At 37.1% G+C, this 60,948-nt stretch overlaps 2 protein-coding genes and 3 non-coding genes across 7 annotated transcripts; 4 read left to right on the forward strand and 1 right to left on the reverse strand.

The window, feature by feature from the left end:
- Positions 1 to 26,849: 26,849 nt before the first annotated feature.
- On the reverse strand, positions 26,850 to 35,493 carry LOC146750386 (uncharacterized). Its single transcript, XM_085496487.1, has 13 exons — positions 35,365 to 35,493; positions 34,544 to 34,720; positions 32,399 to 32,546; positions 32,212 to 32,247; positions 31,890 to 32,120; positions 31,465 to 31,703; positions 30,688 to 30,864; positions 28,812 to 28,868; positions 28,562 to 28,673; positions 28,382 to 28,417; positions 28,060 to 28,215; positions 27,635 to 27,873; positions 26,850 to 27,032 (listed from the first exon to the last, which is right to left on the reverse strand). The coding sequence occupies exons 1-13, from the start codon at positions 35,491 to 35,493 to the stop codon at positions 26,850 to 26,852; spliced, it is 1,920 nt and encodes a 639-aa protein (XP_085352613.1).
- Positions 35,494 to 44,133: 8,640 nt separating this feature from the next.
- LOC100369745 (eukaryotic initiation factor 4A-I-like) lies at positions 44,134 to 60,057 on the forward strand. 3 transcript variants are annotated; one of them, XM_085499503.1, is made up of 9 exons: positions 44,139 to 44,405; positions 49,027 to 49,132; positions 49,657 to 49,789; positions 51,035 to 51,174; positions 51,608 to 51,773; positions 52,831 to 53,084; positions 55,583 to 55,720; positions 57,875 to 58,044; positions 59,221 to 60,057. In XM_085499503.1, exons 1-9 carry the CDS (start codon positions 44,203 to 44,205, stop codon positions 59,363 to 59,365), a joined length of 1,455 nt encoding a protein of 484 aa, XP_085355629.1. In that variant the 5' UTR covers positions 44,139 to 44,202; the 3' UTR covers positions 59,366 to 60,057. The 3 variants fall into 3 exon arrangements, with proteins under 3 accessions (XP_085355640.1, XP_085355629.1, XP_006825894.2); XM_006825831.3 differs by lacking the exon at positions 44,139 to 44,405 and adding an exon at positions 46,007 to 46,096; XM_085499514.1 differs by lacking the exons at positions 57,875 to 58,044; positions 59,221 to 60,057 and adding an exon at positions 56,834 to 56,999 and having other exon boundaries at positions 44,134 to 44,405.
- On the forward strand, positions 50,507 to 50,747 carry LOC144344472 (small nucleolar RNA SNORA73 family). Its single transcript, XR_013419186.1, has one exon. It is a non-coding gene; the product is annotated as a small nucleolar RNA SNORA73 family (small nucleolar RNA).
- Positions 52,515 to 52,755, forward strand: LOC144344474 (small nucleolar RNA SNORA73 family). The gene has a single exon (XR_013419188.1). It is a non-coding gene; the product is annotated as a small nucleolar RNA SNORA73 family (small nucleolar RNA).
- LOC144344473 (small nucleolar RNA SNORA73 family) lies at positions 57,360 to 57,600 on the forward strand. The gene has a single exon (XR_013419187.1). It is a non-coding gene; the product is annotated as a small nucleolar RNA SNORA73 family (small nucleolar RNA).
- Positions 60,058 to 60,948: the final 891 nt, after the last annotated feature.

The following is a 60,948-nucleotide window of genomic DNA, read 5'->3' on the forward strand; positions in this document are numbered from 1 at the left end:
AAGCGGTAACTAATAAACAATGAATAAAAAATCTATTAATCAAACTCCTGTCACATACGCTTATAAACTTCACAAACTGAACTCACAAGTCATTAATCTAAACAAAAGTCATACGACGTGGAAACGGAATGCAAAGACAAAGTCGCTTTCATAATACATTACTCCTCTGGCAAAAAAGACGGAAAAAGGCTAAAACGATAGACACTACTAAGTTACATATAATCCTGTCAATCATGAACAAAAGCTTGCGTTATCAAACAATATGTACGTGGGCGCACCAGTTTCATTTCAAAAAGACATCAACAAACGTTACAAAGGTGCTCTCTACTCAAAAAAAGTCATTTCGGAAACAACACGTAAACAAAAACAACTCTTAAAACGTCGATATCTCTGTACATCGACAAATCTCAAAACTGATTGGGGCATTACTTTCCCCATCATAATACGTACTCATAAACTCATTAAAACACAATAAAACTTCACAAAACTCATAACACTGTGTTGCAAATACTTGTCTACTGAAACGCGCTTAAATTGTTATAAAGGACCTCGCACGTCACTAAATATCATTTCAAAACAATGATCTGGGCGCTTACATAACATACAATTCAACACCACAAAAAAATGTTCAGAAAAACGATAGGAAAAGCAAGCAATACATTACATTACTGAGCAATAGTGTTGGGATTCTGAAAAAGATTTCAACGTCTTGAGTTACACAGTGTCAGTTACAGTGTCCAGTGAGTGGTTCTCTAAGCAATACACAGATAGCTAAAGTTCTAATTCAAAGTCTATATAGCGTCTCTTCTCTTTTTGTCGCGTTATTCCGGGTCGTTCTTTATCATCGTCTTCTTGTCTTTAATGTCGCTCAAGTCTTGATTATACAGTCCTATTCGATACTCGTCCTTCTTAAGGGGTTCTGAAATATTCATGTCTTCAGCGTTGTTCATCGGTGCCATACTATCGCAAAGCTGACCCAAGACTCCTCTCTAGACTGCATCAAGACTCGCCTTAAGACTCTCCAAGACTGGACTGCTCTCTCGTGGTGTACTCGCCAAGACTAACTAAAAACAACTTTATTCATTTTAAAAACCTTAACCAATTACAAAGCAGTTTAAAAGACTCTAAGGCGTAACCTTCAATCATAAAGCCAATCACACTAAGTACTGAACACGTCATATCGTTGATTAATCGTTCACTACATTAATAACTGCGAATACCAACTGTCAGAAATAGTAGTCCGAATAGCGACGGTTATCTCGTAATTAGTTCCAAATCACTGAGCCAAGTTCCGTCCAGAACCTCACATGGGCCGAAACGATGACAGACATAACACAGCCATTCACTAGTAATCAGCTAATTAAGTCGATTACCAGATACGTGCAAATAATTTCATCATACATGCTCGTTCGCTCGCTACGCCCGTAAGTTTCGTTTGGCTTCGTCAAATCACCGCTCCCCTGTGGAATTTAAAATAACTATACACAGACAGGACAGTTGCCAATAACATCTACCTTGATGGTTTGAAAACACTAGTGGGATGGGCATCCCTACACACAGTCGATCCAGCTGGACCACGGCAGCGATCTAGCGTAGCGTATTGAAAGGCCGCGTCGGACACCAATACGGCGTACGTCGTACCAGTCATGGTGTGCCGTTCGCTCTGGCGATCACTGCAATACTACTCCACATCACACATCAGTCACTCATTCACTCGCAATGTAAATTAGTCCAATAAAATAATATTTGATGGATTAAAATTAGTTTCTTTCTTAGTTTGCCATATAAGATTGTGGAAACAATTTCCAGAAAGACATTATTCAGATTCACGGGCCAGTGACTGTGAAACTATTCCGTTCACTGTGGATTTTTCTCAAAATTTTCCGCTTTTTAGAGGCAGCAAATCCACTGGTAATGACAACGCTATAAAATAATAACAATAATGAAATCCCCGCCAACCCATAATAGACTCAAACACACTTTGTGCTCCATATATGTCGCACAAAGTGAGCTTTCTTCCATTATGGGTTGGCGGGTCGTTCATTATTGTTTGAATAACATAATTTAAATAGAAATATTATGCGTATTTTTGTATGTGGAAACTTGGCTGGCTCAATCAAAAATATAAAGAAGTGAGGTCTGCAGTTCTTTTTTTAAATTTTTTTTATTTGTAAAAAAAATGGTATTTTACAAACATGTCTCTTTTCTTTCTTGTGTGTGAAAGTACAGGGTTTATTGACTACCTCTAATGTTTTTAAATATTAGTATTTCTTTTATTTGGGAAGGTTCTTCTATAAAAATAGAATATTAGAACAGTTAATTATAGTTCCTGGGCTCCATGTGATGCCACTAAGATTTCCCTCATATGTAAATAATGCTGCAGTCCCAACACCAAACACATCAATTTCGCTACCTCTCAAACACGATTAGGGGGACCTCATATTTCATAAATGGTGCATCAATACGTTAAGTATGTATAATTAAAGTTCAACTACTAGTATTCGAATAATGACCTTTGACCTGTACATGCGTGACAGTCCGATATTATAGTCAGCGTTTACGAGTAGTTTTGACACTTTTTTTCGAGCTCTCGGCTACAACGATCGAATTTCAAAGCAAATTTGGCATGTTTCCCATCGCTATTTTATACAGATCTCGGCCAACATTTTTCTATATACCTTTTTCATTGTTGTTCGAGTATGACTACCCAAACGATATGCAATATGCAGCCGAAACTTTCAGTCTAGCAAAATCAAGACAGGAACGTCCAGGGCCGGTAAATTTGCTGCATGTTTTATTGAGCTGCATGTTTTATTGCAGAACATTGTAGTGCTGTATGCCACCTACCAATCGGATAGACGTGATGCAGTTGTTAATAGCTGTATTTGTAATGACAAGATGTTCACTGAGAGATCGGTAACCTTAAACCTCCACTTCCAGATACGGACAAATCTCAATACGGTAAGATAAAGGAAGCTTCATAAGAGAAACAGTCCACCCCAATGCAAGCACAGGGCACTCGGTACCGACCGGCTGGCCGTGATGCTGGTGGTACCCATGAGCGTAGACTATGCTGAAAGATCTGGTAATGGGATGGGAGACTTATTGGCAAAGTTCTCTATCACAGTTCTGACTAACTGAATCAATACATTCCGACAGAGCATTACGAGATGGAGGCCTCATCCAGTGTACACCGTGAGATGTGCTTGCACTGCCAGACCCCAGGAAAGCACATCCACATATATTCATCAATTGACCCAAAAATCAATTAATGTCTACACTTCATCATTCAGAGAATAAAGTATCAGTTCAAAGTCTTTCATACTGAATATCATGTCACCAAAATTGTAACTATTGGCAGCTAAGACGGAAGGAATTCTCCTTGGGGATTATTTGTAAAATTCCAAATTATCCCGAGGATTATTCGTGTATTTTCAGTAAGACATGTTTCTATACCTATGAAGTCAGCTGAAATAATCTATATATTGTCCCATGTGAGATACCACCCTCCACAGAACAATCGGTGAACTGATTACAGTTTTTCTAACAACGTTTAACGTTGATAACTCTCATAAGTTATGTAATATACTAACGGCATGTAAAGTTAGTTCTGATTTGTTGATTGCACTTTGTGTTGGGACCTAGGATGGAAGCTATGGCTACATACTAGGTCGTCACACTTGATTACGTTTTGTGCACAAGCTCATTCAGTTACGTTGTTCACGGTTGTTATATACACATATATGTATGCCGATATGCATCTTTTAAAACGATTAGTAAATGGCATTTCTTATGAGACATTTGCATACTTATGAATAAATGAGAACAAACGATATCAAGGGCTGCCTAAATGATGCATGCTGATATTTTGGTGACATTTCTACCAGTATATCGTATATTAACAGTAAACTGTTCTAATCGGTATTTCACAATAAGAATGGCATAAAGTCATCTAATCAAACATGTTGTGCAATTGTGTGGAAGCGACAATTTGTACTATTAAGTTTGTACGTGTCAATTCGTGTCATGCTTTGCCATTGTATTTAATATGGAAGTCCTCTGTTTACTGAACACGTATGACATGAAAGTAATGACTATACCCGTTCAAGAATGTATTGTTATATCATATTTATTTATTGAACAAGTAACGTACACTTCAAAATTAAAGATCAATAATACCTTTCGATTTTAAGATAATAAATGGTACACTGATAAATATGCGTGCTGACAAATAAAGGTAAAGCATAATATAAGCATTAAATTCGTCGTTCAGCGCAATGTACGATTAGAGATAGACTTTTTTCAATCTTTGTTAAAGGTATAAGGTACATGCACTGAGGAATATTAGAGTAAACAAATGGTGTGCATAAGACTCTCTAGGTTTCCTGGGACTGTCAAATGCACTGGTTCCTTGTCCGAGATCGGATTCTGTATCTTTACTATTAGACTAAATATCATAACTAACGCGTATGTTTTGTTTGACTGACTGGACACGCCTGAGAAGGGCTGCAGTAGTTTCGTCTAACTTGCTTTATCTTCATTGAATAAACCATACTTTTACATTTGCTCACTGTCAAAGTTATATATCCAAGAACAGTAAATAATTGTTTATGGCACAATCGATGTAAACACAAATGAATAATGTAAGAATCAGTCAAAAATGCTCAAAATACAATCCACTGAATTATAAATACAATATTACGTTGCTGAAGTGTCGTTATCTTGACGCATATTTCAGTTCAAACAAGTGCATCTACCGAAGACATGCACAACGGTTTTAAATCAACTTACTGGATAGTGAGATTACTCCTCTCTTACAAAAACGAAATATAAAAGCACAATTCAAATTTAATATAATATGCAGAACTGTTTTAGAATACTACTAGTTGTAATAATCACGTATACATGCTTGGCCTCATTATAGATTCATGACCCTATCATAGAGCAAGCTATTGTTTAGAGACCAAATTACTGCATGCACTCCAATGCTGAAAGAATACAGGGCAGCAGCGCATACGTGTGATTGGGTAAATAAATAGTACTAGCCCCAAAACAATGTAATACTAGTATATACAAAGCCATTACAGCAATTAAAACTGCTAAATAATATAATTACAAAACTTAGAAAGGTTCAACAGTTTAAGCTGTGTTGAGGAATTGAATAATTGTTTCATTTGTTAGTAATGTGTTTGGTCTAAAAAGATAATTGCCTCAATTTTTGTCTGAGCAAAGTTTTGATAACGCGCAGTAATCATAGTTAACCTAACCGAATTTACATAAGTTAAAGGGCGGTTTGTATTTATTTGTCCACAATCCTATGTGCTCTTCTAACGGAAATCACAAGTATATGAGGTTTGACCAGTTACTCCTTCGATACCTTCCAATCGCTTAAAAATACTTAATTATAGCTTGGTAACCTTTCAGTTTGTACTCGTCGATCTGCGCAACGGTCAGAGTCGCCATCTTTGTTTATATGAGACCCATATCTTACGCATGCGTGGCGCGACGACGAACGCCCTTTAATACGATTAGCTGGATCAAGACATAAGAGATTTGGGGAAATATACAATGCTATTTTTATAATTTTATAACTGGTCCACATGCTATTTTCATGCATTTCAGAATTCCAATCTTGCGTGAAAATATCCTATTCTCGCATGTTTCACTCAGACAAGGGTTCGACATAACATATTTTAGTCATCCAAGGGGATTGGTATATGACTTTGTCATATACAGCTTTATCTATGAGATAGTTTATATGATTTGCTATGAATAATCATAATCATATATTTGTAATATTCTGTCTTCAATAAGCATAGCTAGTCGAACCATCCCAAGCACACCACATATCATACAAATTACAGTACTCTTACAGAATTTCAGAAAAACGTTTCTATCTGGGAATGGTCATAATGACAATAAAATACATTCGGAGATATTATTTGATCGAACAATTCGAATATGTTTCTCTACTCGTATTGTGTTTATCATAACAGCAGCATTTCTATTAATTTCCAAACTTAATAATGCGATATTCTGTTCAAAGACACAATTATTGTTGTTCTATTTGAATTTAACTCGAATGATCGGAATCGGAATCGATTCGGGACCACTTGAAACAACAACATGATGTATTCGACATGAAAAGGTGAACGTTGGTTTGATAAACTTTGAAATTTTACGATTGTGCATCACTAGTACTCGTGCTGCTGAAATAATAGTTGACGAAAACATACCTCTTACATAACCAATTACAGATGATATGATAGAGTGATACAATGAAAACTCTGCTCTCCCGTGTCACACCTTACCGCTCTCCCTAGACTGTCGACAGCCGTCGTACCTAATCTTAATCTGTATAAAAGTAATAGGAGTGAATAAATTGCGAGCGCCGGGACAGGAAGTATGGAGTGCTGTTAGGCACGACCGACTGTCCTGTTCTGCAATTCACTCGTAAGATTTCTTACTAGATCCGGGTACTTTCATATGCAAATGTAGTCGCGCAGATGTCTACCATTTTATCGTGGCCAATCGTGAAAAGGATCAGGGATGGCTGGCTACTAGAATCGCCCACGACTTACGCGAAGTTGATAAAGCAACATAAATTGTTCACACAAGTACAGGTGGATTGAATCATAGAGCTCCATAGTTTTACCGACTTCTCCCGGGTTTTCGCGATCATGCACTGACCTTTGTATGTACACTGGAAGTCTCGGTCAGTAGATGTTCATTCATGGGAAATCACACTGTGTTGGCACCCATAGTTACTGGCTGACGAACTGGTTGTACAAATGATGGTTTCGCGTTAAGAATGTTTTGTACACAGAGTTAAATACAGTTCAGCATAATACCATTTACGGTACAAAGGTGATATCTCTATGTCATGGGCTAATCAAATGCCTGTGTTCGTCCACAGAGGCTTATCAACTGCAAATCGCCCGCACTAGGGGATTTGCCGTCAGTTGACAAGCCCCTGTGCGTTCGTGGGGAATCAAAAAATAAAGTCTTGAAAAAGTCTCGTAAGATATCTTCTGAGCGTGCCAAATACATTCAAATGACAGACGTTTTATAGCGGTGTTTGGATGGAAAACGCTCCTGTACACATTTCTTCGTGATATTTGTTCATAAAGACAATAATTATTGAATTCGAGTTTACGTAATCTCAGTCATTTTCCCAGTCGTTTTTCCAAGCAAACACCTCACACATTTGCGGTAGTATCCGAGTAGTATCGCCCGTCCCCTTGATTAAACACTGTTAATGCACGAACGTTTTCAGGCTCTATTCATTCAGAAAGTAACCATAAATAATTGCGATATTAATAACTGCCACCAATTTTGAGGAATCAGATGTTTAACAAGTACGAATCACATCCTGGGAACGACCCACTTCTATTCTATAATTTGTTGAAATGTTCCTAAGCTTTAATTCCTAGTATTTTTATATTGAACCAAACAAATCATACTTATTTGGGGAGATGGAAAGTATAAATTAAATTTTGTAAAACATTCACATTCCCTGATTCTTCATAGACTGACATCGTTTGAACTTCCATTAGCATTCTGTATTTAAAACGACGCGACCATTGATGTGCAAATGGGCTGATTATTGTTTGCATCATTAATGAAGGCATTGTGAGATTCCCAACACAGCAAAAAAACCAGAAGATGTAGGTTTGAAGCCAAGACCTATAGCATGCAAGATGCCAACTTTGACCTGATACATGAGCAAGGCAAAAACTAAAACAGGCAATAACTATAGAGCCTTATTAACACTAAAATAAGACTGCAAACTTACAAACATAATGTCTCAACTTCAAAATGCAAACCTTAATTTAAAGGGGCACTTCCAGTTAAGCCTAATCTCACAACAAATTTACTTTCTGGATTAAAATTAATAAACAATATTGTCCCATGATTCTTTGGTGCAATCCCTGTTGGTGCAATCCCCTTTAAAAACCTAATGTCTTAACTTCGAAATGCAAGTCCTAATTTGGCATCAATTACGCTCCATGCAAAACCAAAGACACTAGCATCAATTAGGCTTACGGGTAATGTAGTCAATAATGAGAATAGAGGCACATTACTGGTCCGAAAACACGCCTCAGTAAGGCAAAAGATATGGTTCATAAACTCTGAGTAAGGAGTCTGATACAGGTTGCCATGGCATCTACATATACAATATCCAAACAATCAGCTTGGTGGATTTAGGACAAACTATGTCAAAGTTAGCTTAGAACTATTTCTTGTTAAATTTCGTCAGATATATGCAAATGGAAATTTTTAGAATCCGTTTTCATAACTGTGATGTCGATAAAATGTTGTTGTGGAAATAGTCTCAAATGTTCATTTCTACAAATTGTCAGTAAAAACGTGGCTTCTCTAGTTGGCAAACGTTGGCTGCAATCTAAAAAAACAGTGCGCAAAGCTGTGTAAAGTGATGGGAGTTGGCAAAGTTAATATTTGTCCGATGTTATTGTCATAACGAATCATGTAGTTCAAAGCTCGAAAAAGTGACGAAAATACTAGTAACATGCTTATTATACTAGCAGACTGCCATTCACAGCATTGCAGGCCATAGATCAACTACAGAATCAAATAAATAAATTCAGCCGATTTCAATACCAGAATCGATAATTTATCGACCCATTTTGAAAGCTGCGCTAATAAAGCAAAAGTTGTCATATCAGGTCTAGTGTCACTGTTTCTGATATCTTTAAACTTTTAACAAAAATGTATTATAACAGTTTATTATTGCTAGCTGCGCATGTACATGTATTTAAAAATCAGAAGGCACCATGTAACCAAATATCGTCCACATTCAAAGACACACAATGCTTTCTCCAGTTTAATATCATTCTGAATTGAATAGTAATAATATTTTATTATTTGTGAACACCTGTTAGTGTTTTTATATGGCTATAGAGTTTACTGTGTTACAAGTTTGGGCATTACATGTATCATAATTTATAGGACCAATTTTGTTCCAAAATGTTTGAAAACTAGCCATCTTGATTTGGATGGCCCATCCAAGTTGAAAATAATACGAGGTTATTACGAGGATACATTAAAGTATGCATGATGACAGTACAGCTTGAGTATCGACCGACCGGATGAAAATACCCCACAAAATTATGGCACGCTGTAACGTATTGCGTTATGGTGACAGATGTATAATAATAAACAGGTTTATAATCGAGTCAAATTTTCCAGCAAACCCAGTGTAGGTTACAAACTTGTGGATACCAGATAGAAGTGGAGCTGAACACAATTCAGGTACAAATATGAAAGATTTCTTGGCGCTGTATTTAAGGTAAAGCCGACTCATAAGTTTTGAGAAAAGTGGACATAAATCACATGACAATATACTAAAATAGAAACAGCATTTTCTCAAATATTAGGCTGGTGACGCCAAACGTTTTTAAAGTAAATATGCATATATTGCTTGGGAATGCATTTTATTGCAAAATGAATAAATTCCAGGTATGTTCATTCATGAGTTGGCTTTAACATCAAGTCTTATGTGTATCTGACTGGCAAAAAGACAGATGAATTTCACTTGGGGGTACCTTATCAGCCATTTTCTGGTGGGTTGGTAAAGGACACTGCAAGACTCGAAAATTAATTAGCCCAAAAGATTACAGTATTTTTTTGAGTAAAGCCCACTTGTGAAATTTAGGCAGAGGGTTCTCCTAACCCGCCTATTCACATAGTTCATACCCACCATGGACTCCGGTCAGTCAAAATGACTATTTTGAACTGTAGGCATTAATCAGCGATTCTGCCAATGACGGAGATATAGAATCTAGGTCAGGGGAAGCCCCATGACCCCGAGATTCTTTTCACTTACGTCACGAACCACGTGGCCGAGGCCATATGGCGGCATCGAGGACTTAGACCAAAGCTACGGAAATAGTGGGGTTGGTGGGGGGCGGCGGAGTCTATGGTGGGTATGAACTATGTGAATAGACTGGTTCAGAGAACCATCTGCCTATTTTCAATACGTTCAACTACCAACCATAGACTTTGGTTAGTAAAAATGACTTTTGAACTGTAGAAAGAGTCAGACGCCGATAGGTGGCGGGTTTTCCGAGCAAACAGAAAATGATGTCTTTTCCCAGTCCGGGATGATACACTCTACACCACTCATCACCTAGCTAAGACCCTAAAAGAGGGTGGTGTCTTACCTCGCCTGTGCTGTCCCCGGAGCAAAAAGCCAAAAATGCTGCTACAGTGACAGGGTTCAGTGTGCCTGAGAAAGCTAGACCCAAAATTCTCAAATTTGGGGGTAGTATGCTTTCGAAGTAAAGACTGAAACAGTTCTGCATGAGGACATAGGCCGAAAAGCGACACCTGGAAACTTCCAAGGAGTGCTGATGGTAAAGAAATCTGACCTCAAAAATGCTGAGACCAACTTATCGCATATACGTAGGGACCCTTGTGGTCGTTCAGGCTGGGTCAGTAACCAGAGTCTGACCCGCTAGGAGGCCCTCATTAATGGATTGGGTGTCTCTTAGGTAGTAGTTGATAAAGACGTTTGCGTTCTCCAGAAGCCTGCCCTTCGATGAAAATGTTCGATGAAAATGTTCGAGTGGGCGCATAACACTAGAACTAGTGAGTTAGCAATCGCACAAACCTCATACACTCGTACTTGGTGTCTCTGCAAGCTCTGTGTCGAGGAAGTTAAAGTAGACCTCTAATACAGTCACAGTAATCTGGTGATGGAAGTAGAGGAGGCCGGCCTATCCTGCCTGCCTGGGCCTTAACATAAAGACATGTGATTGGCTCCCCGTCTTGAATCCCTAGTACGGTTTTGGTAGCAACTCTGTGCTCGAACCGGGCAGAGAAGCAATTCCTCCTGACCCTCTGGGCCGATAAAATTTGACAGCTGGGGGATGACGATCAAGTGAGAATCGTGTCCTGGGATTTGGTTCTTGATGAGAAACCCGATTCGTGTCTTTAGCACAACTTGATTGTCCATAAAGGCGGTACATCGTCCAAGGAGTACAATGCCCCCAGTTCTGACAGATGTCTACCTGAGGCGAGGGCCAGTAGGAAGACTATTTTACAAGTCAAAATTTTGAGTGGTGTTGATCAGAGAGGCTCAAAGGGTGGTCTGCTTAAAGCAGACAACAAATCCTAGTTGGGCGGTTCCCTTGTACGGGGTCTCGGCCTCTGATATGGAAAGCAGTAAATAGTCTCCTAATAATAGAACAATCGGCTAGTCTTGTTCCCAAAGCATTCTCAGTGGTGGGGGACAAGGTCGACCTGTAGCCAATTATCGCTGCATAGGACAAGCCCACTTCAAACAGGTGGATGAAGGAGTCTGCTATCTGGCCAATAGAGGAATGGTATGCATCAATTTCCCTTCCGCTACACCAATCAGTGTATGCTCGCCACCTAGAAATGTTCACCCTGGCCAGAACGTTGGCAGCCTGCTCAGATAAACCTTTTGTAGTGCTGGTCTACTGAGAGCCTCTATGCTGGGCTCGTTGGTAGTGTGTCGTCCGGTTGGAGACAGAGCCACCCTTTAAGGGCATCTGCCAGACTGTTCCTTACCCCTGGAAGGTCGTGTGTGCTTAGCTCCACATTGTATTCTAGGAACCAAAGGAGAAATTGCTTCGCTAGGACTGACAACGATGGGGAATGCGTCCCCCCTCCTTGTTGAGGGAGATCACTGCTGTGTTGCCTGTGCAGAGCAGGATTCTGTGGTCTCGAACTACAGGTAGAAAGTGTGGTGGTGCTAAGTGCACTGCTTTCAGTACAAGTCGGTTGATATGGCGGCCTAGAAACTAATGCAGGGCCATATACCTTGGGCTTGTTCGTCCAATAGATGTGCTCCCCAACCTTGGAGGGAGGCATCTGTTACCAGAGTCATAGCTGCGGCGAGCGGGTCGAAGGAGACCCCCTGTCCGAGGTTGGCCAGTAACGACCACTAGAGCAGGGCTTCCTTCGCATGGTCCGAGATCAATACCCGCCTATCTAGTTCCCGTGGGAGAGCTCGGTGTTGTAGCAGCAAGCATTGTACGGGCGACTGTGTAATGCAGCCTCGGGAACTACCCATCGAACCAAGGTCATCATTCTGATGATCCGCATTAGTTCTCGGTGGGACACTGAGGGAACACTGACTAGGCGTTCGGCTAGGCTGCTTAGCGCCAAGCAACACACTTGAAATAGCTATACCAAGCCTACCTCTGTGTGTCAAACTCCAAGTCCAGGAACACCAACTGTTGCATTGGGTAGGGATGAGACATGTCTGATTTACTAAAGCCCAACTGGTGAAGTAAATCCTGTGTTAGCTATACTTGCTCGGCTAATAACCCCTTGTTAGAGTTATGTAATAACCAGTCGTCTTGGTACGATTGATGTGTACCTATGTTTGGTAAAGCAGCAGCACCACCTGTCCCATCCATTTCGGTCGAACGTAGGGGGCTGTGCATAACCAGAAGGGGGCACCCGAGATTCAAATACCAGCTGGTCGAGTCGAAGCAGATGGCAACTCGCCGGGTGCATCAGTATGTGCAGTAGGCCCGCTTAAGTCTAGTGGGGCTAGCCAGTCGAAACTATGGATGGAAAGAAAAACGCTGAATGGCATCTCCATGCAGAACCGATCGAGGAGCACATACTGATTCAGTCTGCCTAGATCCAGAACCGGTTGCCCGCCATCTGTAGATTTGGTACTACGAACACATTTGAGTAGAAGTCTGGACTTAATGCCGGCTGATCTACCTTGTGTATGGCGCCCTTTTCCAGCAAACTGTCTGATTGCTTCCGCCTTTTGGGTGTCCCCTGGCAGTGCCCCCAATGGGGGAGACACTGACGGGGGAGATGGAGATTTCAGCGGTATCCTGTAATCGTATGTCACCACCTGGAAAGCCCAGGGATCAGTCACCCGCTGCCTCCAAAACGAACTACACCGGCGCCATCTGTGTGCGACAGGGGTATACAGCAGTTGCGAGGTGTGGTTGCTCTCTTCTCCCATGAGGTGAGTTTCCCAAAGGCCTGCGATAGTCACTAACTTGTGACCTGGCCACTCACCAAACACATGCCTGTCCCCCCCCCGGTCGCAGAGGTAAGCCTCAAACATGCTTCCCCAGCTGCCGGGTGGACGACTGCCCGAGAAGGATGAGGAGCCACCATCTGGTCCCTTCCTCCCTGGGGGTGCGCCGCTTCTCTTCCTTCCCATGGAAGGGTATAAGCGCTTGCCTCCTGGCTGACTCTGGCTAGCAGACGTCGCTTTAGGGCGTTGTGTTTTCTGTGCTTGGGGCGCCCCCAGTTTACTCTTGGCAGTGGCCAACTGGCTAGCGGATTTGATCTGAACCATCTGGTTCGTTGCATTGAACTGGGGGACGTACCCCCTGACGTCTAAGACCGCACCTTGTTGCACAGTCGTAGCCCCGGCCAGGAGAGCCAGGTGACACTGGGGGATGTCGCACGTAGATGTGCGGTGGCCCACCAGTAAATCTGTTGCCTGGTCTAGGAGGCTGGTGCGTTCTGTCTACGAGGTCTCAGAGTCCTGGGTGCGCACAATAATGTGCTCAAGCAACTCTGACCTCAGGATGTCATGGATAGTCTTTTATCTGAGTATGTAGGACCTTAAGAAAATGCACATGTTCTTTGTGAATTATTGAATTATTGGTATTGGTTGAACACCTTCCAGTCTTTAATGACCATTCAGTGATTTTATTCATATTTTGTTACCAAAGTAATGATTAGTTCATATAGTCATATTATCTTATAATACAAATCTTACTAACACATCAGTATGGCATTCAATAGCACTGCCAGATTAATCTGATAATCTTACAAACACATCAGTATGACATTCAATAGCACTGCCAGATTAATCTGATAATCTTACAAACACATCAGTATGGCATTCAATAGCACTGCCAGATTAATCTGATAATCTTACTAACACATCAGTATGGCATTCAATAGCACTGCCAGATTAATCTTATAATCTTACAAACACATCAGTATGACATTCAATAGCACTGCCAGATTAATCTGATAATCTTATAAATACAAATCTTACAAACACATCAGTATGGCATTCAATAGCACAGCCAGATTAATCTGATAATCTTATAATACAAATCTTACAAACACATCAGTATGGCATTCAATAGCACTGCCAGATTAATCTGATAATCTTATAATACAAATCTTACAAACACATCAGTATGGCATTCAATAGCACTGCCAGATTAATCTGATAATCTTATAATACAAATCTTACAAACACATCAGTACGGCATTCAATAGCACTGCCAGATTAATCTGATAATCTTACAAACGCATCAGTACGGCATTCAATAGCACTGCCAGATTAATCTGATAATCCTACAAACACATCAGTATGGCATTCAATGGCACTGCCAGATTAATCTGATAATCTTACAAACGCATCAGTACGGCATTCAATAGCACTGCCAGATTAATCTGATAATCTTACAAACGCATCAGTACGGCATTCAATAGCACTGCCAGATTAATCTGATAATCTTACAAACACATCAGTACGGCATTCAATAGCACTGCCAGATTAATCTGATAATCTTACAAACACATCAGTATGGCATTCAATAGCACTGCCAGATTAATCTGATAATCTTACTAACACATCAGTATGGCATTCAATAGCACTGCCAGATTAATCTGATAATCTTACAAACACATCAGTATGGCATTCAATAGCACTGCCAGATTAATCTGATAATCTTATAATACAAATCTTACAAACACATCAGTATGGCATTCAATAGCACTGCCAGATTAATCTGATAATCATATAATACAAATCTTACAAACACATCAGTATGGCATTCAATAGCACTGCCAGATTAATCTGATAATCTTATAATACAAATCTTACAAACACATCAGTATGGCATTCAATAGCACTGCCAGATTAATCTGATAATCTTATAATACAAATCTTACAAACACATCAGTACGGCATTCAATAGCACTGCCAGATTAATCTGATAATCTTACAAACGCATCAGTACGGCATTCAATAGCACTGCCAGATTAATCTGATAATCCTACAAACACATCAGTACGGCATTCAATAGCACTGCCAGATTAATCTGATAATCTTACAAACGCATCAGTACGGCATTCAATAGCACTGCCAGATTAATCTGATAATCTTACAAACGCATCAGTACGGCATTCAATAGCACTGCCAGATTAATCTGATAATCCTACAAACACATCAGTACGGCATTCAATAGCACTACCAGATTAATCTGATAATCTTACAAACGCATCAGTACGGCATTCAATAGCACTGCCAGATTAATCTGATAATCTTACAAACGCATCAGTACGGCATTCAATAGCACTGCCAGATTAATCTGATAATCTTACAACCACATCAGTATGGCATTCAATAGCACTGCCAGATTAATCTGATAATCTTATAATACAAATCTTACAAACACATCAGTATGGCATTCAATAGCACTGCCAGATTAATCTGATAATCTTATAATACAAATCTTACAAACACATCAGTATGGCATTCAATAGCACTGCCAGATTAATCTGATAATCTTACAAACGCATCAGTACGGCATTCAATAGCACTGCCAGATTAATCTGATAATCTTACAAACGCATCAGTACGGCATTCAATAGCACTGCCAGATTAATCTGATAATCATACAAACACATCAGTACGGCATTCAATAGCACTGCCAGATTAATCTGATAATCTTATAATACAAATCTTACAAACACATCAGTATGGCATTCAATAGCACTGCCAGATTAATCTGATAATCTTACAAACACATCAGTACGGCATTCAATAGCACTGCCAGATTAATCTGATAATCTTACAAACACATCAGTATGGCATTCAATAGCACTGCCAGATTAATCTGATAATCTTACAAACACATCAGTATGGCATTCAATAGCACTGCCAGATTAATCTGATAATCTTATAATACAAATCTTACAAACGCATCAGTATGGCATTCAATAGCACTGCCAGATTAATCTGATAATCTTACAAACACATCAGTACGGCATTCAATAGCACTGCCAGATTAATCTGATAATCTTACAAACGCATCAGTACGGCATTCAATAGCACTGCCAGATTAATCTGATAATCCTACAAACACATCAGTATGGCATTCAATGGCACTGCCAGATTAATCTGATAATCTTACAAACGCATCAGTACGGCATTCAATAGCACTGCCAGATTAATCTGATAATCTTACAAACGCATCAGTACGGCATTCAATAGCACTGCCAGATTAATCTGATAATCTTACAAACACATCAGTACGGCATTCAATAGCACTGCCAGATTAATCTGATAATCTTACAAACACATCAGTATGGCATTCAATAGCACTGCCAGATTAATCTGATAATCTTACTAACACATCAGTATGGCATTCAATAGCACTGCCAGATTAATCTGATAATCTTACAAACACATCAGTATGGCATTCAATAGCACTGCCAGATTAATCTGATAATCTTATAATACAAATCTTACAAACACATCAGTATGGCATTCAATAGCACTGCCAGATTAATCTGATAATCTTATAATACAAATCTTACAAACACATCAGTATGGCATTCAATAGCACTGCCAGATTAATCTGATAATCTTATAATACAAATCTTACAAACACATCAGTATGGCATTCAATAGCACTGCCAGATTAATCTGATAATCTTATAATACAAATCTTACAAACACATCAGTACGGCATTCAATAGCACTGCCTGATTAATCTGATAATCTTACAAACGCATCAGTACGGCATTCAATAGCACTGCCAGATTAATCTGATAATCCTACAAACACATCAGTACGGCATTCAATAGCACTGCCAGATTAATCTGATAATCTTACAAACGCATCAGTACGGCATTCAATAGCACTGCCAGATTAATCTGATAATCTTACAAACGCATCAGTACGGCATTCAATAGCACTGCCAGATTAATCTGATAATCCTACAAACACATCAGTACGGCATTCAATAGCACTACCAGATTAATCTGATAATCTTACAAACGCATCAGTACGGCATTCAATAGCACTGCCAGATTAATCTGATAATCTTACAAACGCATCAGTACGGCATTCAATAGCACTGCCAGATTAATCTGATAATCTTACAACCACATCAGTATGGCATTCAATAGCACTGCCAGATTAATCTGATAATCTTATAATACAAATCTTACAAACACATCAGTATGGCATTCAATAGCACTGCCAGATTAATCTGATAATCTTATAATACAAATCTTACAAACACATCAGTATGGCATTCAATAGCACTGCCAGATTAATCTGATAATCTTACAAACGCATCAGTACGGCATTCAATAGCACTGCCAGATTAATCTGATAATCTTACAAACGCATCAGTACGGCATTCAATAGCACTGCCAGATTAATCTGATAATCATACAAACACATCAGTACGGCATTCAATAGCACTGCCAGATTAATCTGATAATCTTATAATACAAATCTTACAAACACATCAGTATGGCATTCAATAGCACTGCCAGATTAATCTGATAATCTTACAAACACATCAGTACGGCATTCAATAGCACTGCCAGATTAATCTGATAATCTTACAAACACATCAGTATGGCATTCAATAGCACTGCCAGATTAATCTGATAATCTTACAAACACATCAGTATGGCATTCAATAGCACTGCCAGATTAATCTGATAATCTTATAATACAAATCTTACAAACGCATCAGTATGGCATTCAATAGCACTGCCAGATTAATCTGATAATCTTACAAACACATCAGTACGGCATTCAATAGCACTGCCAGATTAATCTGATAATCTTACAAACGCATCAGTACGGCATTCAATAGCACTGCCAGATTAATCTGATAATCTTACAAACACATCAGTATGGCATTCAATAGCACTGCCAGATTAATCTGATAGTCTTGCTAACACATCAGTACGGCATTCAATAGCACTGCCAGATTAATCTGATAATCTTACAAACACATCAGTACGGCATTCAATAGCACTGCCAGATTAATCTGATAATCTTACAAACGCATCAGTACGGCATTCAATAGCACTGCCAGATTAATCTGATAATCTTACAAACGCATCAGTACGGCATTCAATAGCCCTGCCAGATTAATCTGATAGTCTTACTAACACATCAGTATGGCATTCAATAGCACTGCCAGATTAATCTGATAATCTTACAAACACATCAGTACGGCATTCAATAGCACTGCCAGATTAATCTGATAATCTTACAAACGCATCAGTACGACATTCAATAGCACTGCCAGATTAATCTGATAATCTTACTAACACATCAGTACGGCATTCAATAGCACTGCCAGATTAATCCGATAATCTTACAAATACATCAGTATGACATTCAATAGCACTGCCAGATTAATCTGATAATCTTACAAACACATCAGTATGGCATTCAATAGCACTGCCAGATTAATCTGATAATCTTACAAACACATCAGTATGGCATTCAATAGCACTGCCAGATTAATCTGATAGTCTTACTAACACATCAGTACGGCATTCAATAGCACTGCCAGATTAATCTGATAATCTTACAAACACATCAGTACGGCATTCAATAGCACTGCCAGATTAATCTGATAATCTTACAAACGCATCAGTACGGCATTCAATAGCACTGCCAGATTAATCTGATAATCTTACTAACACATCAATACGGCATTCAATAGCACTGCCAGATTAATCTGATAATCTTACAAACACATCAGTATGACATTCAATAGCACTGCCAGATTAATCTGATAATCTTACAAACACATCAGTATGGCATTCAATAGCACTGCCAGATTAATCTGATAATCTTACAAACACATCAGTATGGCATTCAATAGCACTGCCAGATTAATCTGATAATCTTACTAACACATCAGTACGGCATTCAATAGCACTGCCAGATTAATCTGATAATCTTACAAACACATCAGTATGACATTCAATAGCACTGCCAGATTAATCTGATAATCTTACAAACACATCAGTATGGCATTCAATAGCACTGCCAGATTAATCTGATAATCTTACTAACACATCAGTACGGCATTCAATAGCACTGCCAGATTAATCTGATAATCTTACTAACACATCAGTACGGCATTCAATAGCACTGCCAGATTAATCTGATAATCTTACAAACACATCAGTATGGCATTCAATAGCACTGCCAGATTAATCTGATAATCTTACTAACACATCAGTATGGCATTCAATAGCACTGCCAGATTAATCTGATAATCTTACTAACACATCAGTACGGCATTCAATAGCACTGCCAGATTAATCTGATAATCTTACAAACACATCAGTATGACATTCAATAGCACTGCCAGATTAATCTGATAATCTTACAAACACATCAGTATGGCATTCAATAGCACTGCCAGATTAATCTGATAATCTTACAAACACATCAGTATGGCATTCAATAGCACTGCCAGATTAATCTGATAATCTTACTAACACATCAGTACGGCATTCAATAGCACTGTCTGATTAATCTGATAAACTTACAAACACATCAGTATGACATTCAATAGCACTGCCAGATTAATCTGATAATCTTACAAACACATCAGTATGGCATTCAATAGCACTGCCAGATTAATCTGACAATCTTACAAACACATCAGTATGGCATTCAATAGCACTGCCAGATTAATCTGATAATCTTACTAACACATCAGTACGGCATTCAATAGCACTGCCAGATTAATCTGATAATCTTACAAACACATCAGTATGGCATTCAATAGCACTGCCAGATTAATCTGATAATCTTACTAACACATCAGTACGGCATTCAATAGCACTGCCAGATTAATCTGATAATCTTACAAACACATCAGTATGACATTCAATAGCACTGCCAGATTAATCTGATAATCTTACAAACACATCAGTATGACATTCAATAGCACTGCCAGATTAATCTGATAATCTTACAAACACATCAGTATGGCATTCAATAGCACTGCCAGATTAATCTGATAATCTTACAAACACATCAGTATGGCATTCAATAGCACTGCCAGATTAATCTGATAATCTTACTAACACATCAGTACGGCATTCAATAGCACTGCCAGATTAATCTGATAATCTTACAAACACATCAGTATGACATTCAATAGCACTGCCAGATTAATCTGATAATCTTACAAACACATCAGTATGGCATTCAATAGCACTGCCAGATTAATCTGATAATCTTACAAACACATCAGTATGGCATTCAATAGCACTGCCAGATTAATCTGATAATCTTACTAACACATCAGTACGGCATTCAATAGCACTGCCAGATTAATCTGATAATCTTACAAACACATCAGTATGACATTCAATAGCACTGCCAGATTAATCTGATAATCTTACAAACACATCAGTATGGCATTCAATAGCACTGCCAGATTAATCTGATAATCTTACTAACACATCAGTACGGCATTCAATAGCACTGCCAGATTAATCTGATAATCTTACAAACACATCAGTATGACATTCAATAGCACTGCCAGATTAATCTGATAATCTTACAAACACATCAGTATGGCATTCAATAGCACTGCCAGATTAATCTGATAATCTTACAAACACATCAGCATGGCATTCAATAGCACTGCCAGATTAATCTGATAATCTTACAAACACATCAGTATGGCATTCAATAGCACTGCCAGATTAATCTGATAATCTTACAAACACATCAGTATGGCATTCAATAGCACTGCCAGATTAATACAAGCAAACACACATGACGCCAAACATGTTCCATATATATATAAATTACATTATGATACATAGTTCATAAACGCCAGACACACTACCATATAACTATTCCAAGATGTAACCAACAGATGAAATCGGGTACTTAAAAATATCCTGCATTTTCTAAACGAACGTCACCCCCACGTCATATGTAATATATGTATTTAATTGATAGCATTATTAAAATATAACAAATTCAAACTCAAAAGATGAAGTTATTAGGAATGATCAACTTAGTTATTCCCAATTTCACTGGAATGATTGCTCTAAATGAGAATGTGTGCATAATAAAACCCTGAAATAGTCTAGACATTCCTGTGCATAATTGTGTATCAACTTTTCAGTGACTATGTATTTCAAACGATATATAGGTTATTAAAGAACAGAATATCCCACATAATATAAATATGTAGAGGTTTATTTGTAGAAATGGTCTAATTCATGAAGATTGTTATATTATTCACATATATATATATTTCTTGTTTTGAACAGGACAGATTAACGAGAAGATAATGCTGTTGTGTCGTATTTCGACAGTCATGGCAACGTCAATACACTTGTAATGGATACAAATATCATTAGAATAAAGTAGTGTAACTAACGGCAATATATAGTCTCTTGTATAATAACGCTAAAATGCTAACAGTCGTCGCGCAGTAAAGAATGCGTAACAATGCTTTCTACATGTGTTTTGTACGTCTATCCAATGGGTTGCACACGGAACACGACGCGATGCGACGACTGTAATGTTTTAAATACGTGTGACAAATACCAAGGAAATGAATACTGCTCCTCTGGTTTTCGTCTTTGTCGAATATTAGTTCTGAAATATCAAAACTATCATGGTTACCCTTTTCGCATTTTTCCGTATCTAAATTATCCTTGGTATTAAATTCAATATATATGTAATTGAAACACTTTGGGTCAGAGTGTAATTTGCAAGATTGGTCCAAAATGTGGATATCCAAACCCACACTGTTGCGTCAGTGTTTCGTTCTTATACCACAAAAAATAACAAAAATGTCCGCACCATTCTATAGATTCCATATGAGACATAATATGATGTTTGTTTATAATTGAGTTCGTATAGGCATACCTAGTGGTGTGGTAATTCTAGTTATGAACATGGACACAATGGCTGTGTATCCGAGTTGTATCTAATACTTACGAAGGCGTTTAGCGTTTTCTCCTCTGTTTTGGCAAGCCTCGAACTTAAAAACTAGAAGACAAGCAAGACTTTAATCTCGCGAATCAAGAACGCTGGCGTCTTGCATTTCCATTTTTCAAATTCAAAATTGTTTTATTTCTATCCTAGAAGGTTTATTTCCTGTAAACAATATGGTAGAACAATGTTAACATCATACATAAACATGGAATTCTAAAAGTACTGACACGGGAGTTGAAAAGTCAATACAATTTTGAAGAAGTGTCTTTACATTAGAGCATTATCGCATGAATTAAAGGCAATCTGTAAAAAGCGGCGAGCAAAGTTGAAAACAATTAATGCTTTGTAAGTCGAGACATTGCTTAGAAAATTGTTGAAAATTATTTTAAAAAAATATTATGAAATCTCTCAAAAGTTTAATATTTAGGATTGTCGCACAAGACAGTAAAAGGTCAACCCCCAAAATTTGTATTAACGTTCAATCAATAAGATATACATGTCAAATTCCCGAATTAAAAAGGGAATGCATGGCGACCGTACATATTGTGATTAACTAAATGAAGTGGATATGTTTTATTTTACTGTACAATGTATCACTAGAAAAATAGATTTACGGGAATTCGCTCATTATAAGGTGGCGAATTAGTTTGGTGACACCACCTCTTTTCATTGCAAATAGAAAAAAACAGTACTTCCTTTAAAATGGAAATGTCATCAAAATATAACGTAGAAAAGTATAATAAATTAAGTTTACATGATATTTAATTATAATATCTATGCATATTTCGTGTTAAATATAAATGATAAATATACTGATAAATATAAAAACTAAAAGAAATACATGTCTTGCAATATCTACTACGACTTTAAAAAAGTTAGTGCTTTTTTAACTTTTCACAAACCTGAGATTGTTCACAACAACTCTGATCAGCAATGAACTGTTCTGAAATCGAAGTGTTATTTGTTTTAAACTCAATGTTTGTTGCCATAAAATATATTTAAATAACAAATCAAACATAGGATAACAAATTAATTTCCCTCCGTTTATGTGTTCTGGTGGGTTGTAACATACTATGGCAACAGCATAGCCTATATTATGTTCATATGTATATATCAGAAGGGCTATTGTGAGTATGGCCGACTTGCTTGTTTGCTGCCTTCTACGTTTTATCAGTGTCAATGATGTGTACTTTCGTTTTTGTCTGACCAGTTAACCCCTATGAATTATATCTGGTCCGTAAATGAGTTCGGCTATTCAAATAGCTGAGCTCTATAGCAGAAGGCACTTGTTTGCTCTAGCATTACTGGATTTGATGTGAGTGTTGACTGTATCAGAATATGTGTCTGGGCGAATTCATATATTGTGGATATAAATTGTGTATCAAAACATAACGACGCCTCTTTAGAGATGCGTTGGAGCTAGCTTATACAAGATTTCCAAGCGAACAAGTACGTGCAATTGTTGCAGGTGTCAATCAGGCGTCAAAACACGAAAGCAACTCAGTCAAAAACAGGTTCCTTTAATAATCGTGGACTTTCCAAAGAAAACGTTACAGTACTGTTACAGGATGTTAGTTCACTGGAGTCTGCCTAGCATCTGCTTACTTACTCAGTTAAAACAGATGGTATCAACTACCACTTCCTGTCATTGCATATATTGACATTGAATGTGTACACTTAATAAGTAGTACCAAGGTCATATCTGTACTTAAGACTCAAATAACTAATTAACTATAAACTTGGCATGTAATAAAACTCTGCTAAACTAAATAACAGTAATTATAGTATTTTTCTGGTATGTGAAATGTAGTTATATACTGAGTTAACATATCATTTATTTCTACTAACTTTTTAACACTAACTGCATCTACCATAATCACGTCATAACTGACTATCCAAGATGACCATCTAGAGGGTGCCGTACAATTGCAATTTTCAGTCACAGTTCACATCATATAATGATGTGATAAATATCGTTCAAGTCATTTCCGTATTTTATTCCTCGATTACAATTAGATAAATACATGCATGTTTATTTGTGATAAAGTGACTGCTTATTTCTTCTCTCAATGTCAAATCGGAGATATTTGTGATGTTCTGTGTCTTAATTGGAACATGTTTATGTGTTAATGTCAAGTTCTCGAGACAGTACTCAAAAACGTTAGCTGTTATGTCTCGCATATTATTAATAAAACACTATTTATGCACAACCTCATGTCTGCAAGTAGTTGATGTAAACCGGATAAAGCCCACTTATACATACACCAAATCGGTAACAAGAGTGGTTGACAAATACAGGCCTGATGGTACATTGGTTCTGCCCGGGTTTCTGGAGACCTAGAACTGCAATAGACTTACCGAGTTATATGTAGAATGTACGGGGTCCCGGGCTTTGTCAGAAGGTCATCACGCCACACTGGAATTTGCTGGGAACAACAAATATGAAGGATATAAATGAGTATCATTTGAGATCTGCTGGATGTTGCAATAAATGTTGATGACTCTGTGTAGGTACGCTAGTGCCATTTGAAGATGTCAGAAATATAGAACATTGTGTGTACGTTTCCCCAATTTTACCATATGATTGGGGTGATGATGATACTAGTGTTAAAAATAGGAGCATTGCTATCTACATTAGACAAATTGTTACAGAAAGAATTATTCAGGGACCAGCTACCAGATCAGTATGATGTGAGATTACGGGAAAAACGTGTTGATAAGCGTAGAAAGATTGTGTGGTTACATGCAGTGGCGGATCTGAGGGGGGCCAGGGGGCCATGCCCCCCTCCCAGACGCATGAAAATGCATCTGGATGACGCATAGCATCGTCCGAATCGCACGGTCCCGTGTCTTCGACCTATCGGCCTGGGATCCCCCCCCCCCCAATACATTTTGCTGGATCCGCCCCTGGTTACATGGATAAGCTGCTGAATTTTAAAACAAATGTAAATGTCCTTGTCCTTACGTATACCCTTCTTTATTTTGTTCAGGGTATTGCAGCAAATACTCTACATCGGTCTGAGGAATAGACGGTAAATAAGCGGTTTCTTCAAAACCTTGACAGCAACCCGAAAGCAACAACAACTGGGACAGCACTAGCGTAGCGAACGAAAATTTGTTATAGGCAGTATTTTCAGTGACGTCATACAAGTAATATACCATGTAATATCCACTTGGCGTGCAATATAGCATGTAATATTTATTTTTGTTTACGTCATGTGACTGAGTCCCACCCAATCACAGCATTCGTAACAACAGTGAGATGAGATGTGAGTGTTCAATTGTCCAGATTGTAAGTTGTAAAAATCGTTATTCACAACTTGTTATACACCATTCCTCGGGCCATTTCTTTAAACCACGCCCTCTAGTACATTAATGGGCGACTAAAGATGAAAACGACACGACGTGTCACCCATTTGCGTCATTCGCTGGTTCCCGGCGTTCCTTGCGAATGGCAAGTAAGACGCAGGTAAGGGCGAAAGTAACTAGTAATCGCCATATTGTTCCACTGGGCCGGGATTCCGACCCAAAGTCACGTGACTACGTGACGTAATTTGAAAACATTCTTATATATTTGTTTTCTGCAATCAAGTCTTCATTACGCCATGCCCATACATTCTGCCTACTTAGACTTAGATAATTAAGCTGTTTCTGGCATTTCTCGCTGTTTCTTTGCAAATTTATAACAAAAGAAATAGTTTTTTATTCGCCAACTTTCGAGAGTAAAAGAAAACCCCTGCTCTAAGGCCACCAGCGTAAGCGCTGACGTCACGTAACCAAGGGAAAGTGACGGGCCAATCAGAATGCCGGAACCGTTACTAGTTACCGGCCTCTTGTGGCTTGGTACGCCATGACACTAGGGGACGGAACCAGCCGATTTACATTACTGAATCGCTCCGTCACTAGAGGGCGCGATTTATGAGAATACTGTATTCACGACAGTTAGCGTGTAAACCTAAACGAAGATCGAATGATCATGATTGCACCACTACAGCTATTGTCATGGACCTAAATGTTTCTTAGGCGACTGGGTCTTAATCGTCTTAATATAACATCAACGTTATACTGGACTGTTGGTTTTCTTTTTTTTCAGTATAATACAAATTTCAAATATATGGAAAAAACAGAAGAACAGAAGAATGTGTTATGAACAGGAGCTTCGTGTTCGAGGAACTTGATCTCACTTGACTGTTAGCCCTTACACGGAGACATACCAGATTCGTCCCAAATGAATACACATTAGTTTATTGCAGATAGTCCAGCTTTATTCACCCATTTCTCTCATTCTCTCACTCTTTCTATCTTACAAAGATTACAAACTGTCTCTATCTTAAAAGTAAAGTCTCTTAAGCGTGGCAGAGTAAAGAATCAGGCAATTTCAGCAGTCGTTGACACGATGTTTCTCACGGTTAAAGCTTTGTAAAATTGCGAGTATTAAATACAATTGGTAAACAATCTATTTTTCAAATACATATGTAATATATGTTTACAAACTCTACCCTAAGTATGCAAGTTGTTGATTCTAAATAAAGATGCAACGGCGTGTGAACCGGATGTGCGAAAGTGAATTCGCTATCATAACAAACATTTGAAACAATATTGCTAATTTTTCAATCACTACCTAAATTGTTTGTGACATGATTGTTTTAATCGAACAATAGATGTAATAGATAACGATTTCGACGTAGTTATTTGACTGCTTTTTTGAAGCTGAACATTGATATGTTGCGATTAATAAAGATGAATAAAGTAATGATTATACATTCTGACATGGTGATTCATGGATCGTCTCGGTAAAAGTAGATTTTTATAAGCCGTATTCAAATTTTAAAATTCATACTTGTATTTCAAACTCGCACACATATCGTCTTCGCCAGGAACAAGGCAAATCGTTCCATTCTGACAATCTTGTAACATCAACACAGTTATGTTGCTGGGTTTCATCATTTGGTTCACCCTCATTCCAACGGAAGTAGCTGACACTTTCACCATTTGTGTACTCGTATCCTGTGGAAGTCTGTAAAATAAACGGAATATATTAATGTAGTATCAGAAGTCACAAAACAATTAGGTTGTAGAAATGTTAAAATAATTCACAACGCTAAGTACTGAAAACTACTTTGTTTACCATATTTCACATTCAGTTCGTCAAACATCAGAGAAAAAAATACAAAAAAAAAACAAAATGTCTTTCCAGGAAAAATTAATTCCAGATAATATACGGTATTTTTCAGAATGCGTTTAAAAAATAGATGCGTGTTATAAAGAACACTTATAAGATCATTTAATATTCGTTCTGAACAGCAATTCCACCGATATTGACATACAGTTATACAGATTGGTGTTTATTACTATGCAATTAAAACACATTCAATAGTTTGGGATAATAGATATGTTCGCATTATAACCTGGAAAAAGAGATTGCTAAGTTATTAATGTTCATTATTTTCACGAAAGAATATAATAGCATAACAGTCGATTATTGATCGGGTCATACTACACAATTGTTATAAACCGCACGCGCCAGTCGTGATCATTTCTATCACGCATTGACGTCGTAAAAGCCCCCCGTCGCTGGGAGCGCGATTTATAGGAAGGTTGTAGTGATAAAATACCTACAAGTCTGATTCCTATAAAATAACGACACGAATACAGTGGGTCGCAACCAGCCATAGATACACCACCCATCGCTGACTCCAAAAATTCTGCTTCTTCATCATCTGTAATGAATACCAAGTGAGCACCCATAGCTTCGCAGTTATCATTCGATTCTTGCCAGGTTAGACGATTTACTTCTATTTTATAACACGATACTTCTGCACCATAGCATTTCAATAACCAACCATCGGGACATGAAACTAAAATGGAGAACCATACACTAATTGTGACAATGTGTTTATGCAATAAACTACACATTAAAACAAGTGTTCAGTAATAATATGTGTTTTTGAACTACAAAATAATTTGAAAATACACAAATAACTAATCTATATTCAAAACAATATTACATGTACATATATAAGGTTAAAATAAGTCATTATCACCTTCCTCGCATGGCATTGATGGACCCGGTGTTGGTTCAGTTGGGGTACCACGGGAAGTGTGAACAGGGTTAGCGGGCGTTGTCACATGCGCTATTGGTGACGTTGTGACTTCAAATGAGTGGTCATCGCGTTCACGCCATCGTGTGGTGGAAACATCTATAGGTTTGATAACAATTAATTCATATATTAAATCAGTTCCCAGGCTAACGTGCCTTTCTTGTGCCTCGTATTCTATCCACAATAACCATTAAGTAATTGTGTAATGTGTAATATTATTAGTTACTAAGTGTCGATACGAGTGTTCGAATGATCGATTTCTTACCTGTTGTATTTGTTACAGATGTTATATTTGATTTGTCTGTGAATAAACAAGTATATAATTTGTAAAAAAAATCTATAAATATTGTTTGTGATGTCGAAAGTTGATCATTGTCGATTCGTCGATGTCATGAAATGAATTATACTTTTTAGCTGTGACCTAATACATGTGTGATTAACTAACCTGAGTCATTAGAGATTAAGATGCCAGTTGGTATAGTAACGACAAGCATAGTTGTGAGAACAGTTAATGCTCCCGCTATCACACGTTTTCTTGTATTATTTTCGACATTTTCCTGAAATACAATTATTTCGTCGTCAATGACAACAAGCTGCATAGGAATAACATGTTCGTTTATTATATTAAAATTTAACTAACACATAGAATACTTGCAAATGTTTTGAGTAGTTTACAACGTAATCATTATACTTACTGTTTCGGGTGGTACCACTCTGTTCTTCATCATTTCAACTCGGCTACCAAAACCATACTAAGATATCCGAGTTTAAGAAATGTTGTTTGTTGTTGACGACGATTGTGATAACAATGTACTCGTGCTTGCGGCGTTTTTCGAAAGTATATCAAAGCTCGCCACCATACTTAGTTGTGTGCATTTAATAGGTTTGTTAGGTGTTGGTGTTAATGTAATAATAATGTCAGACAATGGGTTGGATTAACACCATTCATTGCGTTGTAGTTAAGTAAATATCAAATAAACTGGCGGTCACTGGTATAATAGTTAACCGAAGGCGATGATTACATTTTTGTGTACGATGACAGCAATATCTGAATCGTGCAGGGTAATACACACAACGTTGTGTTACGTGATTAAAAAAGAGTTGTCAGTACAAAGGCATACTAGTACAATTGGCTAAACGTTGGAAACACGTAGATGCGGCACACACTGCCGAATTATTCGCCTATATCTAATATAAAATTAACCTCAAGTAACTGTTTACAATTAAGTTGAGGGAGAATGCTAATTGTGCGGCACACATGACCGAATTATTCGCCTATATCTAAGCTTTCAGATGATTTGAAAACATTCTTATATATCTGTTTTCTGCAATCAAGTCTTCATTACGCCATGCTCATACATTCTGCTTACTTAGACTTAGATATTTTAGATGTTTCTGGCATTTCTCGCTGTTTCTGTGCAAATTTATAACAAAAGAAATAGTTTTTTATTCGCCAACTTTCGAGAGTAAAAGAAAACCCCTGCTCTAAGGCCACCAGCGTAAGCGCTGACGTCAGGTAATCAAGGGAAAGTGACGGGCCAATCAGAATGCCGGAACCGTTACTAGTTACCGGCCTCTTGTGGCTTGGTACGCCATGACATTAGAGGACGGAACCAGCCGATTTACATTACTGAATCGCTCCGTCACTAGAGGGCGCGATTTATGAGAATACTGTATTCACGATAGTTACTAGCGTGTAAACCTAAACGAAGATCGAATGATCATGATTGCACCACTACAGCTATTGTCATGGACCTAAATGTTTCTTAGCTGACTGGGTCTTAATCGTCTTAATATAACATCAACGTTATACTGGACTGTTGGTTTCCTTTTTTTAGTATGATACAAATTTCAAATATATGAAAAGCAATTTGTAATGAGAACAGAAGAATGTGTTATGAACAGGAGCTTCGTGTTCGAGGAACTTGGTCTCACTTGACTGTTAGCCCTTACACGTAGAGATACCAGATTCGACCCAAATGAATACACATTAGTTTATTGCAGATAGTCCAGCTTTATTCACCCATTTCTCTCATTCTCTCACTCTTTCTCTATCTCTGTCTTAAAAGTAAAGTCTCTAAAGCGTGACAGAGTGAACGATCAGGCAATTTCTGCAGTCGTTGACACGATATGTCTCACGGTTAAAGCTTTGTAAAATTGCGAGGGCTAATACAATTGGTAAACAATCTATTTATCAAATACATATGTAATATATGTTTACAAACGCTACCCTAAGTATGCAAGTTGTTGATTCTAAATAAAGGTGCAACGGCGTGTGAACCGGATGTGCGAACGTGAATTCGCTATCATAACAAACATTTGAAACAATATTGCTAATTTTTCAATCACTACCTAAATTGTTTGTGACATGATTGTTTTAATCGAACAATAGATGTAATAGATAACAATTTCGACGTAGTTATTTGACTGCTTTTTTGAAGCTGAACATTGATATGATGCGATTAATAAAGATGAATAAAGTAATGATTATACATTCTCACATGGTGATTCATGGATCGTCTCGGTGAAAGTAGATTTTTATAAGCCGTATTGAAATTTTAAAATTCATACTTGTATTTCAAACTCGCACACATATCGTCTTCGCCAGGAACAAGGCAAATCGTTCCATTCTGACAATCTTGTAATATCAACACAGTTATGTTGATGGGTGTCATCATTTGGTTCACCCTCATTCCAACGGAAGTAGCTGACACTTTCACCATTTGTGTACTCGTATCCTGTGGAAGTCTGTAAAATAAACGGAATATATTAATGTAGTATCAGAAGTCACAAAACAATTAGGTTGTAGAAATGTTAAAATAATTCACAACGCTAAGTACTGAAAACTACTTTGTTTACCATATTTCACATTCAGTTCGTCAAACATCAGAGAAAAAAATACAAAAAAAACAAAATGTCTTTCCAGGAAAAATTAATTCCAGATAATATACGGTATTTTACAGAATGCGTTTAAAAAATAGATGCGTGTTATAAAGAACACTTATAAGATCATTTAATATTCGTTCTGAACAGCAATTCCACCGATATTGACATACAGTTATACAGATTGGTGTTTATTACTATGCAATTAAAACACATTCAATAGTTTGGGATAATAGATATGTTCGCATTATAACCTGGAAAAAGAGATTGCTAAGTTATTAATGTTCATTATTTTCACGAAAGAATATAATAGCATAACAGTCGATTATTGATCGGGTCATACTACACAATTGTTATAAACCGCACGCGCCAGTCGTGATCATTTCTATCACGCATTGACGTCGTAAAAGCCCCCCGTCGCTGGGAGCGCGATTTATAGGAAGGTTGTAGTGATAACATACCTACAAGTCTGATTCCTATTAAATAACGACACGAATACAGTGGGTCGCAACCAGCCATAGATACACCACCCATCGCTGACTCCAAAAATTCTGCTTCTTCATCATCTGTAATGAATACCAAGTGAGCACCCATAGCTTCGCAGTTATCATTCGATTCTTGCCAGGTTAGACGATTTACTTCTATTTTATAACACGATACTTCTGCACCATAGCATTTCAATAACCAACCATCGGGACATGAAACTAAAATGGAGAACCATACACTAATTGTGACAATGTGTTTATGCAATAAACTACACATTAAAACAAGTGTTCAATAATAATATGTGTTTTTGAACTACAAAATAATTTGAAAATACACAAATAACTAATCTATATTCAAAACAATATTACATGTACATATATAAGGTTAAAATAAGTCATTATCACCTTCCTCGCATGGCATTGATGGACCCGGTGTTGGTTCAGTTGGGGTACCACGGGAAGTGTGAACAGGGTCTGCCGGCGTTGTCACATGCGCTATTGGTGACGTTGTGACTTCAAATGAGTGGTCATCGCGTTCACGCCATCGTGTGGTGGAAACATCTATAGGTTTGATAACAATTAAATCATATATTAAATCAGTTCCCAGGCTTACGTGCCTTTCTTGTGCCTCGTATTCTATCCACAATAACCATTAAGTAATTGTGTAATGTGTAATATTATTAGTTACTAAGTGTCGATACGAGTGTTCGAATGATCGATTTCTTACCTGTTGTATTTGTTACAGATGTTATATTTGATTTGTCTGTGAATAAACAAGTATATAATTTGTAAAAAAATTCTATAAATATTGTTTGTGATGTCGAAAGATGAAAGTTGATCATTGTCGATTCGTCGATGTCATGAAATGAATTATACTTTTTAGCTGTGACCTAATATATGTGTGATTAACTAACCTGAGTCATTAGAGATTAAGATGCCAGTTGGTATAGTAACGACAAGCATAGTTGTGAGAACAGTTAATGCTGCCGCTATCACACGTTTTCTTGTATTATTTTCGACATTTTCCTGAAATACAAGTATTTCGTCGTCAATGACAACAAGCTGCATAGGAATAACATGTTCGTTTATTATATTAAAATTTAACTAACACATAAAATACTTGCAAATGTTTTGAGTAGTTTACAACATAATCATTATACTTACTGTTTCGGGTGGTACCACTCTGTTCTTCATCATTTCAACTCGGCTACCAAAACCATACTAAGATATCCGAGTTTAAGCAATGTTGTTTGTTGTTGACGACGATTGTGATAACAATGTACTCGTGCTTGCGGCGTTTTTCGAAAGTATATCAAAGCTCGCCACCATACTTAGTTGTGTGCATTTAATAGTTTTGTTAGGTGTTTGTATTAATGTAATAATAATGTCAAACAATGGGTTGGATTAACACCATTCATTGCGTTGTAGTTAAGTAAATATCAAATAAACTGGCGGTCACTGGTATAATAGTTAACCGAAGGCGATGATTACATTTTTGTGTACGATGACAGCAATATCTGAATCGTGCAAGGTAATACACACAACGTTGTGTTACGTGATTAAAAAAGAGTTGTCAGTACAAAGGCATACTAGTACAATTGGCTAAACGTTGGAAACACGTAGATGCGGCACACACTGCCGAATTATTCGCCTATATCTAATATAAAATTAACCTCAAGTAACTGTTTACAATTAAGTTGAGAGAGAATGCTAATTGTGCGGCACACATGACCGAATTATTCGCCTATATCTAAGCTTTCAGATGATTTGAAAACATTCTTATATATCTGTTTTCTGCAATCAAGTCTTCATTACGCCATGCTCATACATTCTGCTTACTTAGACTTAGATATTTAAGATGTTTCTGGCATTTCTCGCTGTTTCTTTGCAAATTTATAACAAAAGAGATAGTTTTTTATTCGCCAACTTTCGAGAGTAAAAGAAAACCCCTGCTCTAAGGCCACCAGCGTAAGCGCTGACGTCAGGTAATCAAGGGAAAGTGACGGGCCAATCAGAATGCCGGAACCGTTACTAGTTACCGGCCTCTTGTGGCTTGGTACGCCATGACATTAGAGGACGGAACCAGCCGATTTACATTACTGAATCGCTCCGTCACTAGAGGGCGCGATTTATGAGAATACTGTATTCACGATAGTTACTAGCGTGTAAACCTAAACGAAGATCGAATGATCATGATTGCACCACTACAGCTATTGTCATGGACCTAAATGTTTCTTAGCTGACTGGGTCTTAATCGTCTTAGTATAACATCGACGTTATACTAGTCTGTTGGTTTCCTTTTTTTAGTATGATACAAATTTCAAATATATGGAAAGCAATTTGTAATGAGAACAGAAGAATGTGTTATGAACAGGAGCTTCTTGTTCGAGGAACTTGGTCTCACTTGACTGTTAGCCCTTACACGGAGACATACCAGATTCGTCCCAAATGAATACACATTAGTTTATTGCAGATAGTCCAGCTTTATTCACCCATTTCTCTCATTCTCTCACTCTTTCTCTCTTACAAAGATTACAAACTGTCTCTATCTTAAAAGTAAAGTCTCTAAAGCGTGACAGAGTGAACGATCAGGCAATTTCTGCAGTCGTTGACACGATATGTCTCACGGTTAAAGCTTTGTAAAATTGCGACGGCTAATACAATTGGTAAACAATCTATTTATCAAATACATATGTAATATATGTTTACAAACTCTACCCTAAGTATGCAAGTTGTTGATTCTAAATAAAGATGCAACGGCGTGTGAACCGGATGTGCGAACGTGAATTCGCTATCATAACAAACATTTGAAACAATATTGCTAATTTTTCAATCACTACCTAAATTGTTTGTGACATGATTGTTTTAATCGAACAATAGATGTAATAGATAACGATCTTGACGTGGTCATGTGACTGCTTTTTTGAAGCTGGGCAATGATATGATGGGATGAATAAAGATGAATAAAGTAATGATTATACATTCTCACATGGTGATTCATGGATCGTCTCGGTGAAAGTAGATTTGTATAAGCCGTATTGAAATTTTAAAATTCATACTTGTATTTCAAACTCGCACACATATCGCCTTTGCCAGGAACAAGGCAAATCGTTCCATTCTAACAATCTTGTAATATCAACACAGTTATGTTGCTGGGTTTCATCATTTGGTTCACCCTCATTCCAACGGAAGTAGATTACACTTTCACCATTTGTGTACTCGTATCCTGCGGAAGTCTGTAAAATATAAGGAATACATCAATGTAGTATCAGAAGTCACAAAACAATTAGGTTGTAGAGATGTCAAAATAATTCACAACACTAACTACTGTAAAATACTTTGTTTAGCATAGTTTACATTCAGTTCGTCAAAAATTAGTGAAAATATTACAAAATAACAAAAATGTCATTCCAGCGAAAATTTATTCCAGATAAAATACGTTATTTTACAGCATGCATTTAAAAATATATGCATGTTATAAAGAACACTTTTAATATATATGAAGAAGAGTTTTTAATATTTGTTTTGAACAGCAATTCCATCGATATTGTCATATAGTTATACATCGTATGTTGGCCTAATTAGCCACTTTAGTCTTGGTGTTTATTATTGTACAATTAAAACACAAACAAAAATACTTTGGGATAATAGATATGTTCACAGTATAACCTGGAAAAAAAGATTACTAAATTATAAATGTTCATTATGTTCACGAAAGTATATAATAGCATAACCGTCGATTGCTGATCGGGTCATACTACACTATTGTTATAAACCGCACCCGCCAGTCTTGATCATTTCTGTCACGCATTGGCGTCGTAAAAGCCCCCCGTCGCTGGGAGCGCGATTTATAAGAAGGTTGTAGTGATAAAATGCCTACAAGTCTGATTCCTATAAAATAACGACACGAATACAGTGGGTCGCAACCAGCCATAGATACACCAGCCATCGCTGACTCCAAAAATTCTGCTTCTTCATCATCTGTAATGAATACCAAGTGAGCACCCATAGCTTCGCAGTTATCATTCGATTCTTGCCAGGTTAACGATTTACTTCTATTTTATAACACGATACTACTGCACCATAGCATTTCAATAACCAACCATCGGGACATGAAACTAAAACGGAGAACCATACACTAATTGTGACAATGTGTTTATGCAATAAACTACACATTAAAACAAGTGTTTAAAAAGAATATGTGTTTTTGAACGACAAAATAATTTGAAAATACACAAATAACTATTCTACATTCAAAACAATATTACATGTACATATATAAGGTTAAAATAAGTCATTATCACCTTCCTCGCATGGCATTGATGGACCCGGTGTTGGTTCAGTTGGGGTACCACTGAAAGTGTGAGCAGGGTCTGCGGGCGTTGTCACATGCGCTATTGGTGACGTTGTGACTTCAAATGAGTGGCCATCGCGTTCACGCCATCGTGTGGTGGAAACACCTATAGGTTTGATAACAATTAATTCATATATTATCAGTTCCCATGCTTACGTGCCTTTCGTGTGCCTCGTATTCTTTCCACAATAACCATTAAGTAATTGTGTAATGTGTAATATTATTAGTCGATACGAGTGTTCAAATGATCGATTTCTTATCTGTTGTATTTGTTACAGATGTTATATTTGGGTTGTCTGTGAATAAACAAGTATATATGTCGAAAGTTGAAAGTTGATCATTGTCGATTCGTCGATGTCATGAAATGAATTATACTTTTTAGCTGTGACCTAATACATGTGTGATTAACTAACCTGAGTCATTAGAGAGTAAGATGCCAGTTGGTATAGTAACGACAAGCATAGTTGTGAGAACAGTTAATGCTGCCGCTATCACACGTTTTCTTGTATTATTTTCGACATTTTCCTGAAATACAAGTATTTCGTCGTCAATGACAACAAGCTGCATAGGAATAACATGTTCGTTTATTATATTAAAATTTAACTAACACATAGAATACTTGCAAATGTTTTGAGTAGTTTACAACGTAATCATTATACTTACTGTTTCGGGTGGTACCACTCTGTTCTTCATCATTTCAACTCGGCTACCAATACCATACTAAGATATCCGAGTTTAAGCAATGTTGTTTGTTGTTGACGACGATTGTGATAACAATGTACTCGTGCTTGCGGCGTTTTTCGAAAGTATATCAAAGCTCGCCACCATACTTAGTTGTGTGCATTTAATAGTTTTGTTAGGTGTTGGTGTTAATGTAATAATAATGTCAAACAATGGGTTGGATTAACACCATTCATTGCGTTGTAGTTCAGTAAATATCAAATAAAAGGGCGGTCACTGGTATAATAGTTAACCGAAGACGATGATTACATTTTTGTGTACGATGACAGCAATATCTGAATCGTGCAGGGTAGTACACACAACGTTGTGTTACGTGATTAAAAAAGAGTTGTCAGTACAAAGGCATACTAGTACAATTGGCTAAACGTTGGAAACACGTAGATGCAGCACACACGGCCGAATTATTCGCCTATATCTAATATAAAATTAACCTCAAGTAACTGTTTACAATTAAGTTGAGAGAGAATGATAATTGTGCGGCACACATGACCGGAATTATTCGCCTATATCTAAGCTTTCAGATGATATATAGGTTGTTATAATAGCATGCTTAACAACTTTTAGAAAATGTCTGAATCACAGAACAATTTTTAACATGTTTTATCCCTGATGCTACTTAAAGTATCGAGACGGTTGTTATGGCAATTTTGAATAACATATTCCCCGTCCATTATCTCATTCAAAACCTCCATTTACCATATATTTTGGGGCAGTCTGGATATAGAGGAACACATTTGACCATACTAGGTACTCATTTGTTTACTTAGGCGTCTCGTGACACTCTTGTCAAAATGACTAAATCCACGATGTCCGAAAACACTGTAGTATTTCTGGCAAAAAATTATGGGATGCTCTGTTTTCGAAACCTGTTTCACAGAGAAGTATTTCCATCTCTGTAAATCACTACTAGTTAATCATTGGCCATTATTCCATGAAAAAGCATTATATTGCAAAACCCAAACACATCCACATCTGTCACAGTTTGATGAATCATCGGTATAAATTTTGAAACATGTGGCACTAGATTTGTAGTAGATTTGATGGGAATGCTAGTAAGATTCATTTTTCAAGATTGAGAAAACGACTTGCTTGTTCTCATACAATATTTATAAATGTCCCAATATATTGACCAGAATTATGTTTTCAAGAAAATAATTTGATACCAAAGGTTGCAATTCATTGTCAAACATTACGGTTCCACAACAATCACAGACTGTTTACAGATAAGCTTTTATTCAAGTGCATCTGTACATATCTGTAGTACTAGTAATTTATTTAAAGACAATAGTTGCGTTCGAGCACGTTTTCTTAGCAAAAGTTAAGAAACACTTAGTATGGGTTGAAATCTGTTTTTAAAACTCGGTACAGAACCTTAACACAGCTTAACTAGGTGTGTGTGAACGCTTAGCTCGGGTCTAAGCACCCCAAACTCTATTGTATTCAATGTATAATTGGAAGAATTACTATAATTATATTCATGACTATTCAATTCGGTATGCCAATTCAATTCGGACATTGTTCTAAACTAACGACGAGGCACTGTATACTTCTTGTTATTCTGCAATGTCACTTTCTGGATCTGATTTGGCAACATTTTATAACAGTAACTACCATGTAAACCTTCCTGGTTAGTGTACTGAGTAGTCATAGTTGAAATGACTAAAGACTTTCATATTCATTAACAAGTTTGGGCTTTTCTTAGATTACGCTAACCGATGTTTCCTCCTGTGCATGAACGCAATTGCGTCTAGCCGATATGCAAACATATGAGATTAGCTTAAATCTTGTCCCGTACTTGTCCAGCATGTCAACAGCGATGAACAAACAACCCAAGCCATTCACTGCCAAGTCAGCTAGCTGTCTAAGAGGATCGGTCACTGATGCGACTTGGTAACTGTTTTCATGCGAGTATCTGGTTAATATCATTCATCACTTTTCCACAATCTGCCACAATTTAGACGCCTTGGTCAGAACTGAAATCATTGACTGAAACTATTTCTGATGGTTTGGTATGTGTAGTTTATTAATATAGCGGACGATTAATCCATAATATATGACGTGTGATTGGCTGTATGATTGAAGGCAACGACTTATAGTTGTTATACTCTCCTGCAATTGGCTAAGGTTTTGAAAGTGAATAAAGAAGTTTCAGTCGGTCTTGGCAGAACACCACGAGGCTCACAGTCTTGAGGCAGTATTGACTCAATTTTGGGTCAGCCTTGATAGAGTCTTGGGGGACTTTTCCTCCCGGGGCTTTCTGTCTTGGTGAGTTCATGGTGAGCGACTAAGACTTAGAAGTTGAGCCGATTCCATTCTCTGTGTGTTTTTGTTTGATCGAAAGGTGGCACACTTTCCAATCCCTTGTACCTCAGATGTTAGTATAATAACACGAGAATTAAGCCATCATACATCGTGGAGAATCGGGGCATTGTGTTTAACACACATCGCAACATTCTGTGCAGAACTGTGTAATGGCAAAGAAACTACCGAATGGGTGTTTTTCATGCAAACGGAACTAGCACTCGATGGCAGGGATGACACTGTGCTTGACTTTACCTGGATGACACCGATACACAATGCGGGCAAGATGAAGACTTCGGAACCCCTTAGGAAGGATGAATATCAAATAGGACTGTATGATCAATGTGAAGGGGACGACATCAGAAACAATTTGAAACTGAAATCAAGTATGAGAAAGACAAGAAAAGCACTTTGAACTAATGCATTGTAGAAGAGACCGAACTGACGATGAATAAAAAGACGCTATACAGAACTATGAGTAGAACTGTAGCTATTAGTAGTATTGTACAGAGAACCGCTCAAGGTAACTCGAGGATGTTGAACTCTTTTTCAGAATCTCAGCACTTTTGTCTATGTAACGTATTGCTTATGATTGACAGGATTATATGTAACTTGATTGTCAGAGGATAAATGTGTTATGATAGCGTCTTCTTTTTCACATTACATCCCACACCGTTAGACTATTGTTTAGATTCAACGACTTTTGTGTTCAGTTTGAAGATTATAAGCGTATGTGACAGGAGTTTGATTAATAGATTGTTTACTTTTTGTTTTAGTAGTGACAAGCTTTGCAAGGCTTTAACCGGGAGACCCATCCCTGGTAATCATGTGATCGTTTATTTCTGTGTCTAAGAGGATCCGTCACTGATACGACTTGGTAACTGTTTTCATGCGAATATCTGGTTAATATCATTCATCACATTCCCATAATCTGCCACCATTCAAACGCCTTGGTCAGAATTGAAATCATTGACTGGAACAATTTCTGACGGTTCGGTATGTGTAGTTTATTAATATAGCAGACGATTAATTCATAAGATATGACATGTCCAGTACTTTGTGTGATTGGCTGTATGATCGAAGGCTACGCCTTATAGTCTCTATACTTCGCTGTAATTTACTAAGGTTTTGAAAGTTTTAGTCAGTCTTGGCAGAACACCACGAGGCACGCAGTTTTGGGTCACTCTTCGGAGAGTCTTGGGGAACTTTTCCCCCAGGACATTCTGTCTTGGTGAGTTCTTGGCGAGCGACTATGACTTAGAAGTTGACACGATTCCATTCTCCATGGGTTTTTGTTTGATCGAAAGGTGGCGAACTCCCCGATCTCTACCACTTCAGATGTTGGTTTAATAACATGAGAATTAAGCCATCTTATAGCTACACAAATGGAGTTCCATATGGTACAAACAACCGCAAGAAACAACATGCAGCGGATATGTTCACATATATGTTACATTCAAAACATATTCGCACTACAGCGTTCATAAGAAAGTTTGAAATAAAACAGAGCATCATGGTTATACAACTTCAAAATGATGAGTGGCTAAGACGCTTGAAACTCGCCTTTCATCCACCATTCAGCAATAACTTCTACAATTTATAGCAATGTACATGACTTCATTCACAATTCCGATAAAGTATGTCAGCGTAAAATGTTATAGTTTTGGGTGTATTTTAAGACTGAATTTTACTTATCTGTGACAAAGAAAAATTGTGTTTATGTTTGAGCATAACTCCAGGTAGAGAAATAATGGATTCCACATTTTCTTTCGGAAATAAATCGCTATTATGTGACGTTTTCTGCTGGTACATATACATAAACACATTGCTAGTACGTGGATACAATTGTGTGTTTTGGTAGAAATTGACATTTGCTGTGCACTAGTTCAGTAATTGCTTGTTAAAATGCTGGATATTGTAATATTTCAAATTATAGTAGCATCCCAACAGAATTTGGTTAGGTATAGTGAGTTTTTCTCAAAAATAATCACAAGGTTGTTGTATACTGCCCTCTATGTTTTATCTGTGCCCTTGCTGTGTACTTTCGTTTTCGTCCTGCGGAACACATCACTCAATGGATTATAAGAAATACGTGCAAAGGATATTCAAATAGTTTCCCCTCTGAGTCGGAGGGCATTGGTTTGCCATATAATGGCTGGATATAATATGAGGATTGACTGTATTGCAATATTAGGCATGAGCTGGCTGCTTTTATTACTTTTCACTTTGTCTGGGCGGATTGATACATTTTGGCAGATGAAGTGTGTATCAAATCAGCATAATGTTCTCTTTTGGTTCTGAACCACTTCCATATATTCTCTTTTAATACTCGGTGACTTGGAACACAATTGGCAAGATCCTGAGGGGGGATCACTGAGCCAATAAGGTATCTAGGCATTTTTATTGGTCACAATGGGAGGCAGAACATGCAACTAAGTTTCATCACAAAGTAAATAAATTAGGGGTGGAACTGAACATGTGGAAGGCAAGGAGCCTTACCATTAATTGCAAAGTTATTTTAGTGTGATTTAGTGTCTCAAATTTGCTCTATATCCCAAAGGCAATTTCTGTGCCAATAGCATTGATTCAGTCAGCTTGAGCAACGCCTTTCAATTTTCCTTGGAGAGGTAATAAATACAACATTAAGAATAATATATTAATATAAAATTAACCTCCAGGTGGTGTTCAAATTACTAAAGAAGATGTAATCTAAACACTAACAAGTAACTACATGAGAATGATAATTGTGCGCAGAAACATTGTTGGGAGGGACGTATCTTCTGTATTCAAGCAATTACATTCTATTTGCGATTCATTTACAGTATTATTTAAAAAATGTAAAAGATCTGATTTCATTAGAAAAAAGCTGCGTTTCCTGATGCATTTTTCACTCAAAATGGAAAAACATCCTTGCCAGTATAAAACATTCAAAACGTGTTTTTTGTTTGACAAACGTTTTTTTTTTTCATGGATTCCAAACAACGACGGAGTGAGTGTTTCTGTTTCGTAATGTTTGTATCTATTGGTTTTTGTATTCTCTCTTTTGTAAGTCATACTTTGAAATAAAAATTAAATAAAACAAGTGTGTATCAAAACATGGCCTCCTCCTATGTAGCCATTATTGTTTCTAATAATTAGTTATTGTTTTTTTCTGAGAGAGAGCCAACTTAAACAAGATTTCCATGCTGTGCTTGCATGTATGCAGGAAAGTATTTTATTTACAATTTTCAGTCAGGTCTCATTTTATAATGTTTACGGAAGTATCGTATAAATCAGACCTGTATTTTTTTGCCCGGGCTCACTGAGATATCATATGCTTCTTTGTGGTTGCTAGTTTCTGTACACTGTTCTCAGTGTCAATTCTGAAATAATTGTGCCGTTATGTGTCGTTGTAGATGTATTCCAGACAGTACTTTGAGATTGTAGCTGTTATTATAACACCATTCATGATTTGTTTACGTGGGTCCAGCTGTCAATGTGGAGACGTTGCATAAATGTATGACACTAGATACAGGCTAATAATTGTCTATTTTCTTTATCCTATCTTACTAGTTATAATATATAACCAAAACAAACAGTGCGCATGCGTCTCGAACGAATACTCAGCTGCGCAGTGCTACAAGAAAAGCGTGTTGAGCGCACGTAGTGTAACGTATTTACCAGTATTCCATTGTGTTCATTAATATACAGTGTCAAACAATGATAACAATTACACGTACTTGTCTATATTACATCTTTAACATTGTGTTCTATGGAACTGTTAGCATTTAGATAGCATTTGTTGAATAATAATTACAAATACGACACTGTAACACACTCCATAATGTTGTTTGTCGTTACCATGGAAATATAGATCAAATAGTGTACCCATTGATTTATGACCAACTTCTACCATAATATATGATATTAGTTGAATATATATAGCTTGTTGTCTTATAAATACGTATTGACGTATATTAGTGGTCTGAATGTATTGGGACCGATCGGGGCCTCGTTCGAGATCCGTTTTAATTCTAGGGTATTCCTGGATAAGCGTCAGTTACTGCGCCCTCGCCGTTGTACTGTGTCAGTTTATTTCTGTGATATAACCGTGGCTGGCTGATGTATTGCTTCGTCCATTACCCACAACACATCCACGCATTCTACACGAGGTTTGTTATTCTCGATTTCTATACCTTAACTTATATAACCTTATAATTCGTTTAGTTGTCTGAGGGTTGGTGTTTGAAAGAGTAGCATTTTAGATATATTCAGCTTGACAATGAAATAGACAACTTTTAGTGAGTGTTTATTGTGATACAGAACACCACTCATAGTGTCAATCTACATTAAAACAGATGATCACATTTTTTCATGCTGTTCACAAAATTAAGATGAAAAATATACTCATCACACGAAAATAAGAGACATTCCCTGGTATTCAAGTCACAACTATATTCCGGGAACTTAGTACTAACTAACTGCCGAGTAAAAACAGTCGGCTCCGGGAATCGAGCCCATATCCTCCCTAATGCATGTAATATTTAAAAACTTAGTTAGATAATCTTGGTAGAACAAAAGAGTCACCTTGAACTGTGTTCGACAGTGACAAAAAACAACTTTATCTCGCGATTCTGAAGTATTTTGATGCCATGTGACCCTAATTTGTCAATTTGTTGTTTTCTTTCACATGTCTCCTCCAACTATTAGTCATCTGTATAAAAAATATTTTGCAAATGTACTTTAAGGTAATAAAAATATGTGAATGATGACCAAAGAGCAGATTTTATAACCCTGTCTTTTTTGTACGAGATAAATATCCACAAGCCTGTAACAAGGGTTCGTTTTGCAAGAGTTGTTAAAATGTGCAGTGTTGTTAAAATGCTCCGGTGTATGTGAGTACCAGCATATTCTGAATAAACATTGTGTTAGAATTGGTAGTTTATTTAGATTATTCTATATATCTATCCTCCAGATATCTAGTGGAACATTAGCTAAATTAAACTTCCAGCTAAACCAGGAGCTGAATCGAAATTGATATACCAAATGTTTTTTGCTTTTGTTTTTTTACGGTAAACGCATCGCCTGGTGGCGCTGCACTATATGTCGTAATCTTCTTCTCCCAATCGATCTCGTCCAATGTGTTCTATTGGGGGCGCTGATGCATAAACAACTATACGCACATGTACAAATAGCCGAATGCGTCACTCTTGTTGTCGGGAAACGGTGAAGGTATTTCGCAATCCGCCAGCTTTATAAAGAGCGAAAACAAAGACGTTGATCATTTCGAAATAAGCATTTAATAAACACGAAAGTAAACATACTTGTTAGCACAATATTGCTATGAGCAAATACTACGCGCATACTTCAAGAGAAGACTTCAGGGGCGTTTATGACAGCAGTGGATTTGGTGAATATTTTCCTAGCGACTCTTATATTGGCAAAAAGAAAAAACGACAATCTGGAGTTGTTAACCGAAGACGGCAGTATGACGATAGTTTGATCCAGTATAACAACGGAATGCATGATAGCCATGGTTGTTACAGGTATGGCGATCGTCTACTTATGATACTACTGTATTCATTTCAATTCTTTTAGATCTATGATATAACTTTTATGGAAGAGCGAGCATAATTTTCACTAGGAAAAACGAAAAGATAATTTAGATAGAAAGGGGATTTGGTTCGGTATTATGTAATGTCTAGCTGACAGTGACGTCGAATTTTGTTGACAGTAGCTTTAATTAATATAAGCGAAAGTTATATCGGTAACCAAAATCGGGCTAATGCCTGGAAATTTCGTGTAATAAGTGACTCAACTTAAACTTTCATTTTCGGAATATCTGAAACAAAATCATGATCTGCGATGATACTAAGTCGCAGCTCAGCAGACAACCAACTAATTTGTTAGTTGTCTGAGGTCGCATGCAGGCATATTTTAAAGCGCAGTGGTCGTCGCGCAGCGCGTGTTCAAATTTCATGTAAATAAACAATGTATTTTACATGCGTTGTATACGTCACTATGAGTCCCATATCGAACAGGACGCGGCACGACGACTGCCGCCCTTTAAGAAAGATTCGATCTCTTGATATGAGGGTTTGATCGTCGGTTCAAGTTCAAAGTTAATGATTATTGTTCTTGGGTTTCCTTGTTAACAAAGTGTGAACTCGGCGTCAATGTGATACACTCAACCCGACCGAACAGCACAGCGGGCTGTTTCTAGCCCGAGATTAGTGAATTTCTGGCGTTGGTATTTGCCATAAATGCCATCATGTCAAAAATATATTACCCACAAGTTAGTTTACCGAACCCGAGGCCGTGTTCCAACTGAGGTGTGTGTACGATCTATTTGTTTTCCTAAATCGGTGCAATTTTTTTAATTTCAAGTCTATATTAAAATAGTCATAAATATTGTACTTTCATTTGACGCGGAATTTTGGTAATTCACTGGTTTCAGTACTGTTATCACCAATGAAATTTTGGAAATTGCACCTGACATACAAAACGTTTCGCAACCGAGTTCGGATGAGCACGCCCCCACGTGACGATATCATACTACACATTCCTTCCATCGCAATATTAAATTGTTTACGCGCATTTTTGTGTTTGCATTTAGTTGTTTGTAAAATGAACAATTTGTCTTAAAACTATGAGTGATTTTACGTAATATATTAATTTATTGTACAAAAAATGATCAAAACTTTTGAAAGTATATTTAATAATAACTTCTCGTACTTAAAATATTAGCCATTGTGATGTGTTAGTATACACATTTATTGTTTTTCATGACAACGTTAACCCTTGCATCAACCCCAGCCCACCAGCACCCCACACGGGATCCCACCACACCTCAACTTTATCAAGTTACGCCCAGGAAATGACAGCTAGTAAGAATCTATTGCGCAATCTGGAGGGGCAGGACGAGAAACCCCGTATAAGGATGGCCTATTCACATGGTTATCAAATTCCTCCGCATGAATGAATGAGTGCTATTTAATCACTATTTATATTTGTATTCTTATCGTCAATGATACCAAAAAACGTCAAATTTTGTACTATAGTGAAATCTGCATATTTCACGTTAATATATTAAATCAGTTTTATGTTATCTTACGTCAATTGTGTCTGCGGAAGAAAATAGTGCCTAATCAGCTGTATAGCTCACAGTAAGGTCATTCTCCCTCTCGGCTCTACTTTCGCTAAAGATGTCTAACTACGATGAAGCGAGTGATTCTAGGTGAGCTAAATATTTTGAAAATTCTTGACGTGCTTCATTTTCACAATTCCGAAGTGTAACATATATTTTGTCGTTATTAATTACAGAATGTGTCTGTTCATTGTTTCGGCTAACAATGATATGGAAGCCTGTAATTTCACAGTGCTAAAGAGGTTGGTCGTCAAACAGGACCAACATGGCGGATGAGAAAAGCACGTGTAAAAATGCCGGTTACCATATGCCTATTGAGAAAAAAATAGAAGTGTATAGGCCTTGATAGTTCTTCTGTATTTTCTGAAAGAACTACAGAAATGTTTCGGTCACGTTGGCTGTGAAAATAATTGTATTTTAATGGTACATGTTAATTTCCACGGAAAAAATGTGTTGCCGAGATTGCAGTCAAGATTTTTTATTATCGGATGCAATTTCTATCACTAAGGTTGTTATCGTTACGAATATTTATGTAAAATTATGATTTTTCCTTTGTGAAATATAGATTTCATCGTATAGTTGCTGTTTAATTGTTTGTTGCGACACATGCACTCCGTTTCCGTGGTACATCGCCAAGCTTCAAGGTCGACACCAGTCTGACGTCAAATGAATGAATAATCCAAAAAAAGAGTCGTACTGTGTTGAATGTTTACTGCTTTTAAGTCGCTATGCTCAGAAATTTGTCATTGTGAATTGCAGGATTAATATGGATTTATTTCATCAGGTTGATTTCATGGTGGTGAATCAAACAGTTCGAAATGTGTGCTTTTTCCCTAAAACGAACAAAACGATAATTACTCTATTAGTATTACTTTTTTATTGGTCTATAAATCATATCAGGAGCAACTAAACCATTTCCAGATATATGTATGATTTTTCCCATGACAAATTCAAAATACCCCCAGTACAAAGGAATATTGTGAACTTTTTATCTGGGTTCCTAGCATAGAGTAGGGTCTTTCTTTTAGTTTCCTAACTAGTGAGAGTTTGGCAATATCAAAACCCTCTCGTCCATGACCTAACCCCCCCCCCCCCCCCCCTCAATTTAGTTGTACATGTAGTTGTTGAAGACAGTTATCTAAACTGTGTATACAGTTAAAATCCGGAAGGGTGACATTTTGGGGTTAGGGTCCTTAAAGAACTCACTAAACAGGTTATTTTTTTTCACAATAATCTATTTTATTTTGGTCTTGTAGTTTTTCAGCATGCTGTGCCATCTTCCTGTAATCGTAGTGATGTTTTCATAGCTAGCCCATGGAACTAAAAACACTAGGAAAGAATGTCCGCTTTTCCAAAATAATACCATCAGTACACGCTGGGCTTAAGATTGACTTTATGTATATATGAAACATTATTCAATGCGATAATTAAAACAAAAGAATAATCACATAATCTAAGCATTCAAGTACTAGTATTTAATCTATTTTCTTTCTCGTTCTTCTTCAGTTCCATGACAAGCCTAACAAAATGCAACAAATTATTCACTGTTGCACTGTCCATACAGTATAAGTATTCGATAACAAGTGTTAGTGAATAAAAATACTTGATGCCGTTCCAGAAATCGACTAAACAATATTTTCAATGACCCCCCTCCCCTCCCAAAATGGCAGTTTGATTGAAAATTCTTTCATCCCTGAAAATAAGAAAGATGCACACTGAAACTTCTTTTATTTACAATTTGTCTAATTATCTTAAGCTCGTATTGTATTTTATGTTTGGTTTTAATTTAATTTTGGTAATTTATTGAACTTCTTAAATACTGCTTTTAGTTTTCCAAATTTCTGTTCACCTCTACTAGTAGTTTAACTAATTTAAGCCTTAATTAATGAAAACAAAAACTGGAAAAATCAAAATGCAAATGATAATGCATGCATGCATACACACAAAAATGACAACATTTTTATCTGAGTTGCATTTTGATCTGTTGATTTCACTACATGTCATTTAATGTGGCAATTAACATATTAACCCTTATCCTGACTTAACCAGATAAGGGTTAAGGTAAAACGAGTAAATTAACAAATGAAACTTATTTTACCTATTTGCGTAATAGTCTTCTACAGTGCTAACTGTGTGTTTTTTTTATGAACACTGCGAGTGATTGTGTTAGCAGACAACAAATGATGCATTATTATATATGCTACCTTTAATTGTTTTTTCATTGGTTTACTCTAAAAATTTAAATGTAAATTAGTATTCTAGAACTATTAGTTTTTCAAAACTAATTATTTGAAAGGGGTAGAAATTTTAGATTTCTTATGGTTATCAACAATTTTGCATTTGGACCTCCGAAGATTTAAATATTTAAAAACATATTACTTGGGCACCAATGGAAGGAGTGATATGCAGTCAGCTTCACAACGGGTTTGACAACAAGTTGGTTCTGTTAATTGTTAAATTAACAGCTGTATCCAACTGCAGTTCTTTGTCCATTCACTTTTGATCTACTTGTTTGAATACTTGTACTATGTTAATGTAGTGCCATATGGTTAATGTAGGGTTGATTTACAGTTTCTCATATACTTCCTTTGTGGATAATATGACCTTGTAGCTTGGCAAGTGAGTAGCTTTGTGCAAATCGTCACTAGTGTACATTAACACAGGGGAAATTTTATTGATGCTTGTTCTTGGCAGGTAGATGTTTGTAGTCTGTCCAGTTTAGAAGGAAAATGGTATTAAATTCTTCATTAATATTCACTGAATGTGTAGATGCATCAGCTTCTGGATCCATATTGCTGATATGCTTATGTTCTAACTACATTACTATAAACAAAAGTATACATCTTAAATTTGCCATGTATGTATTAAAATGCATCTAATTTGATTTTGCTTAGGAGGAACACTAACTACAATAATAAATAGGAAATTTTTTGTGTATACTAATATTTGAAATATCGATAGTCAAGTTTGGTAAGTTGTCTGTACCTATTTTTCTGACATTTAATGTTTGCCTGTTCCAGGTCCCAGGACTGGGGTCCAGGCCCTGACAATAGAAATGGACAACCCCAGGATGCTTCCAATGCAGAGGAGGGCCCAGGAGGTATGGAACCTGAAGGCACTATTGAAGTAAGTTGAACTTCAAGTAAAAGCTACCTTTGAAACATGACAAAAATTAATCAGTAAATCTTTCAAAAATTGTGTTTTTATGGAGAAAGAACGTGTTCCCAAAAAAACATGTGCAAAATGATCTAAAAAGTGGTCATTTTAGAACATTTTCCGTGTGATCCATGTAAACACATTCCATGGATAAAATTGTACAAATATTCAGAATTCTCCCATTTATTTTTAGCATATGTAGTATATAAGGCCATTGTGTGGAAAACCTAGTTCGGTCGGTGACCATATATTTTTTTATCAACAATTTGGATATTACAGCAACCTAACCACCTTTTGCTGCATTTTGAGGATTTCTGAATATAGTTTTTAATGGAAGCAAACTACTTTAACACGAAGTACAAGCTTAATCTTTACAGTAATGCATCTTTCAACTTGATTATCAGTATTCAACTCTCCATTCACCCTCTGCTCTACAATATACAAAACCATAATTTTTAGATAGATTAGAAATGTGTTGCTTTTTTTTTTTGCAGAGTAACTGGGATGAGGTAGTTGATAATTTTGATAATATGAATCTGAAAGAAGACTTACTCAGAGGCATTTATGCCTATGGTTTTGAAAAGCCGTCTGCAATTCAGCAGCGTGCCATTATTCCCTGTTGCAAAGGTAAGTGAAAAAAAAAACGTCCAGTTATTTGGTTTGTGTAGTATTCCATTGGATACCTTCATAGGATCCAATTAAAAATACTTAATGGGAAACGAAAACTAATTTGTTTAACAGTGAATCTGCAATTTTGCCATGTGCCAACCTGTCTATGTGTTCACTGGTGATATGCAAATAAGTATGATATTTAATGTTGTTCATATGCCTTCGTCTTGATGTTTGAAATACACTTTTACTCTGTGATGTTGATATAAAAATACAATTAAATGGGATAAACAGTCGTTCACAGTGGTATAGTTATGTGTATTTGTTTTAAAAAGCTCTTGAATTTTGTTTTGTATGCTGCAGTTGGTATCATTATTGCTAACACTGAGCGAGTTTGTGTGTGAATTGGATAGAACATCAAGTTAATCAATCACTGAACAGAATTTAATGGTCTCAAACTTTGCTTGCACTTGTTCAAAAATTGTAGGTGCCGTAGATGTACAACGCTGTGATTTTTATAAAGTCTGGAAATGTGTGTAATAGACCCCACGGCCTTGTCCTGACATTTTTGTAGTATGGGATATATTTTTTACTTGTGATGTGGTGTATTCATGCTGCATTTTCACTCGACCACATGATACACCTCATCACTCATGAAAATAACTTCCATACCCTGCAAACATGGTTTCATGGGGTTCTGTCATATTACCTATACTGTCTTGTTACAATGCAATTCCAACGATGACATCCAGTGAGGTTGGCCTTCACTTGGCTCTGTCAGTGTGGCATACGGGAGCTGAGCATATTTTGCATGATGTATATTCCCATTCCACGACGTTGGAGAACAATCTTGTCCCCGCTGTCATCATGTTTCAGCATAATGTCAGTGGTGTGGACAGATTCTTGCATATTCCCACTCCTTCTCAGAGTTACTATGTGACCATTACTGAGGAAAGAGACCATGCAAGGAACAATTTAACATGGTTCATGTAGTAGTGCAATAGTACTACAAATCACTTACAACTAACAACAATGGAGCAGTGTAATAATTTTGATTGTAAAGTAGTTAATTTAGTTAATGGCAGTTTTGTTGAAGCTGCATTTGCTCTATTCTAAGCGCATCTCTGTTGCTACTTGGCAACAAGGCTCTTTAAAAGTGTGGTGTATGCATGTAAAAATGAGTTTATTATTCATGTCACTGTTTGACATAAACATAAGTTTAGTAGGAAAAGCAGAATTAAGTTTTGGATTATTTATTTTCAGGTAGAGACGTTATTGCTCAAGCCCAGTCAGGTACTGGCAAAACTGCCACATTTTCAATTGCTATCCTGCAGCAGTTGGAAATTACAAGAATGAGCAGCCAGGCTCTGATTCTTGCCCCCACACGTGAATTAGCCCAGCAGGTTAGTATAGTAGTGCCATCCAAAACATGCTTCAAAACTACTGTAAATGCATTAATATTTCACTGGGTTTTAATTTCGCTGATAAATAAAATCCGCTATATTAAATCTACATGACATTGTTTTCTTAAATTTGTGAAATTACAACAGTGAATATGCTCAAAATAGTAAAATATCAGTGAAAATAAATTTTGATTTTGATGTTATGGTCATCATCATAATGCTCAGTAGTGTTTTTTTTTTTTTTTTTTGATTGTATTGCATGTGATTGGTCAAATAATCATTCATGTTGTGTGACTTGATACATTTTATGACAATAGTTTTGCTTGTTGCTCTGCAATTTTTATATCCTTTTGAAGAAATGTTCGGTGTTTTGATTATTATTCAAGCTGGATTTCAATTGTAGTTGATATCATAATTAGAACTTTTGTTGCAGATTCAGAAAGTGGTGATTGCTTTAGGTGATTACATGGGTGCTCAGTGCCATGCCTGTATTGGTGGTACAAATGTTCGTGAGGACATGCGAAAACTTGAAAGTGGGCAACACGTGGTGGTAGGAACTCCAGGTCGTGTGCATGACATGATCAATCGTAGAGCTCTAAGTAAGTATTCGACATTCAAAACTGGCTTGTGTATTTTTCCTTTACATTTATCTATTTTAAAGAACCCTTTTCCTGAGTTCTCTTGGGGACAGATGTGCAGAATAAATTTGCACATGCGCACATTTTATATTGCATTGTTGATGTACCATCAGAATTCAGAAAAAGGATCTTAATTATCTTTGCTGTTGAATGTCTTTGATTGTGCGCAGTCAATGTAAAGCAATTTCTGCCATGTTTGTCTGCATGGTTTACCCAGTACTGTAAAATCTGTATTAGAAACCGCGGCTTCTATTAAAATGGTACAATGCAACAGAGAGGATACGGCTTCTATTAGAGCGTCTACACATATGAGAAATGGTGAATTTTTGGTTCTCAATTGTTCAAAAAGAATGGGTGCGACTTCTATTATGGATGCGGCTTCTAATACAGATTTTACGGTACTAACAACTATCCAGGAAATAATCGTGATGGCATTTATTTGTTCAGTTGAATTACTGATAATGTACGCTTTACTGCCTTTCATTGTCAACAGGTCATTGTAGCTTACCCATGTATGGTAGTCATATACACACAGATACAGTAATTTGGAAAAGTAAAACTATGTCCAATATCTCCAACCACACTTCTTGACATGACAGTTAATTTGTGTTTTGGAAGAGATGAGCTCACGAGGAAATAAACACCCATCCCAAAAAATGGAGTTGGCTCATAGGTGTTTAAAATTACAGCTGACTTGTAATTCCAACGATGACATCCAGTGAGGTTGGCCTTCACTTGGCTCTGTCAGTGTGGCGTACGGGAGCTGAGCACATTTTGCATGATGTATATTCCCATTCCATGACGTTGGAGAACAATCTTGTCCCCACTGTCATCATGTTTCAGCATAATGTCAGTGGTGTGGACAGATTCTTGCATATTCCCACTCCTTCTCAGAGTTACTATGTGACCATTACTGAGGAAAGAGACCATGCAAGGAACATTGTTAATTTTTGGTTGAATAAATTAAATTCCTATGTGCTTCACAAATCAAACAAAAATTTGTTTTCAACTCTTTCAGATGTGAGCGATATAAAAATTTTTGTATTGGATGAAGCTGACGAAATGTTGTCGAGAGGTTTCAAAGATCAAATCTATGATGTCTTTAGGCTGTTGCCTCACAGCGTACAAGTCATACTGCTGTCAGCTACCATGCCAGTTGATGTGCTTGAAGTGACTAAGAAATTCATGCGTGATCCAATTAGGATCCTTGTCAGAAAGGAAGAACTCACCCTGGAGGGTATTAGACAATTCTATATCAATGTGGAAAGAGAGGCAAGTTTTTAATAATTTTGGCACCCTAGGGTCAAAAGTAGAAATGGTGATCCGGAGTCCGTGTGATCAATTAATACCCACTTCTCTAATATGTAAATTAACCGTCTTGTCGAAAAACTAAACGTGTTCTCCCGGGGTTCTTGATGCATCTCTATGCAAAAGAACTTAAAAGCTTGCAAAATTGTGCGTATGGTCCACCACAACTTTACATGCTTTCCCAGCTTAAAAAAAGCATTGCAATGATAGAACATTAATTACATTGTACCGTATTTATCCGGGTATAAGCCTCGGGTCCTGAACATGGAAAATTGCCAAAAAATAGGGGTGGGCGTTTGCCAGGAGATTCCTGGCAAAAAACCTGAAAATTTGCGATATTGACAACACGCAGATCGAACTGCGGTAGGGAATAGAACGGCAAATGAAAACATGCAACGGAAATAAATGAACAATATGCAACATAAAGTGACAAATTAACCAGAAATAATAAAAATCTACAGTGAGAAATCATTTGAACTAGGATTTTCCCGCCGACAAGCGCGTGAACTCAAAATGAATTAAAATATCAGGGGTTAAACTGCGTAAAATGATTTCCGGTCTCGACAAATTACGAATCAACTGTCATACAAGATCAATAATAATTTACAAATTTACACAGTAAAAATTATAAAAATTCATAGCTGTTTAAAAAAACTTCTCAGATCCTTATTTGTACGTTCATTGCCATCTTCGTCAAACTCAAAACCCTGAAAGTCCAAGACGGCGTCACTGTAGCCATTGAACAAAATCCCTACAACTTCTTCCTGAAGTTCGTCGATATCGTATCACACAATTTGGACTTAGCACTTTTAATCCACGAATTTAGCAGTCTGTCAGCTTCGCACTTTTCATTCATGTCTAATCGCAATAAAGAGACAGGAAAACTGGGTCCCCTCTGCTGCGATGGCACACAATGCTTTTGTTTACAATCTGGCAATCATCTTTGACCTTTACTGATTAGCATCACTACTGGTATTTCATCATAAAGGTCAAATCGTGACATTGCTTTCTTGTTAGATTCGACGCTTATCAATCGCAGTGAAAGTTATCATTCATCAAGTTCCGGCGTTTGGATTGTGTCACTATATCGCGGATATCGTGGTGGACTTGAAATAGGAAGTTTTTTTTTTAAATCAAACAACAAGAATAGTTTCCATGACAGGAATGCAATAGCGGTGATAAAAGATGGTAAAAAAGTTGGCAGTCTTCGGCATGACATTGCAAAATTGCTGGCCCCAGTTATGGATTCGCAAGCTGCTAGCACATATTTATGAAGCCCAAATAACGCGATTTCAACCACTCTTCCAGGTACGGGTTGCTACAATATTGCAACATTGGTTTCATTGTCGACAACGCTAAAGCCAAACGAGTGCGACACTTGATTACCTGGTCTCCTTATACGATTTGCTTGAATCGTTTCTAAGGAAGCACAAACCAAACGACTGGCCCTTTTTAGGGCCAAGACATATTTCAAAAAAAAAGAACTACAGTTTCTGCTTTAATATATATTTTTATAGACTTGCTGACTGTTATGATTCTGAAAAAAAAATAAGCGGTGAACACGCTGCCCTGAAGGCAAAAAGCTGTCACAGCTATTTCGCGTTCACCCCTTGTTTTGTGCAAGAAACAATTATATTTAAAATAAATTTATAAGCATCACGACAGACTTCAAGAAAGTCAGCTGTTAATACAACCACAGTCAACAAATAGAAAATAGTTTTTTGTAATTTTTTGTGTAGAAAAAGACCCCCTGGGCGTGTGCCCGGATATGACCTCAACTTCTTTATTGTGTCAAAAGTGGGGGGTGTGCGTTTGTCCAGGCATGGGCTCTTACCCGGATAAGTACGGTAAAACTAAAATTTTGGCTGATTATGCTGGGATGTTAGCATTTCCTTAATATTCATATTTAATTCATTGGCAATAAGAACTGCAGCGTCGTTTTGAAATTGAGATTGGCTGCACTGGAGCAGGGGTGGGTGAAAACAACTTCCCAGCTTATAATGCTGTAAAAAATGTGAAACTGATTTGTGAGAAGATATAAAATACTAAAGCTGAAAAGCTCGAATTAAGCAATTTGATTTGGCTGACCTGAAATTTAAAGTGGTATGTACTGAATCCAAAATTTAATTGGGTCTCGATTTTATTTTTCGTTTATTTGGCAATTCAATTAATATATGACAGATGTGTTTTAAAGCCTTTTTCCAACTAGTAATGTATTCAAATCAGAAATAAATTTCCTGTAAAATGCATTCATGTTGTGGTATTGTACTGTACTGATTTTTCCATTGCAAAGTTTCAAAGATACACCTGCTGTGCAGTTTTGGTGTTGTAACCAAATAAAAAAAGCAAGTGAGCAATTCAAGATTCAATTCAGGGTTATGGGAATCTGGTGATAAATTTGGTCATTAATGCTACATTCATAGTTAAGTTTTTACTAACTACATGATATTTTATTTTTTCAGGAATGGAAACTAGATACCTTGTGTGATTTATATGAAACTTTAACTATTACTCAGGCCGTCATTTTCAGTAATACAAGGCGGAAGGTTGACTGGCTTACTGAAAAAATGCAGGGAAGGGACTTTACAGTTTCATCTTTGGTAAGTTAAATTATAAGCAGTTAATAACGGTTGTGACTTTATTTTTGCTATGATACATTAAAAGGCTAAGACAACATGCATATTTTATATTATAATACCGTAAAATTCCTTTTTGAGGCCGCAGCTTTAATAGAAGCCGCACCCCTAACTTGAGACATTGTTTCATGTTGAAATTGACAAGTTTTGATCCCAGGGAAAAGTCTGCAATATAAGCCGCACCCCAAACTTTCACAAACCAAACAGCCACCACATATTTCAGGAAAAGATGTACCATTTAATTTTAAATTAAGGCATAATTTTTCGAACATTTCAATGATTCCTGACGCTTAGATTAGAGTCTAATTAAGGTTTTCCGTAGTCATTGACGCTTATTCCAGAGTACAGGTTTATTGTGGGTAACGTGACTGGGTAAACTGCGTTTCGACAATGAGCTGTTATTATCTTCAAAAGTGTTAAATTCTTCTTCAATCTTTCGAAAACAACTAATTTCTTGATTTAAAAAAAATTATGCCGTTTTCCCATCAAAATCAAAGCCAAACGATCGCACTACAACAACGGTAAATCTCTTCCGTGTTTCGTTTACCATGAGGTCGCTGAACTACTTTAACAAATTTAAATGAGCTATGGTAATTTAATCACTTTGGCACCATCCAGCGTTTCGGTTGGTTAATTAGCGACTTGACCTATCAGGTCAACATAAGTTTCAAGTCACTAAAGATGTTTGAACTAACATGGCGGATGTCGTATCGGATCGAGCATTTATGTGACCAAGGTCATTCGCTTGCGGTGAAACTAAGTTGAATTTTCACAACAATTCAATGAATTTATTTTTGGGGCATTATTGTAATCACTACTGATAATAATCAGCAATCGTAACACTTCGAAAACAAGCAAGTTATTCACTTGTGTGAAACGCAGCACGACCGTTACCGTGATCATTTGCTCCTAAGAATGCATTCGTTTTTGTTTTGACTTCTTTTAGAATATATACTTTTCGTTATCAAAAATAAGAAAATAAATATAAATTACATTAAATAATATACTGAGTATTTTTTTCGTTATCTTTTTTTTTTTTTGATTGACTTTTTTTATTTTAATTTCCCCGATGTCTAGATTAAACATGGAATGTACAGTCACTCTGCCGGAAGTCGAACATGCCACAATTGACTGTGTCAGACGGCTGTCTGCACGGTTACTAAAAGAGTGACCGGTGCTAACGAATTAGTCTATTCAAGAGTTGTAGAATACAGTACCGTAATCTGCAAATGCATACAAATCTATTTGTAGATATTATTTATTGTGCACTATGTTATACAGTGTGAAATTTCGTTTGTGTACAAGTTTGTCTGTGTGTAAAAATCCGAAAGTGCCTTAGAATCGCAACAAAGTTGCAATCGTGTGTTGTGCATCTCATTAGCATATCATTATCCCTTCTGGCCTTTGTTTTCTGAAAAAAAATCTCACTGTTACCGAAGTGAATGCTCTAATTAAAGCCGCACCAAGACTTCACGCATCTGAATTCGTCCATTGAAAAAATGAATTTTAATTAAAGCCGCGGCCTCAAAAAGAACTTTTACGGTAATAAACCCCACCCAAAAAGTGGAGATTAGGTGTTTAAAATTACAGCTGACTTGTAATTCCAACGATGACATCCAGTGAGGTTGGCCTTCACTTGGCTCTGTCAGTGTGGCGTACGGGAGCTGAGCACATTTTGCATGATGTATATTCCCATTCCATGACGTTGGAGAACAATCTTGTCCCCACTGTCATCATGTTTCAGCATAATGTCAGTGGTGTGGACAGATTCTTGCATATTCCCACTCCTTCTCAGAGTTACTATGTGACCATTACTGAGGAAAGAGACCATGCAAGGAACAATTCAGAAATGTTAGTGCTGATTTGGGTTGCTTTTTAAAAGCGGTATGTGTGTGTTTTTAGTCTGTTTCAGACATGGTTTGAAATGTGACTGTCAATGCACTTCTTTCTAGTCATACTGCATTCACATTGACAGACATACAGGTGATGCATTGGACCCATAGACATGTGCATGTAACTTGTACTGGAACATTTATATCAACAGTAATACCAAACAAGTGAGCTTTGTCAATGCATCTTGCTGAAACCATAACAAAGTCGACTATTATTTCTTTTCAGCATGGAGACATGGACCAAAAGGAACGTGATATTATTATGAGGGAGTTCCGTTCTGGTTCCAGTCGTGTTTTAATTACCACTGATCTACTCGCACGTGGCATTGATGTCCAGCAGGTATCATTGGTTATCAACTATGACCTGCCTACCAATAGAGAAAACTACATTCACAGGCAAGTATGATAGTCAAAACTTTCTTTGGACGTGTTTACTCTTATAGTACTATGTACGAGAATGAATGCCTCTTGTTTGTACTGCCACATTTGAAAAATGTTTTATTAGTAACGCATGTTGTTTATGTGAATTAGAAATGTATCTATGGTCAAATAAGTAAAAGATTCAATATACAACTAATACATATTTTGGTTTTATATGCATTTTTATCGGAGATGTGCTCCAAAGAAAAACAAAACAAAACAAAACAAAACAAAACTTGTGCATACTCGGTGAAGAAATTTTCAAATGGGAGTTAATATGTTTTCAATCTATACACACTCTAAAACTTTCTTCAAAGCACCTATGTTGTAGTTGTACCTACCAGCAATATATCTGGTGGAATGACAATGACAATTTAGGTCGTCAAAAGAAAGGATATTAAGGCATGGTATTGTGGGTGAGAGGCAGATAGACTTGTTCTCATGTCTGTTATCTCAATTTACTGTGCAACATGTACATTATTTGTTGAAAAGTAATAATACTACGCTACTTCCCTGATCATAAGCCCCTCCCACCCCACCCCACCCCTCTATTTCTAGACATTTGAGAGCATCCCCAATTATAAGGACAGAGTGACCAGTGTTGACGACATTTATTAAAGTATACATTTAAAAAGTCGTGATTGTTACTGTTTGTTTCATGCTCAACATTAATGTCAGAGTGCATGGTGAACGTGCGCAACATGGTTCGAACCCTTTCCGTTGTTACTTTACATAAAGAGTTTGTTTAGAATAAAAATTATCCCACAAGAAAGATAATGAAGATTTTGTCTTTGCCAGTTTTCCCACAGACCCTACTCCTTTTTTTTACACCGTAAATCGTATTGTAATGAAATTTGTGTATTTTTATGAACATGTTACTGACTACTTTTCTTGTTTTTTTTCTTCAAAAAGACGTATTATTCCCCCGAGCTTTGGCATGGTAAACAAAAGATGTAATTTGGATAATTTTTCGTTGGTGCTCAAATGGTTACAATGATAAACCAAAAAAAAGTCTAAACCCACCCCAGGGAAAGCCCTTATTTCACATGTTGAGGCCCTGGGCTTGTGGTTGTGGAAGTATGGTATTTATAGCAAGAAACCAGACCTTCAGCTGTTACTCATACTCATCTTTCATACATTCTCTTTCGATAGGATTGGACGTGGTGGACGTTTTGGCCGTAAAGGCGTAGCCATAAATTTTATGACTGAAGATGATGTTCGCACTCTTCGAGATATTGAACAATTTTATAATACTCAGGTTGATGAGATGCCTATGAATGTTGCGGACTTGATCTAGAAGCATTCGGATTCGTGATTCTGTTGTCAGTTGCAGTACGACTATATGTTATTCAAATTCTCTATTGAATAGTCCTGTGCGACCACTGCTGCTCCAAAGGATTCTGGATAACAATTATTACTGTGCTGGCAACGATTTGACAGTGACGGATCCACATTGCTCAACATCACAACCAGCTTGGTTGTGAACTTTTGGAATATATATAGATTTATTTTAAGTATTCGTGTGACGGCCTCAAAAGTGCCCACAATCCGGTGTGACAGTTAATAATTCAGTGAAAAGTTGTGCTAAAACACAAAAGGGTATTATTATTGGTTCAGTTTGCTGTACCTGTACTGTTATTTTTTTTTTGCTTCCTACATTTGATATCGTATTTAAGTTCACACATATAAATAGTAATTAATGTGAAAAAAAGTGATATATTGTAACTTGAACAATACAAAGGGATTGCTCACTCTGCGACACCCTCGTATTTCGTAGAAAACAAATTTTTAGAGCCTTAGTTGTAGATTTTGGCATATAAAAGTAAAAAAAATAGCCCCTTGATATTCACTGCTGTGAATAAACTGGGCACTTTCAAACATTTTGTCACAAAAAACATTGTATATGTATGCATATTGTCAAATAAAAGGGTAAAAATGAAGCCTGGCAAATATAGAAATTGCAGTGGAAGGCTTGATGTTAATATAAAATTGCCTCTTTGTAAGATGTTCAACCCTAGGTATATTAAAAAATTAATTTACTTCCGAAAACTTGTGTAAGCAATTTATTTTTAGTCCTGCTCGCTGTCGTGAAATTGGGACGCGTGTTCAAAACTGCAGACCTATGGCCATTTTGTTTGAGGAAATACAGTTCAGGATCTATATATCTGACATCCATGCACCATTCAAATTTCATGCATCCCTTATAATTCATTGTCTGCCTGCACGGTGTTACGTTTGGACATTCCTCTCAGTCCTCGTAACACTGTCGTGTGGTTGCAGGATAGGAAGTTTACCAACCAATAGAAAGTTTTGTTATAATGACTGCCAAAAAGCACTTGCTGCTTTGCATTTCTGATTTCAGCTTCATGCAGATATGTTGCATTGACATTAGCTTTGAGGTACAACACCAACTTTTCTATAATACTCAAGTGGTGATAACATGATTACCATGCTTGGTGGTCGCAAGGCTGGTAAAGCATACGATTTACCATTTCCAGTGAGACTAAAAACTAACACGTCAGACTCTCCACCAAGTATAGCTTTTGTTTGAATATCTGTAAGTTGCATGATGTATAGATATTGCTGGTATTGCCTTGAAATTCAAGCAAACTCAGCTTCCACTGCACAGCGACTTTTATTCTCGGGGTAGGCATTTTCACCACCTGGCAACCATCACTGTGAAAAACAAAAGCCAAAAACTCTTAGAAAACAGTACTTTGGGATGGTTATTGACATTACCTCGTATACAAACACATTTAAATTTGGTTGTTTGGGATGTTTTTTGATTTTAGCTATTTTCGACGGGCGTTCCACAGCAGCTCGCACAGAGCCCATAGAAATGCGTGGTGCGAGTCTTTAATAGCAACATGGAGTGTCTTG

The sequence above is a fragment of the Saccoglossus kowalevskii genome, chromosome 1 (genome assembly GCF_978046115.1).
Source record: "Saccoglossus kowalevskii chromosome 1, keSacKowa6.1, whole genome shotgun sequence".
Classification (NCBI taxonomy): Eukaryota; Metazoa; Hemichordata; class Enteropneusta; family Harrimaniidae; genus Saccoglossus; species Saccoglossus kowalevskii.

Excerpts from the sequence above, each read along its gene's own strand:
- LOC146750386 (XM_085496487.1), bottom strand. The coding sequence starts at position 35,493 with ATGGGTGCTCACTTGGTATTCATTACAGATGATGAAGAAGCAGAATTT. Across the intron at positions 28,869-30,687 it reads TGTGCGAGTTTGAAATACAA|TATGGTTTTGGTAGCCGAGT; the intron begins GTATGAATTTTA and ends CGGATATCTTAG. Across the intron at positions 27,874-28,059 it reads ATCAATGCCATGCGAGGAAG|TTTCATGTCCCGATGGTTGG; the intron begins GTGATAATGACT and ends TCTCCATTTTAG.
- LOC100369745 (XM_085499503.1), top strand. The coding sequence starts at position 44,203 with ATGAGCAAATACTACGCGCATACTTCAAGAGAAGACTTCAGGGGCGTT. Across the intron at positions 51,175-51,607 it reads CACGTGAATTAGCCCAGCAG|ATTCAGAAAGTGGTGATTGC; the intron begins GTTAGTATAGTA and ends CTTTTGTTGCAG. Across the intron at positions 55,721-57,874 it reads ACTTTACAGTTTCATCTTTG|CATGGAGACATGGACCAAAA; the intron begins GTAAGTTAAATT and ends ATTTCTTTTCAG.